We start from the raw sequence: 71433 nt of genomic DNA on the forward strand, positions 1-71433 counted from the left end.
TGAAATATCAGGGACACCAGGCCTGGTTTCCATAGCTCATTTTGAAAAGGCTTTTGATAAAGTACGACTGGAGTTAATATATAAATGCCTAGAATATTTCAATTTTGGGGATTCTCTTATAAAATGGGTTAAAGTTATGTATAGTAAACCTAGATGTAAAATAGTAAATAATGGCTACATCTCAGAAAGTTTTAAACTATCTAGAGGAGTAAAACAAGGTTGTCCACTATCGGCATATCTATTTATTATTGCCATCGAAATGTTAGCTGTTAAAATTAGATCAAACAATAATATTAAGGGATTAGAAATCCGTGGCTTAAAAACTAAAGTGTCATTGTACGCTGATGATTCATGTTTTCTTTTAAAACCACAATTAGAGTCTCTCCACGGCCTCATAGAGGATCTAGATACTTTTGCTATCCTCTCTGGATTAAAACCAAACTATATGGATCACAAAAAAATGCACATTTTACATTACCATGTAGTTTACCAATTAAATGGTCTGACAGATGTGGACATACTCGGTATACAAATCCCAAAAGAAAGAAATGATCTCACTCCAATACATTTTTATAGAAAGTTAGCAAAAATAGATAAGATCTTGCTACCATGGATAGGAAAATACCTGTCCATTTGTGGAGAGAAAAAGAAATCACCCTGATTAACTCTTTAGTCATATCACAGTTTACTTATTGTTTTGCCTACACCTAGTGACCTGCTTTTTAAATTATATGAACAAAAAAAAATCAATTTTATTTGGAATGGCAAGCCAGACAAAATTAAGAGGGCCTATTTATATAACAAATATGAATTCGAAGGGCAGAAATTATTATATATTAAAGCATTAGACCTCTCACTAAAGGCATCTGTCATACAAAAGTTATACTTAAATCCAAACTGGTTCTCTAGTAAATAGGTAGGAATGTCTCATCCTATATTCAAGAATGGCCTTTTTCCCTTTATTCAGATTACAACTGCTCACTTTCGGTTGTTTGAAAAGGAAATAATCTCCAAAATATCTTTATTTTTTAAACAAGCCTTAGAAAGTTGGTTGCAATTTCAGTTTAATCCACCTGAAAAGAGAACAAATAATACAACAAATATTGTGGTTAAACTCAAATATATTTTTTGAAAAAATCTTTAAAAAAGGTATCATTTTTGTGAATGATATCATAAATAGGACTGGTGGAGTTATGTCACAGATGCAGCTAACACAGACATATGGAAATGTCTGCTCTACCCAAAATTTCAACCAACTAATTGCAGCATTACCACAAAAATGGAAGAGGCAAGTAGAAGGGGAAAAAGTAAGGAACTTGTATGTCGACCCTGCATTAAAGACCATAAATGGTTAAAGAAAAGTGTGATAAATACATATACCAATTTCATTTAAGGACCAAAAAACTGACAGCTTTGCCATATAAATTGTAAAATAGTTGAAGAGATTTCCGATGTACCCATTCCATGGCACATGGTTTATGAATTGATATGCAAAACAACCCCGGATTCAAAACATTGAATTTTTCAATTTACGCTGCACTCTGTCACTGGGTTCAGCTATTGCCTTCTTCCCTGTCTCTTTCTTTCCTCCCTTCTTTCTGGGTCAGCATTACGTCGTTCTCTGTATTGCCACTGTCTTTCAGCTGCACTAAGAGGAGCCATTCCTTCAGAAAGACCTGATTCAATTGATATTTGTTTATTCTTAAAATACTATACATACACACTGTAGTTATGTAATATAATTTATGAACAAAAACATATTTTGCAACACATTACTGCAAGATATCCAATTGTCCACCCTGTTACGTGTACATGGATGACAGGGTGCACAATAACAGGGTGGACATTGAGCTAAAATGAACAACTATGCTCCAAGTGATCGTGATGAAGCTAGGATAATGGCTGCCACTTGAAAATGTATTTGCATTGTTTGACAAATATATTTTGAAATTATGAAATTCGATTAACGTCTTTTGTATTTTTGCTTAACAGGGTGGACACATCACCAACATATAATGATGAAAATGTAACAGTATGAAATCTAGATACCAGGTTCACCACAGTTGTTTTCCCGCCAAGGAAGTGACATAATTTCCTGTTTGTGATGTCATTGTAGAAAATGTACATTTTCTTAACGTGCCAGTGACCACAATGAAGAATCAACAGAGTGGACAATGACTTTGAGGATGTACAGAAAATAAATAGTCAATATTCTTATAAAAAGTGCAGCATTTAACATAAGACTATACATAAGATACATTTTATGAAAAAAGTTAGAAAATTGTAATGAATACTCAGGGAGAAAAAGGTGTAGATTCACACACAGAGCGCGGCAGGTGTTTATTTTGCCTTCGCAGAAGGCAGGAATCGTGGGCACAGGCAGGCAATGGTCATACACAGGCAGGCAAACAGGCAGGTGAATGAAAACTAGGACTGAAGGCTATAACTGGTTCTCACAGACGAGCTAGGAAAAGGCTTAGTAGAGTCAAAACTAACAATACCTCACAAAAGCACAAACAGAATGAACTGAACTAAATAAGGAGCTGATGAGACCAGGTGAGAAACGAACACAGGTGAAATCAATGAAAAAAAATTAAAGACAGGGCTACGTTCCAGAACACAATGAAACAGAACACAAGGTTGACTAAGAAAATAAATACATAACCTTACAAAAATGTTGAAATATTTTTTTTTATGTATAATTTTATTTTTTATTATTCTCTTTGAAGTTGATTGAGCAGCACTTGGGACATTGTAAAATGTCCTCCTTCCACTGAAATAAAATAGTCTAAAATGTATAAAATGTACTTTGAAGTCTATGTCATTGTGCTTCTATTATCATGAAGACATACACACATAAAGATCCTTTTGAAATTTGATCCAGTGTATATTTTTTATATACAATTTTGAATGATTTATCTTGAGGACAAAAAATAACACTTTTAGTGATATTGACCCAACACACTACAAGTGAATTAGTCAAAATACTTATGACAACTTCAAATGGGGACACATAAAAGTGCTTTCATTTCTAAATGGTAGAACGGATAGGCCTATGTATGAAAACACCCGAAAATAGAATGTTGCATAGTGTCACCTCAAATTAAACATTTGATCTCAAATCTAAAATGCTGGAGAATACCAAATTAAAAGTTTTAGCTTCACTGTCTAAATAAATATGTATAGGAGAGCGTATCTGAGATAGTCTACTCTATCTCTCCCTCTTGCTCTCTCTCTCGCTCGTGCACATGCCGTGACCCCATGTGCGCGCGCGAGACCATTGTGGTTTATCTCGTTATCGCAGCAGCCCCAGTTAAATGGGAGACCAGGATACTGCTCGTGTATCAGACAATCAGTTAATCATCGTTCTTCGAAAGGGACTAGAAAAGGGACTAGAAAGGCACTCGAAAGGGACTAGAAAGAAGAACTACAATTCTCAGATCCTCCACTTCCTGGTTGACTTTTTCTCAGGTTTTTGCCTGCCATATGAGTTCTGTTATACTCACAGACACCATTCAAACAGTTTTAGAAACTTCAGAGTGGTTTCTACCCAAATCTACTAATAATATGCATATTCTAGTTTCTGGGCCAGAGTAGTAACCTGTTTAAATTGGGTACGTTTTTCATCCGGCCATGAAAATACTGCCCCCTACACCGCAACAGGTTAACTAGGCAAGTCAGTTAAGAACAAATTCTTATTTACAATGACGGCCTACACTGCGCCACCCTATGGGACTCCCAATCATGTGATGTAAATGAAGCTGAAAAGTACCCAGGGCCTGGCCTTGGCTCCAAGTTAGAGCAGGTCAGCCGGAGCCATGCCCCAGTGAGACACGGGTGCCGGCCTGCTTAGATGGAAACAGAAAAGTCTGAGCCTATTTGGTGAAACACCAGGATAAATCCTCAATGGAAACTTGGCATCAGTCAGCCAGCCACTCACTCAGTCAGTCACTCTCTCAATCACTCTCTCAATCAGCCAGCCAGGCAGTCAGTCAGTGTCCCTCCTCTTCCCATTCATCTACATTAGTACACATCTGTTCCTATACAGACTGAGTGCTCAGAGAGAGAGACAACAGTGAGATGTGGTAATACACACGCCACCACCACTCTCCGTCACTGCAATTAGCAGTTCTGTTCTCTCTCTCTCTCTCTCGCTCCATCATTTTTTCTGTCGCTCTCTCTCTCTTTTACCTCCCACCCCCTCCTCTATATATTTTCTCTCTAGCTCCCTCTTGTTTTTTCTCTCCCGCTCTTTCTTTCGTTCTTTCTTTCTTTCTTTCTTTCTTTCTTTCTTTCTTTCTTTCTTTCTTTCTTTCTTTCTTTCTTTCTTTCTTTCTTTCTTTCTTTCTTTCTTTCTTTCTTTCAATCTCTCCCTCCTTTCTCCCTGAGATTGGCCATTTAATGTGGCTGGTAGAGATTAGACTACTACCTATTGTGCCAGTTGTACAGTGGACCCCCCTAAAAAAACAGATAGGCAGAAGGTGGAGGAGTGAGTGTGTGTGTGTGTGTGTGTGTGTGTGTGTGTGGTGTGTGTGTGTGTGTGTGTGTGTGTGTGTGTGTGTGTGTGTGTGTGTGTGTGTGTGTGGATGTAGGTGAAAACACGCTTTGGTGATGACATTTCACTTCCTTATGTTATAAAGTACATTTTACCAAGACAAACATGATTCTTCATGTTCTGCATCGTTCAGCGGGGTCTTTCTCTACCATACCATTAACATTATATCCTAATATTCAGATGTCGTAACCTAATACATCGCATAATAAGCATTAGGCTCTGTCGACAGAGCAGTGAAGCTTTATCGCTGAAAGTTTTGAGGATTTGACATTTTGTGGTCATTTCTTCCAAGTTGTTTCCCCGGGTTGTAAAGAGCTAGATTAGCAGGAGCTGAAATAACTGTAAAAGGCTTTGACAATAAAAAGCTTGGGGTACGCTCAGTGTTCCGTTGACATTCCACAGAGATATGCTTGTTTTTGTGAGAAATCTTCAAATTACTAAAATATGAAAGTACTAGATGTCATGTCTCAAAATCGATATCTATCTTACCTCTGTATTGTTTTATGACCTCTTGATTCAAGAAGAAAGTTGACTAGTTCAACGGTGAGCCTGTCAGTTAGCCTTAATTCTCTCACAGCATCCAGCCTAGCTGACACCACGCTATTCTCCTGATTTATGACTTTCTTTTCTCATGCCGCCATTGATTTATTCAGCCTCCTACATGGGTAAAAACACCAATAACTTTGAAACAGATTATGAAAGAGAAATTAGGTTTGCACCATTGGTCTTCTCATAGGATTATCTACACAATTAACAACAGATTAGTTTTTGATTGGACACTCTAGTTATTCCCCTTGTATCTTTCTCTGTGGAGGGTGGAGTGATGTCACTTCCTTTATCTCTAAGAGCCTCTCTCTGTGGAGGGTGGAGTGATGTCACGTCCTCTGTCTCTAAGAGCTTCTCTCTGTGGAGGGATGTCACGTCCTCTGTCTCTAAGAGCCTCTCTCTGTGGAGGGTGGAGTGATGTCACGTCCTCTGTCTCTAAGAGCCTCTCTCTGTGGAGGGTGGAGTGATGTCACGTCCTCTATCTCTAAGAGCCTCTCTCTGTGGAGGGTGGAGTGATGTCACGTCCTCTGTCTCTAAGAGCCTCTCTCTGTGGAGGGTGGAGTGATGTCACGTCCTCTATCTCTAAGAGCCTCTCTCTGTGGAGGGTGGAGTGATGTCACGTCCTCTATCTCTAAGAGCCTCTCTCTGTGGAGGGTGGAGTGATGTCACGTCCTCTATCTCTAAGAGCTTCTCTCTATGGTCTAATAGATCTGAGTTCTGTGCTGTATGAGTGGTATAGACTGTAAGGTGCAGTAGAGTGCTGTTGAGCATTAGAGTCCATTTTTCTTTCTTTCTTTCTCTCTCTAGCTCCTGTGTGGCGCAGTGGTCTAAGACACTGCATTTTAGTGCAAGAAGCATCACTGGTTCAAATCCAGGCTAAATCACATCTGCCTTGATTGCGAGTCCAATAGGGCACAATTGGCCCAGCGTTGTCTGGGGTAGGCCGCCATTGTAAATAAGAATTTGTTCTGAACTGACATGCCTAGTTAAATAAAGGAAAAAATAATGTCACCTTTTATTTAATTATTCTTATTTACAACCTCCTTTCTTTCATTCTTTCATTCTCCAGTGACCATCACCAATTACATCTTCTTTTACATCAACTGGTATACATTTTTGGACTGAAATGGAAACAACATGATTTACAATAGGTTTTTTACCCATCAGCGTGTGTTTGAATGGTTTCTGTATTGGAGCAGCATATAGGATGCGTGACGTGTCTGTTGTGTGACAGTTTATGGGACGACCTCTGGGAAAGTCTTCTTCCAGCACACCCATGTATGTTTAAGGCAAACATCTGGGAGGTCAAAACCTCAAACTGGACCAATCCACATCTGAGCTGGCCATCATGTCTCCATCTCTCATGTCATATCAACATCTCTCTCTCTCTCTCTCCATATCTCTCTCTCTCTCTCTCTCTCTCTCTCTCTCTCTCTCTCCACATCTCTCTCTCTCTCTCTCTTTTGCTCCTCTCTCTCTCTCTCTCTCTCTCTCTCCCTCCACATCTCTCTCTCTCCATATATCTCTCTCTCTCTCTTTCTCTCTCTCTCTCTCTCTCCACATCTCTCTCTCTCTCTCTCTTTTGCTCCTCTCTCTCTCTCTCTCTCGCTCTCTCCCTCCACATCTCTCTCTCTCCATATCTCTCTCTCTTTCTCTCTCTCTTTCCCTCCATATCTCCCTCCCCTCATTCTGTCACTCCTCATCTCTCTCTCCATCTCCATTTTTCATCCATCCCCCCATCCCTACCCTTCCTCACTCCCTTGTTCCCTTGTTCAGCAGTTAATCACCAACAGTGTTGTAGATGTCATGCCCTGTTCTCGACATGAGCGTCTGGGTTGCGTCCGCTAATAGAGAGCCAATTACCTACCATTACTGCAGTACGGGAGTGTGTGTGTGTGTGTGTGTGTGTGTGTGTGTGTGTGTGTGTGTGTGTGTGTGTGTGTGTGTGTGTGTGTGTGTGTGTGTGTGTGTGTGTGTGTGTGTGTGTGTGTGTGTGTGTGTGTGTGTGTGTGCGTGTCAGTGCGTGCATCCATACAGTGCCCACTTTATTACTGCAGTACGGGAGTGCGTGTGTGTACGTGCGTGTGTGCGTACAGCGTCCACTTTATTAAGGAGCGATGATGGCGACTACAAAAACAACAAGTTGTGAACAGATTAGCCCGGCGCCCACGCCTGTCCAGGTCCTGTATATGTTGTTGTTGTGTTCTGGGTCTTTCTCCATTAACCTCGGCTGATGTTGCTGCTGGGGTCTGTAGTTCATGTAGTTCACAGTTAGAATGGGTAACACTTTACTGTGGTTGTCCTATGGACTAAGCATTCATAAAGCCTTTATGAAACAACACGTTATAACATTTGTCATAAGGACACCTAAAGTAGGGCCATATAAAATCAGCAATGCTGAGAACGCAGACGGAATCACGGAATCCAGAAATTAAAACGGAATTCAACAATATAAAAAAAGATATTCAACTAAATGTACTGAACTTAGTAGGGAATCAACTAGATGTATTGAACTTAGCAGGGAATCAACTAAATGTACTGAACTTAGCAGGGAATCAATTAAATGTACTGAACTTAGTAGGGAATCAACTAAATGTACTGAACTTAGTAGGGAATCAACTAGATGTATTGAACTTAGTAGGGAATCAACTACATGTACTGAAATTAGTAGGGAATCAACTAGATGTATTGAACTTAGTAGGGAATCAACTAAATATATTGAATTTAGTAGGGAATCAACTTAATGTATTGAACATAGTAGGGAATCAACTAAATATACTGAACTTAGTAGGGAATCAACATAATGTATTGAACATAGTAGGGAATCAACTAGATGTATTGAACTTAGTAGGGAATCAACTTAACGTAAATTAACTTAGTAGGGAATCAACTAAATGTATTGAACTTAGTAGGGAATCAACTAGATGTATTGAACTTAGTAGGGAATCAACTTAATGTATTGAACTTAGTAGGGAATCAACTAGATGTATTGTACTTAGTAGGGAATCAACTAAATGTATTGAACTTAGTAGGGAATCAACTTAACGTAAATTAACTTAGTAGGGAATCAACTAAATGTATTGAACATAGTAGGGAATCAACTAAATGTATTGAACTTAGTAGGGAATCAACTAAATGTACTGAAACTGTATTAAGTGTATTATAAGCCATGAACAGAATGCATCAGTGATTCTTATTTCCTGCAACTTTCTGAAGAGGCAACAACAATGCCCTGTCTGTGTGTGTGCGGTGCGCGTCTACCGTTTTGTGTAGCCGTTAGCGATGACGCTAGTGAAAAGTCTTCTGGTAGATGGAAAGGCTTTTCCAAAAATGTTCTCAATTAAATGTTAACTACAAAGTAGCCTATGCTTAACTGGCAGAGCTTTATCAGGATTATTTGCATCAATCCAGTGGGTATTTGTTTCACATATGTGCTACAAAAACACAGCTTAATAACAGCCCCTTGCTGGTGCCCCACTGGAATTAAAGAGTAACTGCACCCCAAAAATGACAAAAATCAACAAAAATCAAGACCTCAAAAGTGGTTTCCTGATGTGGTTTAAGCATTGTTGTGGACTTTTCTATATTTAAAAACAGTGTGACTTTGAGAGGGAAAACCTGGAAAACTGGACAAAAATGGACACCTAGAAAAACTGAGAATAAAAATATTAGTTGGTTATTTTCTTTGATTGTTTCTCATGTCCTGTAGTGTCTTGGATGCTTTAACAGAATAGCATTGTTGTTTTGAGAGTGCATAAAGATATCAGTATTTATTCTCTCACACACTGACTTCTCCTGCTGTCTCCCAGACAGGTCCAGTTGCTACGCACTGAAGTCAACCTCAACCCACTCACCCATACACCACAACCAACAACATATCATCACCTCTGACCTCCATTGAGCTTGTCCAAGTGCCCATGGAAATCTACCTCCCCACAGCCGCCCCCTCAATGCCTGAGCCCAACACCTCCACCTTCCCCCTCTCCCCTCTCCTCCTCCTCACCCCCGACAAAAGTGACGACCCTTTCTTCAATGGATCCTACCACAACTGGACCAACCCTGGTGGCGGAGGCGTGGGGGGTTTCCAACTCACTATAGAAGGGGTCCTTATCCCTCTCATCTATGTAGCAGTCTGTGTGATCGGCCTGGTGGGCAACACATTGGTCATCTACATTGTTTTACACTATGTGAGGACTGAGTCGGTCACTAACATCTATATACTCAACCTGGCCATCGCTGATGAGCTATTCATGCTAGGTCAGTGTTTTTTTTTAAGTGGTTTTATTGTTTTTTTCAAAGTGTTGTTTATTCAACTCTGTTTTTAGCCTTGTTAAACCAGCCTTATTTTGCAAGCTCACATTCTGTTTCACTTGAAATTACACCAACTATGACCGCAGTGGTCAGTCTGCTTTTTGATTATTTTACTGTATTTCTTTCATTTGATTATTTTACTGTATTTCTTTCATTTGATTATGTTACAGTATTTCTTTCATTTGATAATTGTACTGTAAAGTGTGTTGCAGTTTTAAATGCACTTCAAATGCAATGTAACTGTGCGGTTTTAATCATTTTTTAATTCAAATCAAATCAAACTTTATTTACCACATGCGCTGAATACAAGTATAGACTTTACCGTGAAATGCTTACTTACAAGCCCTTAACCAACAGTGCAGTTCAAGAAGAAGAAAACGTTAACCAAGTAGACAAAAATAAAAAGTAATAATAAAAAGTAACACAATGAGAATAACAATAACGAGGCTATATACAGGAGGCACCGGTACCGAGTCAATGTGCCAGGGTACAGGCTAGTTGAGGTAATCTGTACATGTAGGTGGAGGCGAAGTGACTAATTGCACTGTCAATATAGTTAGATTTGATTTGACTTCCCCTAGGTCTCCCCTTCTTGGCGGTCCAGAACGCTCTGCTCTCTTGGCCGTTTGGTTCTCTCATGTGCCGTGTGGTCATGACTGTGGACGCCATCAACCAGTTCACCGCCATCTTCTGTCTCACGGTCATGTCCATCGACCGCTACCTCGCAGTGGTCCATCCCATACGGTCGTCGTGGTGGAGGCGACCGCACGTGGCCAAGGCGGTGAACGCGACGGTGTGGGCGGTGTCGTTTGTGGTGGTGCTGCCCGTGGTGGTGTTCGCGGACGTACTAGAGGATGATGGGAACTGTAGTATAGTGTGGCCTGAGCCACCCGAGGTCTGGAAGGCATCGTTCATCGTGTACACGTGCACGGTCGGGTTCTTCGGACCGCTACTCGTCATCTGTCTCTGCTACCTGCTCATTGTGATCAAGGTCAGAATGTAGGACTACTTCCGTACTTAAGGGAAAATATTGCTATTTTACACTGCTTGGGAGGCCTGTGTGTTATACTTAGACTGAACCAGTATGTCCTTTGGGAGGAAACATCATTGATTGGTAACATAGACCCAGGTGTTGCTACACATCCGTTGTAACATGAAATAAATGTGTTCTGATGTCTTTGTCTCATATTATCACTGATATATTTATACTTCCCTTAAATCAGACAGAAATTGTGAGGGGCATTTGTTTTGAGGGGCGGGACCGCTTTGCCCTCTTCCAGGGAGCCCTTCCTTGTGCGGTTCTCAACTCCGGCCCTGACCTGTTACATCTGACCTGTAACATCTGACCTGTAACCGCCGCATCTGACCTGCCTGCCGTACATCTGACCTGCCTGACCGTACATCTGACCTGTAACATCTGACCTGTAACATCTGACCTGTAACACTGCCTGACCTGCCGCCTGCCGTACATCTGACCTGTAACATCTGACCTGTTGCATCTGACCTATTGCATCTGACCTGTAACATCTGACCTGTAACATCTGACCTGTTACATCTGACCTGTTACATCTGACCTGTAACATCTGACCTGTTACATCTGACCTGTAACATCTGACCTGTTACATCTGACCTGTAACATCTGACCTGTAACATCTGACCTGTTACATCTGACCTGTAACATCTGACCTGTAACATCTGACCTGTTGCATCTGACCTGTAACATCTGACCTGTAACATCTGACCTGTAACATCTGACCTGTAACATCTGACTTGTAACATCTGACAACAAACAGAAATGCATCAATATCTTTAATGTTTGGGTCAGGAGCTGGAGGGGAGGAAACACTGGAAGTGGGTCTCTGTCAGTGGAGGCTACCCTACAGTAACCTACCCTACAGTAACCTACTCTACATGGTCCTACCCCACAGTAACCTACCCTACCTACAGTAACCTACCCTACATTTTTTATATTGCTGAGGGGAGTGGGTCTCTGTCAGTGTAGGCACTTAATTGGTAAGTGTGTTGAGATGTTTTAACTGCCAATAAAGTTGAATTGTTTTGTTTTGATTCGAAGGTGCGCAATGCGGGGAAACGGGCCCGGCCCACCTCCTCCCAACGCAGGAAGTCCGAACGCAAGATCACCGCATGGTGGTTGTCGTTGTAGCAGTGTTCGTGTTGTGCTGGCTCCCATTCTACGTCCTCAACATCGTTAACCTGCTAATCCTGTTACCGGGTGAATTCCGGGGGCTGTACTACTTTGTGGTGGTCCTATCGTACGCTAATAGCTGCGCTAACCCAATAATTTACGGATTCCTGTCCGATCATTTTAAGAGAGGGTTCCGGAAGGCTCTTTGTCGTTCTTTGATGAGGGTGGAGAACCACAAGAGGGAGGCAGCCACCGAGCTGCAGCGCCCTGCAGAGCTCTGGAGGGGAATTGCACCTGAGCCACGAGATGGCCTGGGGGTCATCAAGTCTCATGAAGGAGGGGAGGAAGAAGAGGAGGAGGAGGAGGAAGAGGAGGACGGGATAGAGATGGAGAGAAGAGAAGACACCACTCAGATGAGAGAGAACTGCAGGATTGCACAGAACGGGAACGGAGGACAAGTTGAGAGCTCCAGGATCTTGTTCACACTGGGGGGAAAGGTGGAGACGGTACCCCTGGGGCAGAGGGCTAAAGCTGGGGAGGTGGCTGGGAAAGGCCCAGGCTTAGAATTGGGGCCTACTGTCGCTGTCTCCACTCTTGCCAATGGATCAAAGAGTGAAAGTAACAGGTCACTTCCAGAGGAGACAGTGGAGAAGAGCACCAAGCTAGAGATCAGCTACCTGTAACTCATAAATAAGATTTTTCCCAATGTCCATACTAGTATACCACTGATACGGACAAGTCTTGCTGAGACTGAGGCTGTCCTAATATGGACACTGTACAGTGTATAGAATGAGCGTGAAGCTGCCCCTAGAGACGCTGATCTTGGGTCAGTTTTGCATTTTCCCCACTCATGGTTAAGGATTGGGGGAGGGGAAGCTGATCCTAGATCTGTACCTAGGGGAAACTTTACCCAGGAGCTAGATTGCATGTCTGGTACAGTGACTCATTCTAAGTAGTGAGCTACTGTGTCGATTGGAACAGAGACATATGGATTGTAGCGACATTAACCCAACACCTAGCAACCTTGTTAAGAGGTTTGGAGCTCTTGGGGTAACAATTAAGGTGTTGGCTTGACGGTCACTGGACCTGGGTTCAAACCCCAGTTGGGCTAACCCCCTAGTTCGCTAATGTATCATTCAAATTGACACTTTTGAGTATCAACTTACAATGATACCGACTGCCTTGCCTCAAATTCCAAGCTTTTTGCCAAAAAATGTATGATCAGTTATTTTATTGGGCTGATAATCTGCAAATCTTTACGGGACACATTTGAATATTACGCTTAGTGTGCAATGTAAATATGTACAGAAATGTTTGAGAATCATAATACAGTTTTGAATAGGCTAATCAGAGATGCACACAAGGAGAAAAACACATACTATATTGTCAGTATTTAAATGATGTATCTGTGTTACAGTTTCTTAGTGCAGTATTTTTTCAACAGTAGCCTTCAGACAAAGTATACAAGTCTCATGATACCACTAAAATCACAGGGAACGAACTGTTCCCTTTCATCCAAGAACAGCATCATTTAACAGTTATTATAAATGTCACAGAAGGCTATTTCAATAAGAGTTCATACTGCCTCTGTCTGAGGCTTTACAATACAAGTGCAAATTAGTGTCCTTGCGTTGAAAGCGAAAGCAAACAGACATCTAGTTCCATTCTATTGCTATCTCACCGCGCCCCTGGTGGAACGTTTCATTTATCAGAATGAATGGAATGGAATCATTAAAGTGAATGAATAATGTCACTAAACGTACCTGCACGATTAACACTCATACATATTCATGATGACGGGAGTCGAGTCGATTAAATTATGGCGGATGGTATATCAAAGAGCTGTGCGACCTCTGATATCGACCTTCGGTTAATTTGATTGGCGTCCAGCTGAATATCTTCTGAGCGACGTTGTGGTGGACATTGTTGTCGAATGCTATTTTGTTTGGGGGGAATGTTATTGATTTTACCTTTCAGACAGATGCTGTTTATGTGAGTGAAGCAGCTGAACCATTAGAAAGCAGTTGGCCCTTGGAACTAAATACCTAATGATAGATATTTGCAGAGCCATATTTGTAGATATTTAGATTGAGATAATATGTTTCTGGGTAGTTGCTTAGGGACACAGCTGTTTTTCTACGGAGCAGAGCTATACAGTATTTCTTTGTATGTACTGTATGTAGGCAGTACATAGTGCCATATTCAATAAGAGAATTGATCAAATGTGGCCTTTAAGTTCACTTTGTATCTGAACATAATTGTTTTGTAGCTGTAGCCTGGATGTTTTGTCATGTTGTTTTCCGAGCCTCAACAAGGTGGACTCTACAAGGTGTCAAAAAATTCCACAGGGATGTTGGCCCATGTTGATTCCAATGCTTCCCACAGTTGTGTCAAGTTGGCTGGATGTCCTTTGGGTGGTGGACCATTCTTGATACACACAGGAAACTGTTAAGCTTCAAAAACCCAGCAGTGTTGCAGTTCTTGACACACTGGAACCGGCACACCTAACACCTACTACCACACCCCGTTCAAAGGCCCTCCTGTCTTTTGTCTTGCCCATTCACCCTCTGAATGGCACACAGACACAATCCATGTCTCAATTGTCTCAAGGCTTGAAAATCCTTCTTTAACCTGTCTCCTCCCCTTCATCTACACTGACAAGTGACATCAATAAGGGATCATAGCTTTCACCCAGTGGAGGCTGCCGAGGGGAGGACGGCTCATAATAATGGCTTTAATGGAGCGAATGGAATGGTATGAAACACATGGAAACCATGTTTGATGTATTTGATACCATTCCACTCCAGCCATTAGCAGGAGTCCGTTCTCCCCAATTAAGACGCCACAAACCTCTTGTGCTTTCACCTGGATAATGGCATGGAAAGAGCAGGTGTTCCTAATTTTTTGTATACTCATTTTATGTCTACACGGCTAGAGGTTAACAAGTTAGAAGATAAGTTATTGGGAAAAGTGCTCGTCATACTTTAAATGAATGATTAAGTTTATTAGTTGACAAGTTGAATCAGGTGTGCTAGCTCTGGAATACCTCAAATACATGGAACGTTTGGGATTCCCCGAGGTTTGAGAACCACTGCATTAGGAGAGATGTATGGAGAGATGTTTGGAAAAGTCACACACCTTAAATGAATGATCAATACCTTTCTAACGAGCTTATGTCTACGCTTATGTCTCACCCACGGTGGTGCTTTGGTAGCCTGGTTACTAGTCTGATTGTGCCATCATACTACTCCTTGTCATGCCAAACATGTTGACAACCACAAGGAGTTGACTGCACTAACAGATCTGGGACCAGGCCGGTGCTTTGGTCACCCAGAGTGTGTGGATGGAACCCAGCGCCTGCTTTGGTGAAAATCTCAACTGTTTCTGATATTGTGTACATGGTAGCCTCAGTGCCAGTCTGTTTGTTCCATCATGCCAACTCCTTGTCACTCATCGTCATGCCAAACATGTTAGGGTTGACAATAACAGCAATGGAGTTGGCAAGAGCACAAACTGATCTGGGACCAGGCTATGTAAATGGTATTTCTATGTTTAGATAGTGTCTGTGTACTGTGTATGCTGATGACTACAAAGCCTCAAATTGAATGTGAAGTTTGAAGAAAAAAATAAATGTCTTATGTGATTTTTGTATTTATTCCAAGTTCTTGGTATACCATTGGTCTCAGTTGACGTCTGACACTACAGTATGGAAGAGATACGTTTATCAGAGCAATCAGATATTCTGATCGCATTGCAACAGTATTGATGAGTGTTAAGGGAACGGTTTGTCGGTGCTTTAAATTAACATAAGTATTGATTGTGGAGAAGCAATCAGATAATGTATGACGTGTCAAACTTAAGGTCCACGAGACGGATCCGGACAAATTGGGTGAAGACCGAATGCGGCCCGCAGGGGAAATGAGTTTGACACCTCTGATCTATGACCAGCCTGATGCAGTAACGTAGGGAAATGAGTTGACACCTCTGATCTATGACCAGCCTGATGCAGTAACGTAGGGAAATGAGTTGACACCCCTGATCTATGACCAGCCTGATGCAGTAACGTAGGGAAATGAGTTGACACCTCTGATCTATGACCAGCCTGAGGCAGTAACGTAGGGAAATGAGGTTGACACCCCTGATCTATGACCAGCCTGAGGCAGTAACGTAGGGAAATGAGTTGACACCTCTGATCTATGACCAGCCTGATGCAGTAACGTAGGGAAATGAGGTTGACACCCCTGATCTATGACCAGCCTGAGGCAGTAACGTAGGGAAATGAGTTGACACCCCTGATCTATGACCAGCCTGAGTCAGTAACGTAGGGAAATACAGTCAGGTCCAAAATTACTGACACCCTTGATAAAGATGAACAAAAAAGTCTGTACGAATTAAATCATTCAAATAATGAGCTGTATTATACGCTCAGTTATGTTTTATTATTATATTATTTTATACTAACACAATTCCTCAGAGAAAGAGATTTTGAGAAGTAATATTTTTGTCTCAAAAAGATGGGGGCTAAAATTATGGGCATCCCTGTTTTCAATACCTCACCTTGCAAGGATAAAGCACCAGTTCCAATCCATGTGTCAATGGCATTTACATTTGTTGGATGACATAAAAATAGAGCTCTTTGGTCACACACACCAGTGGTGGGTTTTGAGTTGAAAAAAAGACACGTAAGCAGAAAATAACCACATGGGCAGTCCATAAGAGCAGACAAATGATACCAAAGATGTTTAAAGGCTCTGTATGGAGGAAAGGTGCATGATCTCTCCAAAGTGTTCTCCAATCTCATAAAATATTTTACAAAAAGGCTCTGTGCTGTTATCCTCACAATGTGTGGTTTTGAAAAGGTATTGAGAACAATTTTGACCCATATCTTTTTTTATTAGCATAAAATATCATTTTCAAAAATTATTTATCATACAATAACACTCAGTACTAGTACTTATTTTTTTCTCTCATCTTTATAAGGGTGCCAATAATTTTGGACCTGACTGTAGATAGACCCTACAGTGGAGATTCATTGATCACCCCATCCCTCTACTGGTCAAAGCTAGGACAACACTGAAACAGTAAAAATACATTTTAGTCACATTTCTGCAGATTTTTTTATTCCAAATACATTTCTCACAGCCTCCCTCTGTCCATCCACCTATCCCTTCTTCTCTCCATCCATCCATTATTCTGGTACAGCGTCACCGAGCCACTTGAGGTAGGGTGGGTTGCCCTGCTCTATGGGTAGGCTGATGACCTCTGCTACTTCATACGGGTGGTTGGACCTGTTGGCAAGCAAACACAGCATGAGTCACACACACACACAGATAGACAAATGCATGTACACACACACACACACACACACACACACACACACACACACACACACACACACACACACACACACACACACACACACACACACACTACACCCCTGCTATGAGTCACTGATAAATGTAAATTGTAATTCTGGGAAAGGATTAAACACCCCACTGCCTGATTTGGTATGTAGACTACATATCATCCCTATAACTGAGGGAAATACTAGAACGCACGCACACATGTACACACATACACAATGCTTACCTAACATATTCTGCCAGAGATGCAACCTTAGAACTTCTGGTCTTTATCATCTAAAAGCAGGAAGAAACTAGTTAGAACTTTAGCTACACCACGCTCAGATAAACCAAGCATATATAGTCGTCATTCAATGTACAATAACAGTACTAGCTATTCCATTAGGCCTATATGTTTGGTCATGGACTTGCAGGGCAGCATATACAGACACTGTAGGTCCATGTCGAACCAGGAATAAAAAGACGTTTGAATGCTCACCAGCAAAACTTCACTATCCTCCTGGATCTTCCCCTGCCATTCATATCTGACAAGAAACAGAGACATGTTGCCAATCCCAATCAGTAACCCTTCCATTCCCTTCATCTGTGTGGTGGAGTGCCTGGATACAGCCCTTAGCCGTGGTAACGTAATTATGGTATCTGATATAACACGGCTGTCAGCCAATCAGCATTCAGGGCATGAACCACCCAGTTTCTAATCTCTGATCCGTCATGGTCCAGACTTACACAGATGTGATTTTGGGGACGATGTTGACACAAGCAGCCAGCTTCTTCTCAACGATCCCTCTGTCAGGTGGGGGGGAAGAGACAATGACAACAACCAATCAGACTGGATGGATTAACTGCATCCAGCACAATATGGTGAACAAATACATGATTCAGACTACAGGGCCGACGCAAACCACACCGGCTCTGATATTTCCTTTTGACATTGTCCTTTCCAGCACGGTTCAAGCAGCCCTGGTGGATGTGTAACCAGTTCAGCTCAACTTGGCTCAGTTTGGCCCTATAGTGTGAATCAACGTCGCATTCAGGAGAGTGCAACTTTCTGAATATTGCCGATAGAAATGTCTTATAGCATTGACATCTGACATGATTCCCAATTCTACATAGCAGAGAAGAATGTTTGTGTATGTCTGTGTCTATCCGTTACCTGGCCAGATCTTTGGCCACCTGTTCGTTGGGGCAGGTGACAAAGGCAGCGGAGTGTGTGCCCGACGTGTAGGTCTCGGACGCCATGGAGAACGCTCTCAATCCCACAGTCCTCAGCAGCGTGAGCATCAACACACTAAGCAACGCAATCTATGGGGTTGCCATGGAAACAGAGGTTAGGAGATGAACTGACAGACAACATTCTATGGTGGAAATATTTCACGAGAAATACAGTAAATCAAATCACCCACTTCACTGTTTCTGCATATTACAATGGCTAGGACTAGTCTACATTTTGCTACACTGTATGTTACATTTGGCAAGACAACAAGCATATACGAACTGGATTGCAGACGGCTAAGCAACTTCTTGAATGTGTCTCTTCTACTTGACTACAGCTTGACTACTTGTGGTTTGGGACACATACTCACCACAAAGAATGCCCTCAGAGGTCCACAAGCCTGCAATCCTTCTGTAGCAGGCAGTCCAAAGCGCATTGCCTAAGCAGCACTCTGCAGCAGGGGAAAGTGACATACATGCATTAGCAATCATACATGGCAGGCCGGGGGAGATGACGTTCAATGAGTTCATAGCATGACAAGCAACCACACAAGTTCTGCCATAGGCAAAAAAAAAAAAGAAAACGTACAATTCTGTTTATGGACTAGCAGTAGCTAAAAGCACAGCATACAGTACGAAGCTAGCTAGCGAGGCTAATTGTGTGTGACTTTACTGTGTGTTTGCTCAACTCGCTGTAACTTGACACGTGAAAATGCAGGACAGGACTTTTGCAAAATGGTTGAAACGAAAGAAACCTCCGATACGAAATGTACAATCATGCCAGCAACTCAAACTGTCCAGCTAAAATTACCTTAGACAGTAGCAGTTTCGATGCAATGTGTGCTGTTGCCACTCTCTAACGTAAACATTAAGTTCTGCCGGAAAGCAGGATCTGTTGTTTACCAATTGGTCGTAAATTCAAAAGCAGAGCTGGAAGCACGAGAATTATGTCGATATGGTAACGTTTTCAAATATTATGTGGAAAATGTATTATTAGTAGTAATGCTAGTGGTATACCGACAGTCGTAGTGGTTTTATTGACGTCGTTTCGCGTATAAATGTAAGCATATATAAATGCTAAACTGGTTTATGGCTGCAATGTCAACTCTGGCCAGTAGAAGGCGACCATAATCCATAAAATATTCACCACCACGATAAGCAAGAACAGAAATGAATTCACTGTAACGTTTGTCGGTGTTGTATTTTATTGACTTTTATTGGTTAAAAAACATCACATCAAGAAAGAAATTGTTAACACCATTTTATTTTTTGTTGCAGTTTATTGCAATACAGAGAAAGTACACACATTCCTAGCTACATCACATCCGGCCGTGATTGGGAGTCTCATAGGGCGGCGCACAATTGGCCCAGCGTCGTCCAGGTTTGGCCGCCGTCGTAAATAAGAACTTGTTCTTAAATGACCAAGTTAAATAAAGGTTAAATGAAAACAAACAAACATTTTAATTATTAAATTATTTCCATAGTTTAGTAAAGAACAAAATTGGCGTATTTTCACAGAAATTATTTTTATTCCAAAATAAAAACGAATTCTCTGGACCCTGAAAGGAAATAGGTCAAGGGAGAGATACAAATAGTTCCTCTCCTCGTATCTGAGCACAATAACACAGCATACTGACTGAGTAGGCTAAATTAGACTTTTTACAGAAAGCACATAGTAATGCCCTTAAATATAGTTATATTATTTTTGAACACCCCAATACCGGTAGATTCAACTGCAGAATTACATATGATATAGATATGGATGGGTGGGTCGGTTGATAGATAGGCTACATCAGACAGAGGCATGACATTGATGAGTGTCATTTTGCATTAGGAGATTATCTGTGGTCAAACTACAGTCAGAGATTAGTTTCAATATACTTAGAGGCATGTTTTGGCCAATGATACATGAAAAACATGAACATCTAATAAGCATTAATATGTACATTGAAACTTGGGATTTCTCATTTTATAACTATAAAAAATATATCTCTGATGAAGAGATCTGTTTTGGTAGTAGCTGTGATGAACTCTACACCACAATAGCTTTGCCTTCTCGCTACAGACTAAGAACTATGCTTTGGGCCAACTAATGAATGTAAGTCTGTTATAAGTCAGTTATATGACTGAATGCCCCCCCCCCCCCACACACACACACACACACACTTATCCTGACTCCTCCTCCAACCACTCCCCCCTCCTCCTGTCCTCCCTCCATCCCTCTGGTCCTCCCCAAACACTGGTTCCCCCCTCCACGCCTCAATCTATCACTCCTTCCCGCTCCCTACCCTTCAATCCTCCCACGCCCCACCCCCCTTTACTCCCCCATCCTCCTTTCCTCCCTCAGTACTCCTGGTACCCTCCACCCCCCTCACCATTAATCCCCTGATAGGAGGACCCCCCCACAGGGTCTCCTTGTCCCAGGTTGTTCCCCCCGGCCGTGAAGGAGGTGTAGGGGTCCCCGGCCGCCCCAGCATCCAGGCTGGGGTCTATGTAGTCCTGGGAGAATAGAGCAGAGTCTGCCCCCAGCTTGTACCTCTGATAGCCGAAGAAGGACTGGGCCGCCTTGGGGAGGGAGGGAGGAGGTGGGTGAAGAGAGTGGTGTGGGAGGGCATAGTTGGGGTTGGGGGGTGAGGTGAAGTGAAGTGGGAAGGAGGTGGGGAGGTAGAGGGGTGTAGGTTGGGGGTGAGGTGAAGGGAAATGGGAGGGAGGTAGGGTGAAGAAGGTGCAGTGGGAGGGTTGAGGAGGTTAGGGTGGGGACGGGGTAGGTGGAGAGAGAGGTAGAGGTGTGTAGATTAGGTGGTGAGGTGGAGGGAAATAGAAGGGAGGAGGGTGAAGAAGGTGGAGGAGGTTAAGGGGTAAGGTGGAGAGGAGTGGGTAGGTTGGGAAGGGAAGTTTTGAGGGGGTAGTTGAATGGTGGATGGGTATCGTAGGGGGTGGAGGTGGAAGTTTGGGGTGGATGGGGTGTGGTTAGGTAGTGGTGTAAGAGATGATAAACAAATGCAGCATTTGTGGATTAGGTTTGAAAGGGAGAAAGAAAGAAAGAAAGAAAGAAAGAAAGAAAGAAAGAAAGAAAGAAAGAAAGAAAGAAAGAAAGAAAGAAAGAAAGAAAGAAAGAAAGATGAATTGAATTAGTTGTCTGGAAAGCTAGGTTAAATCTTTATTAAATTGCTTGATTGCATCCCAAATGGCACCCCTTTCCCTTTATAGCTCTGTTCAAAAGTAGTGCACTATATAGGGAATAGGGTGCCCTTTTAGACACATGCCTTGAGTCACTCAGGGTCAGTTAGTTATCAAAGCAGTTGTTTAGCTGTTTTTTGGTTTGGTGAAAACAAATAATCATTCACACTCTTCAGATAAAAAAGACAAGAGCACAAGAAGATATGCAGTAAATGTGATAAAAATGTATTTTTACTAAATGTGCATATTTATTGAATAGCTAAAGCATTTTAAAGGCTTTTGAGTTATAAAGACAAACTAATTTGCCAGCCTTTCACAAAATGGTGGAGGTAGCCTACAGTAGGTGCCTGCCTACGCTGTGTGTGTATCTGTGTGTCTGCGTGTGTGTGTGTGTCTGTGTGCGTGATACAGATATTTCACAGTCACAGCAGCGTCTGACTAGAAGCAGTAAGAGGTTAGCTGCAGAGGGATTGGAGATAGAGGTTTCCTACTAGAACAACACCTTATATTAGTGGGATAGGGGGCTGGGGGTGAAAAGTTGTAAATGCAGACTGAAGTTTTAAAAGCAAAGGGAGCTAGAAGGTTATTAGAAGAACACAGATCATATTAGTGGGATGGGGGGCTGAGGGGTGAACAGCTTCTGGTACTCCTCTTCGAAGGACACACTCTTTAGCCTCTCCATGGAGAAGAGAGTCAGCCCACCCTAGAGGAGAGAGAGAGACCAGGTAGGACATAGGGATCAAAGGTCATGGCAGAGGTGCTGGTTGGTCCCGATGGCTCAGTGGCTTGAGCATGGTGCTGGCAACAACAGTTTTGTGGGGTCCATTCCCACATGGACCATGTACTAAAAATATGTTTCAGTGTTGACAGTTTAATAAGTTGCTCTGGATAGAAGTGCCGGCCAAATGAGGAGGGTCCTATACTTAGATGTCTAGGCCCATTGGTGGCTGTTCTTTTGAACATTTTCGCTGAAGATTCTGTCAAATGAAGATACCATAAAATGAAGATAGGGATGAAGTGGTAGTGAAAATAAAGGAGTAAAGTGTACCATACCCAGGTGAATATGGAGAAGAAGGCGAAGGTGATAGCAGCGCGAGCAGCATCCCCTCCCTCCCTCAGGGGGTTGTCCTCCTGCTTCGCCACCTGCCATTGGTTGGTCAGGAAGCAGAACCCCACGAACCACATGAAGGACCAGAACGCTACGGGGAGAATGAAAGAGAGAGAGAGAGAGAGAGAGGGGGGAAAGAGAGTGAGAGGAAAGAGGAGGGATGAAAAGGAGGAGGGAGAGAGGGAGGAAAGGGGAGGAGGATGGAAGCGAGAGAGAGAGAGAGGGAGAAGGATGAAAGGGAGAGAGAGGGAGGTAGAGGGACAGGGTGAGAGAGGAGGGAGGGATAAAAAACAATTGACAACCAGTAGTTGAAAACCACTGTAGATAGACCATTTTGGTTTCTGTTTTCTGTTGTTGTTAAGCTCCTTCTCATTAAATGAGCAGGTGGGACACAGACATTACCCACCCTCTTCCACATCCCTCTTCTCCCTCTACACACATCTATCCCCTCTCTCCCCATCTCTCTTCTCCCTCTACACACATCTTTCCACTCTCTCCGTCCATCCATCCTCTCCCTCTACACACATCTATCCCCTCTCTCCCCTCTTTCCATCCATCCTCTTGCTCATTTTCCCTTTACTCCCTCTCCATACATCTCCTCCCTTTCGCTCTCTCTTCCTTGCTCCCCCTCTCCACTCACCTGAAACCCCTACGTCTGCCAGTACAGCCTTCTTGCGGTCCTTGACGGAGCTGATCTGTGGGAAGTAGACATCCAGGGCCAGGAAGGCCAGACAGCAGAGAAAGGCCAAGGTTCCCATGAACAGTCCATAGTTACACGCATTCTGGTTCCTGTCAATCAATCAATCAATCAATCAATATCTGTATTGTCCCAATGGGGAAATTGGGACAATACAAGTAATAACAGTCATAACAGATGAGATACACATATGGAATATCAAAGAGATCAGATAGAGTCATAAAAGAGGAGCAGTAACTACTACAGGTGTGTGTGTGTGTGTGTGTGTGTGTGTGTGTGTGTGTGTGTGTGTGTGTGTGTGTGTGTGTGTGTGTGTGTGTGTGTGTGTGTGTGTGTGTGTGTGTGTCACCTGTTGAAGATACAGAACTCCTGGGCCTCGTCAGGTCGGTTCACGTAACCCTCGTTGGCTATAGAACCAAAGATCACAATGGAGAAAAACTGGAAAGAGAGAAGGATAGGAGGGAGGGAAGGTGGGAGGGAGAGTTTAGGAAAGGGGCGGAGGGGAGAGGAGGGAAGGATCAGAAAGAAGTGTGTTGAGTGTCAGCCATACACACCAAGATAATAGACTATACCTACACCTACTATACACACACACACTACTATACACACACTAGCCCTAGGACCATACCTCAGGACTACCTGGCCTGATGACTGCTTGCTGTCCCCAGTCCACCTGGCCGTGCTGCTGCTCCAGTTTCAACTGTTCTGCCTGCAGCTATGGAACCCTGACCTGTTCACCGGACATGCTACCTGTCCCAGACCTGCTGTTTTCAACTCTCTAGAGACAGCAGGAGCAGTAGAGATACTCTGAATGATCGGCTATGAAAAGCCAACTGACATTTACTCCTGAGGTGCTGACCTGTTGCACCCTCGACAACCACTGTGATTATTATTATTAGACCCTGCTGGTCATCTATGAACATTTGAACATCTTGGCCATGTTCTGTTATAATCTCCACCTGGCCCAGCCAGAAGAGGACTGACCATCCCTCATAGCCTGGTTTCTCTCTAGGTTTCTTCCTAGGTTCTGGCCTTTCTAGGGAGTTTTTCCTAGCCACCGTGCTTCTACACCTGCATTGCTTGCTGTTTGGGGTTTTAGGCTGGGTTTCTGTACAGCACTTTGTGACATCAGCTGATGTAAGAAGGGCTTTATAAATACATTTGATTAATATCTCTACTGAAACACACAGAGATAATATATCTACAGTACTACACTACAGTATAAACACTGACAGAATATACCTACAGTACTACACTACAGTATAAACACTGGCAGAATATATCTACAGTACTTCCCTACAGTATAAACACTGGCAGAATATATCTACAGTACTTCACTACAGTATAAACACTGGCAGAATATACCTACAGTACTTCACTACAGTATAAACACTGACAGAATATACCTACAGTACTTCACTAAACACAGGCAGAATATAGGGCTCAACCTATTACTACTAAGGGACAAATCCTATATTTCACTTACGTCAAATGTTCACTTAGTTGTTTATTGATGTCAATGGAATTATGAATTGCCCTAAGATAAAAGGCCCCATCTATCTAAACCACTGAGAGTAAAGGCCCCATCTATCTAAACCACTGAGAGTAAAGGCCCCATCTATCTAAACCACTGAGAGTAAAGGCCCCATCTATCTAAACCACTGAGAGTAAAGGCCCCATCTATCTAAACCACTGAGAGTAAAGGTCCCATCTATCTAAACCACTGAGAGTAAAGGTCCCATCTATCTAAACCACTGAGAGTAAAGGTCCCATCTATCTAAACCACTGAGAGAAAAGGCCCCATCTATCTAAACCACTGAGAGTAAAGGTCCCATCTATCTAAACCACTGAGAGTAAAGGTCCCATCTATCTAAACCACTGAGAGAAAAGGTCCCATCTATCTAAACCACTGAGAGTAAAGGTCCCATCTATCTAAACCACTGAGAGTAAAGGTCCCATCTATCTAAACCACTGAGAGTAAAGGTCCCATCTATCTAAACCACTGGGAGAAAAGGTCCTATCTATCCCTTTCTGTCCCTAAACACCCCCCCCCCCCCCTTTCCTGTTCTGGCTGCCTTTATTTTCTTCTATCTTGAGCACTGGTCCCTCTTTAGCACTCATCTAATTGAAGTGATCTGTGAAGAAAGAAAGAGATAGAGAGAGGGATGGATGCTACTGATCTCTCATCTCCCCTAGGTCCTCTTGAGAAAGGAAGCACACACACACACAACCTCATTCCAATGATTGTCTATCATTCTAATGTCAAAATAGGCCAAACACATACACACATGAAAGGTGTTCATGCATACTTCTTTGGTATTATTTTTGGTAGAATGGTTTCTGATGCCTTATTTGAATATTACACCTGCATTGGAGCTGAAAGGAAGCATATCGTTCCACATGAAGACTCAAATCAGAATGTGTATGTGAGTGTTTGTGTGTGTGTGTGTAGGGGATTTCCCTTCATATTAATTGGACCTTTTACTCTCTATATTAAAACCCCCTGGTGTTTCCCCCAATAAATCCCCCACAATGCTTTGGGAATCAACATCCCCCTTGGGACTTAGTGATCTACACATACACAAACACACCACTGCATTTCAGATCAACAGACAAATTAAATGGCATCCTATTCCCTATATAGTACACTACTTTTGATCATTGCCATACGCTATTTAGGGAATAGGGTGCCATTTGGGACTCACACTTAGTAGCTGATTGGGTTAGAAAAGGTATTGGGTCAGAATTATATTTGGCATCACATGGAATGTTCTCTCTCTCTTCCTCCCTTTCTCTTGCCCTCTCTCTCCATCGCTTCTCTCTCCCTCTCTTCTCTCTCCCTCTCTCGTAGGTAAATGTGTTTTCTCCAAGGCCCTGCCTGTCCTGTAGCCTTCTCATCTCAAGGCCCCAGGCCCAAATCAAAGCAGGCATTGTGCAGGCCACCACGTGGGGTCCTGATCTTGTGACAATCCGAAGGGCCATTTTGAAATTAGGCATTAGGTTTGCCAGAATAATTTATATTTGTGTGTGCATGAACCTGTGTGCGCATGTGTCTGCATTAGCATGCCTGTGTGTGTGTGTGTGTGTGTGTGTGTGTGTGTGTGTGTGTGTGTGTGTGTGTGTGTGTGTGTGTGTGTGTACAGCACTCTGACCTCTAGTCATTCAGCCTAATGTGTTTATCAGTATGGTGTCAGAATGTGGGGCACATTGGTACTGACAGGCCCCTGACCATAGATTCCTGCCCAGAGGTTCCAAGTCCCTTCTAGAGATTATATTTCTATGCTGTTGACCTCTGACACCAAATTCAACACTACTGAACATGTAAGTACTATACTGCTAATGTACATGCGTAGTCCATATAACTTTACAGAAGGAGGAGAGAGAAAGAAAACAAGAGAGAATGAGAGAGCGAGAATGAGAGAGCGAGATCTCTCTCTCTCACTCCCTCCCTCCCTCCCTCTTTCTCTCTGCTACCTATGTGTGATTCTGCAACTGTATTGCTACTTAGCCTGTATATACTGTAACTCAACACCAGCCAGAGAGATACAGAGGTAGAGACAGACAGAATAAGGAGAGAGTGCGATAGATAGAGAGAATAAGGAGGAGAAAGAGAATAAAGGAAGAGAGAGATTCCAGAGAAAGAATAAGAAAGAGGGAAAACATGAAAACAACTGACACCTTTATATGTTTCATCCTAATTGCTGCTGTTACCATAGGTACAGTAACCAAGGTGTTTCTCTGAGGTCACGCCTGGAGGCGGAGCTGCAGATGTCTACACAGGAAATTATTATCATCCATGAAGTGAAAACAAGAAGTGACACAGTCGTACTAATGGTGAATGTGACAAATGTGTGTGCGTACACGTAATCACACACACACACTTCCCTTCCCACAACATGCCATCTCTAATCAGTCTATTCATTGAGCTACGACCTCAACACTGTTATCCCATATAAATACAATCTACCCTCATTATACCATAATTGACTTGAATGGTAAGGTCCCTTCTATAGATTATATTTCTATGGTTATCCATCAGATAAACTACAGGGAGTGGATGAGTTATGTTATTTCTGTTCTGTAGCATTGGTAAGAAATAGATGAGTAGACTATATGGCAGTCTTTCTGCCCGTCTGTCTCTCTGTCTGTCCTTCTGTCTGTCGCTCTCCTCGTCTGTCTGTCTGTCTGTCTGTCTGTCTGTCTGTCTGTCTGTCTGTCTGTCTGTCTGTCTGTTTCTCTCTCCATCTGTCTGACTGTTCCTAAAGGGGTATTTCTTATCAGTGGAACAGATGGACTGAGCCTTTATCTTATTCTGTCATCGTTGTGGCCTATAGGTGACCATTCGAGGGTATGTACAACCCTCTGAAAACACACCCACACCCACCGTGAAGGCTGACCGTGAAGACTGCTACACCAGACAGTTTATTGCTTGTACTATAGGCCCACTGGATCACTATAAATAAACAATATGTAGACTATATGTGGACTAGTTGCAAGTTAATTTAGTAAGGAATAGAAAGGCATGAATCTTTATTTGTTTGTATTTGTTTTGGTACTTTTTTTACCCCAATTGGTAGTTACAGTCTTGTCCCATGGCTGCAACTCCCATATGGACTCAGGAGAGCCATGCGTCCTCCGAAACACAACCCTTCCAAGCCACATTGCTAACGTAACCCACACCAATGTGTCAGAGGAAACACCGTACAGCTGGCAATCGTAGTCAGCTTGCATGCACCTAGCCTACCACAAGGAGTCGCTAGAGCACGATGGGACAAGGAAATCCCGGCTGGCCAAACCCTCCCTAACCCAGAGAACGCTCGGCCAATTGTGCGCCGCCTCATGGGTCTCCCGGTCATGGCCGGCTGTGACAAAGCCTGGGATCGAACCCGGGGCTGTAGTGATGTCTCAAGCACTGGGATGAAGTGCCTTAGACTGCTGAGCCACTCGGGAGGCCCAGGCATGTATTCTTTATGCATAGCCAAAATAGTTCAATTTTTCTCAAATTCTTATGAATAACGAAAAACTAATTGTAGATGATTTACAGTTGTCACCCTATTTCCCAGGTCAAAAGTAGTGCACTGTATAGAGAATAGGGTGCCAATTGGGATGCAACGTCGGATTTAACAGATCTAACAGGGGTCAAAGCACACACACTACAACAAAACACGTGGGCACCGTGCATATGGCTGCATTTCTCTAGGTTTAATAGCTACAACCGCTTCAAAATCGTAGGCCACATGCGTCGTGCGCCTTGTTGCTTGCATCCCCAAAACATTGACCATGTTTCAGGTTCCAACTAGACTACAACATACTTGGACAGTGCTGCTAACACGACAGGTCTGCTATGCTTATAGTACACATGCACGCACTGGTGGGAAAGTGAGAATTGAGAAACGGAGAGGCAGCCAGCGAGAGGCGCACATTTTGAGTCAACCATACATACATAACAAACGAAAGTCGTTCGGGACCTTCGCCGTTGTTAGTCTGAAATGAGCAGCACGTCAGCTACTGTAACGGTAACGTTATAGGCGCTATAACTGTAACGGTACTCACCCAAGAGAGGATCCGGAGGATCGTGTGTGGCTGCTGGAAGAACGTTATAGGGTTGAAAGCACCTCCAGCCTTCCCAGCTCCATAAGCCATGCCCTCCATTTTCGGACTCCGGACGGTGTGTGCGTGTGTTTTCTCCCTTCCCGTCACTCAGGGAACACAGAGAGTTATTCTAACGGATTTTGACACAATATTCCTCAAATCAATATGTCTCCGTATCGCCCAGTCTATTATTGACCCTATCTCTCTCCCTTTCTCAATCGCCAACTCCCTCTTCATTCTATTTGGTCCTATCTCAATCACCGCTTCGTGTCTGTTGCTGCCTATCTGCCTGTGTTGTGATTTTCTCTCTCTCTCTCTCAATTAAAATCAAGGGCTTTATTGGAATGGGAAACATATGTTAACATTGCCAAAGCGAGTGAAGTAGATAATAAACAAAAGTGAAGTACACAATAAAAATGAACAGTAAACATTACACTCACAGAAGTTCCAAAAGAATAAAGACATTTCAAATGTCATTTTATGTATATATACAGTGTTGTAACAATGTGTTAATAGTTAAAGTACAAAAGGGGAAATAAATATGGGTTGTATTTACAATGTGTTCGTTCTTCATTGGTTGCCCTTTTCTCGTGGCAACAGGTCACAAATCTTGCTGCTCACTCACTGAAGTTCCAAAATAATAAACACATTTCAAATGTCATATTATGTGTATACAGTGCCTTGCGAAAGTATTCGGCCCCCTTGAACTTTTCGACCTTTTGCCACATTTCAGGCTTCAAACATAAAGATATAAAACTGTACTTTTTTGTGAAGAATCAACAACAAGTGGGACACAATCATGAAGTGGAACGAAATTTATTGGATATTTCAAACTTTTTTAACAAATAAAAAACTGAAAAATTGGGCGTGCAAAATTATTCAGCCCCCTTAAGTTAATACTTTGTAGCGCCACCTTTTGCTGCGATTACAGCTGTAAGTCGCTTGGGGTATGTCTCTATCAGTTTTGCACATCGAGAGACTGACATTTTTGCCCATTCCTCCTTGCAAAACAGCTCGAGCTCAGTGAGGTTGGATGGAGAGCGTTTGTGAACAGCAGTTTTCAGTTCTTTCCTCATATTCTCGATTGGATTCAGGTCTGGACTTTGACTTGGTCATTCTAACACCTGGATATGTTTATTTGTGAACCATTCCATTGTAGATTTTGCTTTATGTTTTGGATCATTGTCTTGTTGGAAGACAAATCTCCGTCCCAGTCTCAGGTCTTTTGCAGACTCCATCAGGTTTTCTTCCAGAATGGTCCTGTATTTGGCTCCATCCATATTCCCATCAATTTTAACCATCTTCCCTGCCCCTGCTGAAGAAAAGCAGGCCCAAACCATGATGCTGCCACCACCATGTTTGACAGTGGGGATGGTGTGTTCAGGGTGATGAGCTGTGTTGCTTTTACGCCAAACATAACGTTTTGCATTGTTGCCAAAAAGTTCGATTTTGGTTTCATCTGACCAGAGCACCTTCTTCCACATGTTTGGTGTGTCTCCCAGGTGGCTAGTGGCAAACTTTAAACGACACTTTTTATGGATATCTTTAAGAAATGGCTTTCTTCTTGCCACTCTTCCATAAAGGCCAGATTTGTGCAGTATACGACTGATTGTTGTCCTATGGACAGAGTCTCCCACCTCAGCTGTAGATCTCTGCAGTTCATCCAGAGTGATCATGGGCCTCTTGGCTGCATCTCTGATCAGTCTTCTCCTTGTATGAGCTGAAAGTTTAGAGGGACGGCCGGGTCTTCGTAGATTTGCAGTGGTCTGATACTCCTTCCATTTCAATATTATCGCTTGCACAGTGCTCCTTGGGATGTTTGAAGCTTGGGAAATCTTTTTGTATCCAAATCTGGCTTTAAACTTCTCCACAACAGTATCTCAGACCTGCCTGGTGTGTTCCTTGTTCTTCATGATGCTCTCTGCGCTTTAAACGGACCTCTGAGACTTTCACAGAGCAGGTGCATTTATACGGAGACTTGATTACACACAGGTGGATTCTATTTATCATCATTAGTCATTTAGGTCAACATTGGATCATTCAGAGATCCTCACTGAACTTCTGGAGAGAGTTTGCTGCACTGAAAGTAAAGGGGCTGAATAATTTTGCACGGCCAATTTTTCAGTTTTTTATTTGTTAAAAAAGTTAGAAATATCCAATAAATTTCGTTCCACTTCATAATTGTGTCCCACTTGTTGTTGATTCTTCACAAAAAGTTACAGTTTTATATCTTTATGTTTGAAGCCTGAAATGTGGCAAAAGGTCGAAAAGTTCAAGGGGGCCGAATACTTTTGCAAGGCACTGTATATACAGTGTTGCCATCTTAGCGACTTTGTCGCTATATTTAGCGAGTATTCAGACTCCTCTAGTGACACATTTTCAAAAAATCGACTAGCGACAAATATAGCGACTTTTCCTGGTGTTATTGGAGACTGTTGGAGACTGACGTGAAAGCAGGTATCGTTCTTACTCTTCTCAACGAGCAGCGGGTGCTGCCGTGGGCCCCACACCTGTCCCAAAGAACTCACAGGCGGCCCAGTCCTCGCGCAGCAGTCCCCGCGTCCAGACAGCAAATGAATCGCGCATGTGGGAAGCCGCCGCTGGCTGATCCCGCCCTAAGTAAATGTAAAATGTTCTTTGTCTAAAATAATTCACTGCACAAAAATAAATCACTGCATTTGAGTCACACAGCCTCAGTCACTTACTCACCTTGTCCACTGTGTGTGTGCCTCTCTGTGACATAAGCTAAACATCTAGCTGGCTAGCTCATCATGTCTCAGTCTAAACTGTACACTCAAAAATACAGAAATGAGTGGGAATCAAACCCTGAATTCAAAGGCTGGTTGAAGCCGTTTATTGGAGGTGATACACGGGCATACTGCCTGTATTGTAAGGCTGATTTCTACCCCAAACTTTGTGATGTAAAAAAACACATGACAACTCAAAAACACTCAAAAGCCAAAGCCTTATAACAGTTCCACCCAAAACAAGCTGCCATTTATGTTTAAAAAATGAATTACTGTGCAAAAAGGCTGAGGCCACCATGGCATTAGCTATCGCTGAACGCTGTTCCACGCTGGCATGTGATCACATTGGAGAAGCATGTAGAGCTGCTTTCTCAGACTCCACTGCTGCTACCCACTTCAAAATGCACAGGACAAAGTGCACAGAAATGATTAATGGTGTTCTAGCACCATACTTTCTGAAACAGTTGGTCGCAGATGTGGGTAACCAGCGTTTCAGCCTCCTCCTCGATGAGTCCACGGATGTAAGTGTTTCTAAGTACCTGGGGGTTGTGATAAGGTACTTTAGTGACACCAAGCAGACAATTGTATCAACATTTCTGGGGCTTGTTGAGTTGGAGGGAGGAGATGCCAAATCTATAGCCTGTGCTGTTGTGGCTTTCCTCGAGAAGTGTTGTCTTAAAAAAGAGAAACTCCTGGGGATAGGGACTGACAATGCCTCTGTTATGACGGGGATTAACAATGGGGTCCATAAAGTGCTGAAGGAGGAGTATGGCCTCAAATATCTGGTTCTTATTCACTGTGTGTGCCACTCTCTGCAGCTTGCTGTAAGTCATGCTTCCAATGACACCATCCCCCGTAGTGTGGAGTACTTGTTACGAGAGACTTATAACTGGTTTTCAGTGTCTCCAAAGCACAGGGAGTCCTACAAGGCCATATATGAGACCATCAACTGTGGGGAGAAACCTTTACAGATAACCAAGGTGTGTGCCACTCGTTGGCTCTCCATTGAACCCGCGGTTTCATGCATTTTGGACCAGTGGGAGGAGCTTAGGCTGCATTTCACAGTCACCAAGTCCAGTGAACACTGCTACATGGCTGAGGTTTTATACTCCATGTACAGTGATCCTCAAAATATATTGTATCTGACTTTTTTGAAGTCAGTGCTGGGTGAGGTACAGTTGGCCATCAAGGCTTTTGAGGGAGAGCAAGTAGGTCCTCTTAAGCTACTTGACAGCTTGGTTAGCCTGATCAAGTCTGTGAGCAGCAGGGTGCTGAATCCACTGACAAATGTTGATGTACTCAAAGGGCCAATAGATGGATACATCAGTTCCAAACCGTACCTTGGTTACCTTTTTGAGTCAAAGGCAGCTGAGCTCCACCTTGCGCCTGACGATGAAAACAATGACCGAAAGCGGTGTGTAGCCTTCACCATCTCCCTCACTAATGAGTTGAGGGTGAGACTGCTGGACAACATCGAAGCATTGCAGTACATGTCAGATTTCAATGTGGAGGAAACTCTAAAGCACAATAAGAGCCCTGGAGAAATAGAAAACATAGCCAAGCTCCTTGGCTACTCCCCTGCAGAGATAGACAAGATTGTCCAGCAATGGCGTGCCATCCAACTTAGTAAATGGAATGAGACAAAAAACACACTGGGCTTCTGGAGTGAGATTTGGAAGTTCAGGGATGCAGCTGATATCAACCCGTTTCAAGAAGTTGCCATGGCTGCTGTGTCTGTGATGTCCTTGTCACACTCGAATGCTGAAGTTGAGAGAGTATTCAGCCAGATGAGTGTGGTAAAAAGCAAACTTAGAAATGGGATGTCCTTGCAGACCCTTAACTCCATCCTGTACATTCGATATGGATGAAGCTGTCTGGTGAGGCTTGCTATGAGCACCAGCTCCCTGATAATGTTTTGCAGCTTTTTGGCACATCAGCTGCTTACTCATTTAAGTCAGCTCCCTAAGTTGCTGAACCTGCCATAGAGAGCCTTGACCAAAATGACGATGACCCACTCTTTCTGTGAGCCAGCACAGCCTGTGTGTGTGTGGAGGGGGGTCTGAAAAAAAACTATTAACCTGAATTAGGGCCAGACTAGTTACCATAATTTTCTCACATTGACAGTTTTTTCTATTGTCTCTTTTTGGTCTATTTAGATTGTTAATGTAAATTGTATACAAAAAAATGTAAAAAATGTTACGGTTAAAAATGTTAATGTTTTACTGTGACTTGTTGTAGGCTCCTAAGTGGACCATAAGGTTAAAAACCAAACCAAAAAATAAAATAATAAAAAAAAAAAAATACATAAAAATAACTCCGCCAGAGTGTCTCTTTTGGGTCACTTGCCGGTCCCAAGCCCGGATAAAGGAGGAGGGTTGGAATTGTGACATTAAAAAAAACAAGAATCGACAGACACAAGTTCATTTGTAGTTCTAAACATATTTAGGGTATTTTTTACTCACTTTTTGTCTCTCCCACAACGTTATTCCTCTCTCCTACAGCATCCATCACAATTACATGCACATGGCCAATTATGCAAATTAGGTGATGATATCATTTAGCGACTTCTAGAGACTTTTAGGACAGCCAATAGCTACTTTCCTTACTGAGGAGTTGGCAACACTGAATTTGCTACGTCCCATTGGAGAGTCATGTGCAGGTCGTTTGTCATAGCCAGGAAAGAGAGAGAAGAGGGAAAACTGAGTTAAGGGGGAAGACTTACATAGACTTTGGCAGTCTAATTTTTGCTTCTAATAATGTTAGGACACAACAGGGATGGCATTTAGGAGATATAATTTAGGGCTACCTACTATAGAAAATCATGATAGAAATGATGGCCTGTCAAGCATTGCATATTTTATAGATATGAATCTACCTGTGTGCATTCAAATTATGTAGATTAGCTATTCTAAAAGATGTGATGCATGTTCCATTGAAAATATCACTGAGGCAGTACATAAAACAATTCTTAATACCTTACTGGCTCTAACACGGGAGTAAAATTCAGTAGGCTAATTGCTAGAATAATGGTCTACAGTCAATGAACGCTTTCATCTAGCGGTAATTAAGGGAACAGTCACGTTGGGCTCAGGTTGACGTCAACGCTCTTACGTTGACACAGCTGGCCAATGACAGCGCAGATATTGAAACGTGCTTGTTGGTTGGATCAATGAGAGCGTTTCTGCTCAGGTTGCTAGGAAACGCGTCGTGTCCATGTTGCTGAGGCGGAAGGAAGATTCTGTAGCGTAAAATTAAAAACACAAAGCAGTTTTGAAGATTTTGCTAATATATTTATTTGTTTGTACGCTGCCATGGTGAAATTAAGATCAAGGTGCCTTCTTGTAGGTAAGATTTAGAAATGTATTCGTTGCTAAGAAGTTGTTTTAGGAATGACAACGTCTGTACTGTAAATAAAGTAGCTGAGACATAGGCTAGCTTGCAAAACGTTGGATAGGACAGAGCAGCAAGCTAGCTAAGTTAGAAAAGGCCCTAGATAGCTAACAGTTTTACAAGCATTTGCAAGTTACATAACTCTAGGATTACACGTTTGAGTAGGGCAAACATGGAAGAGACGTATGCATTCTATCAATTCGATTTCAATTCAAGGGGCTTTATTGTCATGGGAAACATGTTAACATTGCCAAAGCAAGTGAAATAGATAATAAACAAAAGTTAAATAAACAATAAAACATTTACAGTAAACATTACTCTTATAAAAGTTCCAAAAGAATAAAGACATTTCAAATTTCATATTATGTCTATATACAGTGTTGTAATTATGTGAAAATAGTTAAAGTACAAAAGGGAAAATAAATAAACATAAATATAGGTTGTATTTACAATGGTGTTTGTTCATCTCTCTCTCTTTCTCTCTGGCTCTCTCTTTCTCTCTGGCTCTCTCTCTCTCTCTCTGTCGCGCCACCCTTCCCCTCTTCAGGAGATGCAGCAGTGGGGAAAAGTGCTCTCTCTCAGATGTTCCGGAGTGATGGCGCACACTTCCAGAAGAACTACAGTATGGTGAGAAAATAACTGAGACACACACACACACACACACACACACACACACACACACACACACACACACACACACACACACACACACACACACACACACACACACACACTGGCCTCTCTCTAGCCTGGTCTCCCAGATCTGTTTGTTTGTGCTCTTGCCAACTCAGATTCTTCACTTAAAATGTATGCCAAACAAAAACCATTGATTTCAAAGTTTAACAAATCATACAACTCTATGCACAAGGACTACTTTTAACAATACGCACTGAACATTTTACCAAAACACATTTACATTTACATTACATTTAAGTCATTTAGCAGACGCTCTTATCCAGAGCGACTTACAAAATGGTGCATTCACCTTATGATATCCAGTGGAACAACCACTTTACAATAGTGCATCTAAATCTTTTAAGGGGGGGGGGGGTTAGAAGGATTACTTTATCCTATCCTAGGTATTCCTTAAAGAGGTGGGGTTTCAGGTGTCTCCGGAAGGTGGTGATTGACTCCGCTGTCCTGGCGTCGTGAGGGAGCTTGTTCCACCATTGGGGTGCCAGAGCAGCGAACAGTTTTGACTGGGCTGAGCGGGAACTGTTTAATGGATAATGGATTAATAAACATTTAATGGAAGAACTGTGTTGATATTCCAAAAACTGTTAAATATCTTCTCAGAATTATGATTCAATGATGTCTGCAGAAATCATGGGTTGTCAGCTATGACATGACTCATTGACCACACACACTGCATAACAACAACACACTGGTGTGAGTGTGTGTGTTGTGACACACCGGTCTAAGTGAACAGAGACAAATCAAATCACATTTTATTTGTCACATGCACCGAATACAACTGTTGTAGACTTTACTGTGAAATGCTCTTCCCAATGATGCAGAGTAAAAAAGAAAAAAAAAAGAAATACAAAATAATAGTAACACAAGGAGTAAAATCCACAAGAATGGAGCTCTATACAGGGAGTATTAGTACCAGATCAATGTGCAGAGGTACGAGGTATTTGAGGCATAATACAGTTGAAGTCGGAAGTTTACATACACCTTAGCCAAATACATTTAAACTCAGTTCTTCACATTTCCTAAAATGTAATCCTTGTAAAAATTCCCTGTCTTAGGTCAGTTAGGATAAGCACTTTATTTTAAGAATGTGAAATGTCAGAATAATAGTAGAGAGAAGGATTTATTTCAGCTTTTATTTATTTCATAACATTCCCAGTGGGTCATAAGTTTACATACACTCAATTAGTATTTGGTAGCATTGCCTTTAAATTGTTTAACTTGGGTCAAACGTTTCGGGTAGCCTTCCACAAGCTTCCCACAATAAGTTGGGTGAATTTTGGCCCATTCCTCCTGACAGAGCTGGTGTAACTGAGTCAGGTTTGTAGGCCTCTTTGCTCACACACACTTTTTCAGTTCTGCCCACAAATTTTCTATAGGATTGAGGTCAGGGCTTTATGGCCTCTCCAATACCTTGACTTTGTTGTGCGTAAAGCTATTTTGCCACAACTTTGGAAGTATGCTTGGGTTCATTGTCCATTTGGAAGACCCATTTGCGACCAAGCTTTAACTTCCTGACTGATGTCTTGAGATGTTGCTTCAATATAGCCACATAATTTTCCTACCTCATGATGCCATCTATTTTGGGAAGTGCATCAGTCCCTCCTGCAGCAAAGCACCCCCACAACATGATGCTGCCACCCCCATGCTTCACGGTTGGGATGGTGTTCTTCAGCGTGCAAGCCTCCCCCTTTTTCCTCCAAACATAACGATGGTCATTATGGCCAAACAGTTTTATTTTTGTTTCATCAGACCAGAGGACATTTCTCCAAAACGTACAATCTTTGTCCCCATGTGCAGTTGCAAACCGTAGTCTGGCTTTTTTATGGCGGTTTTGGATAAGTGGCTTCTTCCTTTCTGAGCGGCCTTTCAGGTTATGTCGATATAGGACTCGTTTTACTGTGGATATAGATACTTGCGTACCTGTTTCCTCCAGCATCTTCACAAGGTCCTTTGCTGTTGTTCTGGGATTGATTTGCACTTTTCGCACCACAGTACATTCATCTCTAGGAGACAGAATGCATCTCCTTCCTGAGCGGTATGACAGCTGCATGGTCCCATGGTGTTAATACTTGCGTACTATTGTTCGTACAGATGACCGTGGAACCTTCAGGCGTTTGGAAATTGCTCCCAAGGATTAACCAGACTTGGCTGATTTCTTTTGATTTTCCCATGATGTCAAGCAAAGAGGCACTGAGTTTGAAGGTAGGCCTTGAAATACATCCACAGGTACACCTCCAATTGATTCAAATGATGTCAATTAGCCAATCTGAAGCTTCTAAAACCATGACATCCTTTTCTGGAATTTTCCAAGCTGTTTAAAGGCTCAGACAATTTGGTGTATGTAAACGTCTGACCCACTGGAATTGTGATACATTGAATTATAAGTGAAATAATCTGTCTGTAAACAATTGTTGGAAAAATTACTTGTGTCATGCACAAAGTAGATGTCCTAACCGACTTGCCAAAACTATAGTTTGTTAACAAAGAAATTGTGGAGTGGTTGAAAAATGAGTTTTAATGACTCCAACCTAAGTGTATGTAAACTTCTGACTTCAACTGTATGTACATGGGTAAAGTGACTAGGCATCAGGATAGATAATAAAAAGAGTGAAATAAAGAACAGAGTAGCAGCAGCAAATTATGAGTGTACAACTGTGTGTGTGTCTTTGTGTGTGTGTGTGTGTGTGTGTGTGTGTGTGTGTGTGTGTGTGTGTGTGTGTGTGTGTGTGTGTGTGTGTGTGTGTGTGGACAAGTTGTTACAGCTGTTGATAAGTCATTGTAGTAATCTGACAATGTTTTTAATGTCATTACATTAAGATATAAGGTGGGTGATCATAGCTATAAAATTCACAAGTTGATTTAAAACCTATTTTTAACCCTTTCTCCTGGTTGTGGCTTGATGGATTTGTCCAAAATCGTATGACGTAAAACATTACTTTTCTGTCCTTGCATTTATGGCAGTCTAAGTTGTCGTTATATCATGTATTAACCATTAATCAGTTAAATTAGACATTGAACTTGAACCCTTTAAGAGTCCTGGATCTAGCTGTCAAACAGTTTTTTGTATAGAGATCTCAGAAATGCACTGCAACTACATAACATTGTGTGTCTCCTTAGGTTACAGGGTGAAAACAGTTTTCATGGGCTCACAAATCCCAAATAGAATGCTTCTAACTGAAAGAATAATCATACCTTGATACTTAAAACCTAAATTGATGCTGTCATTAACATGGTTCTTCAATAATTATGTAAAGTACTTGTTGGATGCGCATTTGGTGTCGAGCTGTTTAATTGATCATTTCACACATCATCATCTGATCCAGGAAGGAATGTACGGAATGACATTCAAGTAAGGAACAGCTGTTGTGATAGCGCATGCCATGCTACAACAGCCCAAGTGCTGGAAAAAAGGTGTTCCTGAGGAATGTCCAGAATGTTTTGGTGTCTCATTCCTTACTCCGGTGAAGATAGTTGTGTCTGGATTCACATTGGATTTAATATCCCTAGCGAATCGATGTTGAGAATATCAAATCAAATCAAAATGTATTTGTCACGTACACATGGTTAGCAGATGTTAATGCAAGTGTAGCGAAATGCTTGTGCTTCGAGTTCCGACCATGCAGTAATATCTAACAAGTAATCTAACAATTTCACAACAACTACCTTATACACACAAGTGTAAAGGAATGAATAAGAATATGTACATAAAAATATATGAATGAGTGATGGCCGAACGGCATAGGCAAGATGCAGTAGATGGTATAGAGTACAGTATATACATATGAGATGAGTAATGTAGGGTATGTAAACATTGTATAAAGTGGTATTGTTTAAAGTGGCTAGTGATACATTTATTACATCAATTTGTCCATTATTAAAGTGGATAGAGATGAGTCAGTATGTTGGCAGCAGCCACTCAATGTTAGTGATGGCTGTTTAACAGTCTGATGGCCTTGAGATAGAAGCTGTTTTTCAGTCTCTCGGTCCCCGCTTTGATGCACCTGTACTGACCTCGCCTTCTGGACGGTAGCGGGGTGAACAGGCAGTGGCTCGGGTGGTGGTTCTCCTTGATGATATTTTTGGCCTTCCTGTGACATCGGGTGGTGTAGGTGTCCTGGAGGGCAGGTAACTTGCCCCGGTGATGCGTTGTGCAGACCTCACTACCCTCTGGAGAGCCTTACGGTTGTGGGCGGAGCAGTTGCCGTACCAGGCGGTGATACAGCCCGACAGGATGCTCTCGATTGTGCATCTGTAAAAGTTTGTGAGTGTTTTTGGTGACAAGCCGAATTTCTTCAGCCTCTGAGGTTGAAGAGGTGCTGCTGTGGCCCATCAGGAAGTCCAGGACCCAGTTGCACAGGGCGGGGTCGAGACCCAGGGTCTCGAGCTTAATGACGAGTTTGGAGGGTACTATGGCGTTAAATGCTGAGCTGTAGTTGATGAACAGCATTTTTACATAGGTATTCCTCTTGTCCAGATGGGTTAGGGCAGTGTGCAGTGTGATTGCGATTGCGTTGTCTGTGGACCTATTGGGGCGGTAAGCAAATTGGAGTGGGTCTAGGGTGTCAGGTAGGGTGGAGGTGATATGGTCCTTGACTAGTCTCTCAAAGCACTTCATGATGACGGAAATGAGTGCTACGGGGCGATAGTCATTTAGCTCAGTTACCTTAGCTTTCTTGGGAACAGGAACAATGGTGGCCCTCTTGAAGCATGTGGGAACAGCAGACTGGGATAAGGATTGATTGAATATGTCCGTAAACACACCAGCCAGCTGGTCTGTGCATGCTCAGAGGACGTGGCTGGGGATGCCGTCTGGGCCGGCAGCCTTGCGAGGGTTAACACGTTTAAATGTTTTACTCACGTTGGCTGCAGTGAAGGATAGGCCGCAGGTTTTGGTAGCGGACCGTGTCAGTGGTACTGTATTGTCCTCAAAGCGAGCAAAGAAGTTGTTTAGTTTGTCTGGGAGCAAGACATCGTGGTCCGCGATGGGGCTGGTTTTAATAGACCCTGTGGGTATAACATCACCAATGCACTTGCTAATAAACTCGCTCAACGAATCAACGTATTCATCAATATTATTGTCCGACGCTTTGCGGAACATATCCCAGTCCACGTGATCGAAGCAATCTTGAAGCGTGGAATCCGATTGGTCGGACCAGCTTTGAACAGACCTGAGCACGGGCGCTTCCTGTTTTAGTTTCTGTCTATAGGCTGGGAGCAACAAAATGGAGTCGTGGTCAGATTTTCCGAAAGGAGGACGGGGGAGGGCTTTGTATGCGTCGCGGAAGTTAGGATAACAACGATCCAGGGTTTTGCCAGCCCGTGTCGCTCATTCGATATGCTGATAAAATTTAGGGAGCCTTGTTTTCAGATTAGCCTTGTTATAATCCCCAGCTACAATAAATGCAGCCTCAGGTATGTGGTTTCTAGTTTACATAGAGTCAAATGAAGTTATTTCAGGGCTGTCGATGTGTCTGCTTGGGGGGTATATACACGACTGTGATTATGATCGAAGAGAATTCTCTCGGTAGATAATGCGGTCTGCATTTGATTGTTAGGAAATCTCGGTCAGGTGAACGAAAGGACTTGAGTTCCTGTATGTTGTTATGATCACACCACGTCTCGTTAATCATAAGGCATACACCCCCGCCCTTCTTCTTACCAGAGAGATGTTTGTTTCTGTCGGCGCGATGTGTGAAGAAACCAGGTGGCTGTACCGACTTTGATAACGTATCCCGAGTGAGCCATGTTTCCGTGAAACAAAGAACTTTACAATCTCTGATGTCTCTCTGGAAGGCAACCCTTGCTCGGATTTCGTCTACCTTGTTGTCAAGAGACTGGACATTGGTGATTAGTATACTCGGGAGCGGTGCGCGATGTGCCCGTCTACGGAGCCTGACCAGAAGACCGCTCCGTCTGCCCCTTCTGCGGCGCCGTTGTTTTGGGTCGCCGGCTGGGATCCAATCCATTGTCCTGGGTGGTGGGCCAAACAGAGGATCCGCTTCGGGAAAGTCGTATTCCTGGTCGTAATGTTGGTGAGTTGACGTTGCTCTTATATCCAATAGTTCCTCCTGACTGTATGTAATAAAACTTAAGATTTCCTGGGGTAACAATGTAAGAAATAACACATAAAAAAACAAAATACTGCATAGTTTCCTAGGAACGCGAAGCGAGGCGGCCATCTCTGTCGGCGCCAGAAGTTCTTGTAGTCTGCTTGATTTACAGCAGGGTCTCGTGAGTTTTAACAGAGAAAGCATCAAGGTAATTAATTAATATTTTCATCCCTCGAACTTGACCCTTACTGTGCCTAATTGTGTAGGATAGACGATTGCGCAACACCCAACTATATTCCTATGAATTATTCTGGATATAATGACAACAAATGACATAGCCTAGTGGGCTCATTCACAATATGAGCTCGTAATGAAATAACATGACAAATACATTTCGGTTTCCATGTTACACCTGCAATTTTAAACAATACAAGGGGTTTGAAGTAGCCTAGTTGAACTAGGAGCTCAGAAATTAATAATATCTAATGCTGGGTTCAACTTGGCTTTCCAAACAAATCCTTCCATTACAAAAGGAACCTGGTTTTTGGTAGCATGGTCATTCTAAAAACAGATGGTGAGGTTAATGCTACCGCTATTGATGGCTTTATTATGTGTGCCTGCGTAGGCCATGTAGTCTACAGAAACATCACTGTGCATACATCCTATTTATTTAGTCAGGACACATTATAGAATATAATAATAATTACAAAATCAATGCATTGGCAAGGCCTAAAAAATGTATTATTCTTAAAGTGGTAATGGCATACTTCTTTTGACACTTTTTGCATGCGTTTTTTGGGGTGGGCTGTGTGTGTGTGTGTGTGGGGGGGGGTTCTATATTAAGCCCTATATGTACATAAATCAAAATGATTGCATTTGAGTAATTTAGCAGACACTCTTATCCAGAGTGACTTACAGGAACAATTAGGTTTAAGTGCCTTGCTCAAGGGCACATCCACAGATTTTTCATCTAGTCGGCTCAGGGATTCAAACCTGCAACCTTTCGGTTACTGGCCCAATGCTCTTATCCACTAGGCTACCTGCCGCACAATTGTATAACACTGAAGTCCTTGAAAATTACAATGAAGTGCTTGAAAAAGTCCCTAAAAGTAGTTGAATTTGACTTGCCAATGTCTGTATGAACCCTGCTTAAAGGATGAATAGTCCTAGGCCTATGTTGTTGTATAGCTGGACGTATGGGACAATTTGCATATATTCCTCTAAGTACACATGTGGAACTGCATAACAATTATTAACATTTTTGTTTCAAACCATTTTGAAATGTTGATCCCAATGTCACACATTGGCCCCGTTATTTATAGAAATACTCATATACAGTATAGTAGTGTGCATAAAGTCAGTGCAGATAGTCTGGGGAACCATTTAATGAACTATTTTGTGGTCTGATGTCTATTTAGCAGTCTTATGGCATGGGGTTAGAAGCTGTAGCCGATGCTCTGGTACCATTTGCCGGACGGTGGCAGATTGAACAGTCTATGGCATGGGTGGTTGAAGTCTGACAATTCTCCGGGCCTTTCTCTGACACTGCCTGATATAGAAGTCCTGGATGGCAGGGAGCTTGGCCCCAGTGATGTACTGGGCTGTCCGCACCACCCTCTATAGTGATATGTGTTCGAGGTTGCTGCATTTACCATAACAAGCGGTAATGCAGCCAGTCAAGATGCTCCCAATGGTGCAGCTGTATAACTTTTTGAGGATCTGAGGGCTCATGTCAAATCTTTTCTGCCTCCTGAGGGGGAAGATGCACGGTCGTGCCCTCTTCACGACTGTGTGGAACATGATAATTCATTAGTGATGTGGACGCTAAGAAACTTGAAGCTCTCGACCCGCTCTACTACAGCTCCATCAGAGTGGAGAGATCACTTTGTGGAGCATTATTATGATACAACACACACACACACACATGAGGACCTTCCACTTCTCTCCATTGTTACTGTTGGATGAGGACCTTCCACTTCTCTCCATTGTTACTGTTGGTTGAGGCCCTTCCACTTCTCTCCATTGTTACTGTTGGTTGAGGACCTTCCACCTTTCTCCATTGTTACTGTTGGTTGAGGACCTTCTACTTCTCTCCATTGTTACTGTTGGTTGAGGACCTTCCACCTTTCTCCATTGTTACTGTTGGTTGAGGACCTTCCACCTCTCTCCATTGTTACTGTTGGTTGAGGACCTTCCACCTCTCTCCATTGTTACTGTTGGTTGAGGACCTTCCACTTCTCTCCATTGTTACTGTTGGTTGAGGCCCTTCCACTTCTCTCCATTGTTACTGTTGGTGGAGGACCTTCCACTTCTCTCCACTGTTACTGTTGGTTGAGGACCTTCCACTTCTCTCCATTGTTGCTGTTGGTTGAGGCCCTTCCACTTCTCTCCATTGTTACTGTTGGTTGAGGACCTTCTACTTCTCTCCATTGTTACTGTTGGTTGAGGACCTTCTACTTCTCTCCATTGTTGCTGTTGGTTGAGGCCCTTCCACTTCTCTCCATTGTTGCTGTTGGTTGAGGACCTTCCACTTCTCTCCATTGTTACTGTTGGTTGAGGACCTTCTACTTCTCTCCATTGTTGCTGTTGGTTGAGGCCCTTCCACTTCTCTCCATTGTTACTGTTGGTGGAGGACCTTCCACTTCTCTCCATTGTTACTGTTGGTTGAGGACCTTCTACTTCTCTCCATTGTTACTGTTGGTTGAGGACCTTCCACTTCTCTCCATTGTTGCTGACAGACAGACAGACAGACAGACAGACAGACAGACAGACAGACAGACAGACAGACAGACAGACAGACAGACAGACAGACAGACAGACAGACAGACAGACAGACAGACAGACAGACAGACAGACAGACAGACAGACAGACAGACAGGAAGCAGCATCCGGTCCGCAGCCATTCCATTCTCCTCACGTTATCTTCCTCTCAAATGTCAGACGGCCTGTTAGGTTACCTACCGACCGATCTGTTCTGCTATTTATTGCGGACAGGTTCTCCCTCTTACTCACACACACACACACACACACACACACACACACACACACACACACACACACACACACACACACACACACACACACACACACACACCCAACCTTTATGTATTCTGTACAGGCTCTCATTGACATTCCACTGAGAGAGAGCCTTCCCAATTCCCATGATGCATCACATCAGCTCATTGCCCCGTCTCTGGTTGGAATATCGCGGAGGAAGAGTGTGTGGGCGTGCGTGCGCAGTTGGCTGCAGTCTTTTGTGTGTGCGTGTGGCGGTGGGCTGCAGTCTTGCATACAAATCAAATTGTATTGGTAACATACACATATGTAGTAGATGTTATTGGTAACATACACATATTTAGCAGATGTTATTGGTAACATACACATATGTAGCAGATGTTATTGGTAACATACACATATGTAGTAGATGTTATTGGTAACATACACATATGTAGCAGATGTTATTGGTAACATACACATATGTAGCAGATGTTATTGCGGGTGTAGCGAAATGCTTATGTTCCTAGCTCCAACAGTGAGGTAATATCTAACTAAATGCTTATGTTCCTAGCTCCAACAGTGAGGTAATATCTAACTAAATGCTTATGTTCCTAGCTCCAACAGTGAGGTAATATCTAACTAAATGCTTATGTTCCTAGCTCCAACAGTGAGGTAATATCTAACTAAATGCTTATGTTCCTAGCTCCAAAAGTGAAGTAATATCTGACAGTATAAAACAATACATACAAATCTAAAGTAAAATAATGTAATTAACAAATATAGAAATATTAGGATGAGCAATGCCAGAGTCCGGAATATAAATATAGATGTATATGATGGGATGTATAGACATGGACATTATCTCAATAGAATATGTTAAATATGTTGGATAGAATATGTCATATATACAGTTGAAGTTGGAAGTTTACATACATCTTAGCCAAATACATTTAAACGCAGTTTCACAATTCCTGACATTTAATCCTAGTAAAAATTCCCTGTCTTAGGTCAGTTAGGATCACCACTTTATTTTAAGAATGTGAAATGTCAGAATAATAGTTGAGAGAATGATTTATTTCAGCTTTTTTTATTATCACATTCCCAGAGGGTCAGAAGTTTACATGCACTCAATTAGTATTTGGTAGCATTGGCTTTAAATTGTTTAACTTGGGTAAAATGTTTCGGGTAGCCTTCCACAAGCTTCCCACAATAAGTTGGGTGAATTTTGGCCCATTCCTCCTGACAGAGCTGGTGTAAGTGAGTCAGTTTTGTAGGCCTCCTTGCTCGCACACGCTTTTTCAGTTCTGCCCACAAATGTTCTATAGGAATTGAGGTCAGGGCTTTGTGATGGCCACTCCAATACCTTGACTTTGTTGTCCTTAAGCCGTTTTGCCACAACTTTGGAAGTATGCTTGTCCATTTGGAAGACCCATTTGCAACTAAGCTTTAACTTCCTGACTGATGTCTTGAGATGTTGCTTCAATATATCAACATAATTTTCCTACCTCATGATGCCATCTATTTTGTGACATGCATCAGACCCTCCTGCAGCAAAGCACCCCCACAACATGATGCTGCCACCCCCATGTTTCATGGTTGGGATGGTGTTCTTCGGCTGTTTTGGAGCAGTGGCTTCTTCCTTGCTGAGCGTCCTTTCAGGTTATGTCGATATAGGACTCGTTTTACTGTAGATATAGATACTTTTGTACCTGTTTCCTCCGGCATCTTTCTGAGTTCTTGGCTGATTTCTTTTGATTTTCCCATGATGTCAAGCAAAGAGGCACTGAGTTTGAAGGTAGGCTTTGAAATACATGTTTATGTAAACTTCTGACCCACTGGTATTGTGATACAGTGAATTATCAGTGAAATAATCTGTCTGTAAACAATTGTTGGAAAAATAATTTGTGTCATGCACAAAGTACAGAGGGGGGAAAAAGTATTTGATCCCCTGCTGATTTTGTACGTTTGCCCACTGACAAAGAAAGGATCCGTCTATAATTTTAATGGTAGGTTTATTTGAACAGTGAGAGACAGAATAACAACAAAAATATCCAGAAAAACGCATGTCAACAATGTTATAAATTGATTTGCATTTTAATGAGGGAAATAAGTATTTGACCCCCTCTCAATCAGAAAGGCTTCTGGGTCCCAGGTGTCTTTTATACAGGTAACGAGCTGAGATTAGGAGCACACTCTTAAAGGGAGTGCTCCTAACCGCAGCTTGTTACCTGTAAAAGAGACACATGTCCACAGAAGCAATCAATCAATCAGATTTCAAACTCTCCACCATGGCCAAGACCAAAGAGCTCTCCAAGGATGTCAGGGACAAGATTGTAGACCTACACAAGGCTGGAATGGGCTACAAGACCATCGCCAAGCAGCTTGGTGAGAAGGTGACAACATTTGGTGCGATTATTCGCAAATGGAAGAAACACAAAAGAACTGTCAATATCCCTCGGCCTGGGGCTCCATGCAAGATCTCACATCGTGGAGTTGCAATGATCATAAGAACGGTGAGGAATCAGCCCAGAACTACACGGGAGGATCTTGTCAATGATCTCAAGGCAGCTGGGACCATAGTCACCAAGAAAACAATTGGTAACACACTACGCCGTGAAGGACTGAAATCCTGCAGCGCCCGCAAGGTCCCCCTGCTCAAGAATACATATACATGCCCGTCTGAAGTTTGCCAATGAACATCTGAATGACTCAGAGGACAACTGGTGAAAGTGTTTTGGTCAGATGAGACCAAAATGGAGCTCTTTGGCATCAACTCAACTTGCCGTGTTTGGAGGAGGAGGAATGCTGCCTATGACCCCAAGAACACCATCTACACTGTCAAACATGGAGGTGGAAACATTATGCTTTGGGGGTGTTTTTCTGCTAAGGGGACAGGACAACTTCACCGCATCAAAGGGACGATGGACGGGGCCATGTACCGTCAAATCTTGGGTGAGATTTTGTGGATGGGTATTCCAGCATGACAATGACCCAAAACACACGGCCAAGGCAACAAAGGAGTGGCTCAAGAAGAAGCACATTAAGGTCCTGGAGTGGCCTAGCCAGTCTCCAGACCTTAATCCCATAGAAAATCTGTGGAGGGAGCTGAAGGTTCGAGTTGCCAAACGTCAGCCTCGAAACCTTAATGACTTGGAGAAGATCTGCAAAGAGGAGTGGGACAAAATCCCTCCTGAAATGTGTGCAAACCTGGTGGCCAACTACAAGAAACATCTGACCTCTGTGATTGCCAACAAGGGTTTTGCCACCAAGTACTAAGTCATGTTTTGCAGAGGGGTCAAATACTTATTTCCCTCATTAAAATGCTAATCATTTTATAACATTTTTGACATGCGTTTTTCTGGATTTTTTTGTTGTTATTCTGTCTCTCACTGTTCAAATAAACCTACCATTAAAATTATAGACTGATCATTTCTTTGTAAGTGGGCAAACGTACAAAATCAGCAGGGGATCAAATACTTTTTCCCCCCACTGTAGATGTCCTAACCGACATGCCAAAACTATAGTTTGTTAACAAGAAATTTGTGGAGTGATTGAAAAACGAGTTTAAATGACTCCAATCTAACTTTATGTAAACTTCCGACTTCAACTGTATGTAGAATATGTAGGATAGAATAGTAAATGTACAGCAATAGTGGAATAGGGTGGACTTGACTAGAATACAGTATATGGATATGAAATGAGTAAAACAATATGTAAACATTATTAAAGTGACCAGTGTTCCATGACTATGTACATTGGGCAGCAGTTTCTCTGAGTACCGGGTGGTATCCGGCTAGTGACAGTGACTAAAGTTCAGGGCAGGGTACTGGGCGAAGGCTAGTGGTGACAGTTTAAAAACCCCTAAGGTCGATTTCCGCTCCCCGCAGAAATGGAATGAACATAATGGCTGTACGACTAGTCTGAAGTCTGTCCGACTTCTGTCTGTAGCGGCCCAACAGTCTGAGCTACACACTAATATGAACACGTACATGTCGGTTGTTTTGCTCTAGGATGCTCACAGGCCTCACAAGACTCATCTGAAGGTCCAGTATATACAGTTGAAGTTGGAAGTTTACATACACAAAGTTGACTGTGCCTTTCAACAGCTTGGAAAATTCCAGAAAATTACGTCATGGCTTTAGAAGCTTCTGATAGGCTAATTGTCATCATTTGAGTCAATTGGAGGTATACCTGTGGATGTATTTCAAGGCCTACCTTCAAACTCACTGCCTCTTTGCTTGACATCATGGGGAAATCAAAAGAAATAAGCCAAGGCCTCAGAAAAACAATTGTAGACCTCCACATGTCTGGTTCATCCTTGGGAGCAATTTCCAAACGCCTGAAAGTATCACGTTCATCTATACAAACAATAGTACGCAAGTATAAACACCATGGGACCATGCAGCCGTCATACCGCTCAGGAAGGAGACGCGTTCTGTCTCCTAGAGATTAACGTACTTTGGTGCGAAAAGTGCAAATCAATCCCAGAACAACAGCAAAAGGACCTTGTGAAGATGCTGGAGGAAAGGCCTCTCAGCAACGAAGAAGCCACTGCTCCAAAACCTCCATTAAAAAGCCAGACTACGGTTTGCAACTGCATATGGGGACAAAGACCGTACTTTTTGGAGAAATGTCCTCTGGTCTGATGAAACAAAAATAGAACTGTAAGGCCATATTGACCATCGTTATGTTTGGAGGAAAAAGGGGGAGGCTTGCAAGCCGAAGAACACCATCCCAACCGTGAAGCATGGGGGTGGCAGCATCATGTTGTGGGGGTGCTTTGCTGCAGGAGGGTCTGGTGCATGTCACAAAATAGATGGCATCATGAGGTAGGAAAATTATGTGGATATATTGAAGCAACATCTCTAGACATCAGTCAGGAAGTTAAAGCTTGGTCGCAAATGGGTCTTCCAAATGGACAATGACCCCAAGCATACTTCCAAAGTTGTGGCAAAATGGCTTAGGGACAACAAAGTCAAGGTATTGGAGTGGCCATCACAAAGCCCTGACCTCAATCCTATAGAAAATGTGTGGGCAGAACTGAAAAAGCGTGTGCGAGCAAGGAGGCCTACAAACCTGACTTAGTTACACCAGTTCTGTCAAAAGGAATGGGACCAAAATTCACCCAACTTATTGTGGGAAGGTTGTGGAAGGCTACCCGAAACGTTTGACCCAAGTTAAACAATTTAAAGGCAGTGCTACCAAATACTAATTGAGTGTATGTAAACTTCTGACCCACTGGGAATGTGATGAAAGAAATAAAAGCTGAAATAAATCATTCTCTCTACTATTATTCTGACATTTCACGTTCTTAAAATAAAGTGGTGATCCTAACTGACCTAAGACACGGTAGTTTTACTAGGATTAAATGTCAGGAATTGTGAAAAACTGAGTTGAAATGTATTTGGTTAAAGTGTATGTAAACTTCTGAGTTCAACTGTATAAATGCAAGTACAGTATATATGGAGACTGTTTAGTGACAAAAATAAAGGGTTAAATGCATGTATATAAAAAAAATAATAACAAATGTTTCTCACAGATATAGGATAGTCACTTCAGAACAATCTTCCTTTAGATATTTTTCTTCTGTTGTTCCATGTAGTGAATCTGTTATTCAATGTGTTTGTATGGGCTAATAATGTTTTGATATATATATTTTGATACTTCAAGGGGTCTTAAAATTCAAAATCAAATAGCAAAATGATCCTTGTTATGACCCTAAAACAATTCCATATAGCTTAGTAGTACTGTGTGATTGTAGTACTGTTTGATTGTAGTGCTGTTTTGCCTGTTTGATTGTAGTACTGTTTGATTGTAGTACTGTTTTGCCTGTTTGGTTGTAGTACTGTTTGATTGTAGTACTGTTTTGCCTGTTTGATTGTAGTACTGTTTTGCCTGTTTGATTGTAGTACTGTTTGATTGTAGTACTGTTTTGCCTGTTTGATTGTAGTACTGTTTGATTGTAGTACTGTTTGATTGTAGTACTGTTTTGCCTGTTTGATTGTAGTACTGTTTTGTCTGTTTGATTGTAGTGCTGTTTTGCCTGTTTGATTGTAGTGCTGTTTTGTCTGTTTGATTGTAGTGCTGTTTTGTCTGTTTGATTGTAGTGCTGTTTTGCCTCTTTGATTGTAGTGCTGTTTGATTGTAGTACTGTTTTGCCTGTGTGATTGCCTTACAGATGACATAACTGGACTGCTTGTACTCGTCCATGTCCCAGTCACCTTGCCATGGTTAAATGCGTTGTTTCGAGGTTTCAGTTTTGTGCGAATGCCGCCATCTATCCACGTTTTTGGTTTGGATAGGTTTTAATTGTCACAGTGGGAACCACATCTGTTATGCACTTCCTGATGAACTCAGTCACCAAGTCAGTGTATATGTCAATGTTATTCAAATCAAATTGTATTTGTCACATGCGCCGAATACAACAGGTGTAGACCTTACCGTGAAATGCTTACTTACAAGCCCTAAACCAACAATGCAGTTTTAAGAAAATAGAGTTAAGAAAATATGTACTAAATAAACTAAAGTAAAAAATGAAAAAAGTAACATAATAAAATAACAATAATGATGCTATATACAGGGGGTACCGGTACCGAGTCAATGTGTGGTAGGTACAGTGTAAAAACAAAGGTGGGGAGGTGACAATGTAAATAGTCCAGGTGGCCATTTGATTAATTGTTCAGCAATCTTATGTCTTGGGGGTAGAAGCTGTTAAGGAGCCTTTTGGACCTAGACTTGGCGCTCCGGTACCGCTTGCCATGCGGTAACAGAGAGAACAGTCTATGACTTTTGTGACTGGAGTCTTTGACACATTTTTGGGCCTTCCTCTGACACTGCTTAGTATATAGGTCCTGGATGTCAGGAAGCTTGGCCCCAGTGATGTACTGGGCTGTACGCACTACCCTCTGATGCCGAGCAGTTGCCATACCAGGCGGTGATGCAACCAGTCAGGATGCTCTCGATGGTGCAGCTGTAGAACCTTTTGAGGATCTGAGGACCCAAGCCAAATCTTTTCAGTCTCCTGAGGGGGAAAAGGTGTTGTCGTGCCCTCTTCACAACTTTCTTGGTGTGTTTGCACCATGATAGTTTATTGTTGATGTGGACACCAAGGAACTTGAAGCTCTCAACCTACTCCACTGCAGCCTCGTTGATGTGAATGGGGGCGTGTTCGGCCCTCTTTTTCCTGTAGTCCACGATCATCTCCATTGTCTTGCTCACGTTGAGGAAGAGGTTGTTGTCCTGGCACCACACTGCCAGGTCTCTGAGCTCCTCCCTATAGGCTGTCTCATCATTGTCAGTGACCAGGCCTACCACCGTTGTGTCGTCAGCAAACTTAATGATGGTGTTGGAGTCGTGCTTGGCCAACCCGGAAAATATCCCAGTCCGCGTGATAAAAACAATCGTGAAGCATAGATTCCGATTGGTCATACCAATGTTGAACAGTCCTTACCACGGGTACTTCCCGTTGATTTTCTGAAGGGAGGTGGGGGAGGGCCTTGTAGCTGTCTCGGAAGGGAGAGTAGCATTGGTCGAGAATGTTCGAGGTTGGAGTAGCGCAGGCGATGTGTTGTTAAAACTTCAGTAGCGTTTTCCTCAGATTTGGTTTATTAATGTCCCCGGCTACAATAAATGCGGCCTCAGGATATGCGGTTTCCAGTTTGCTTGAGAGCCGTCGTGGTGTCGGCTTTAGGGGAATATACACGGCTGTAATGATTATCTAAGATAATTTTCACGGGAGGTAATGCGGTCGGCATTTGATTGTGAGGTATTCCAGGTCGAGGGAACAAAAGGACTTGAGTTCCTGTATGTTACCACAATGTCACCATGAGTAGTTAATCAAGAAACATACACCTCCGCCTTTCTTTTTCCTCTGACAGTTCTTTGTTCCTGTCTGGGCTATGTACTGAGAACCCAGCTGGCTGTATGGACGGGTGCAGTATATCTGGAGAGGGCTATGATTCTGTGAAACAGACTGTGTTACAGTCCCTGATGTCTCTCTAGAAGGAGATCCTCGCCCTGAGCTCGTCTACTTTATTGTCCAGGGACTGAACATTAGCGAGTAATATACTCGCAAGGTGTGGATGATATGCACGCCTCCTGAGTGAGACCAAAATTCCACTCCGTACACCTTTTCTCCATTGGCGTTGCCTTGTAGCAGCTGCTGGGATTAGTGGATTTGCCTCGGGGGAGGTGCGAACAAAGGATCCAATTCAGAAGTTGTATTTTTGGTGGAAATGCTGGTGAGTGACCATCGATCCAATATCCAAAAGTTATTTTTGGCTGTAGATAATAATGCAAGAAACCTTCTGGGCAAATAATGCAAGAAATAACAAAAAATATATAAATACTACAAAGTTGCTTACGAGCCAGGAACAGGGCATCCATGTCTATCGGCGCCATTTTGTCCATTTGTGTGTGTGTGTGTGTGTGTGTGTGTGTGTGTGTGTGTGTGTGTGTGTGTGTGTGTGTGTGTGTGTGTGTGTGTGTGTGTGTGTGTGTGTGTGTGTGTGTGTGTGTGTGTGTGTGTGTGTGTGTGTGTGTGTGTGTGTGTGTGTGTGTGTGTGTGTGTGTGTGTGTGTGTGTGTGTTGGGCTTTTGTGTTATGTGTGTAACTTAGTTATGCTCCGTGGCTTGGGCTCAGATGAGTAGAGCAGTGAGCAGTGCAGAGTTTGGCAGTGGTGGAAAAAGTTCCAAATGGTCATACTTCTGTAAAAATATAGATACCTTAATAGAAAGTTACTCAAGTAAAAGTGAAAGTCACCCAGTAAAATACTACTTGAGTAACAGTCAAAAAAGATTTTGTTTTAAATATACTTAAGTATCAAAAGTAAATGTAATTGCTCATACTTAAGTATCAAAAGTAGAAGTAAAAGTATGAATGATTTAAAAGCAAATCAAAGCAGACGGCACCATTTTCTTGTTTTTAAAATGTACGGATAGCCAGGGGCACACTCCAACACTCAGACATTATTTACAAAAGATGCATTTGTGTTTAGTGAGTCCGCCAGACCATAAGCAGTAGGGATTACCACGTGTTCTCTTGATAAGTGTGTGAATTTCACAATTATCCGGTCCTTCTAAGCATTCAAAATGTAACAATTACTTTCGGTTGTCAGGGAAAATGTATGGAGTTAAAAGTACAATATTTTCTATAGGAATGTAGTGAAGTAAAAGTTGTCAAAAATATAAATAGTGAAGTACATTCCCCAAAAAACAACTTAACTCTTACATCTAGATGTTCCGCTAGCGGAACACCGCTCCAATATCCAATGATAGGGCGTGGCGCGAATTACAAACTCCTCAAAAATCCAAAAACTTCAATTTTTCAAACATATGACTATTTTACACCATTTTAAAGACAAGACTCTCCTTTATCTAACCACATTGTCCGATTTCAAAAAGGCTTTACAATGAAAGCAAAACATTAGATTATGTCAGGAGAGTACCCAGCCAGAAATAATCACATACCCATTTTTCAAGCTAACATATAATGTCACAAAAACCAAAACCACAGCTAAATGCAGCACTAACCTTTGATGATCTTCATCAGATGACACTCCTAGGACATTATGTTATACAATACATGCATGTTTTGTTCAATCAAGTTCATATTTATATCAAAAAAACAGCTTTTTACATTAGCAAGTGACGTTCAGAACTAGTATACCCACCGAAACTTCCGGTGAATTTACTAAATTACTCACGATAAACGTTCACAAAAAACATAACAATTATTTTAAGAATTATAGATACAGAACTCCTTTATGCAATCGCGGTGTCAGATTTTAAAATAGCTTTTCGGTGAAAGCACATTTTGCAATATTCTGAGTAGATAGCCCGGCCATCATGGCTAGCTATTTTGACACCCACCAAGTTTGGCACTCACCAAACTCAGATTTACTATAAGAAAAATTGGATTACCTTTGCTGTTCTTCGTCAGAATGCACTCCCAGGACTTCTAGTTTACACCCAATGTTGTTTTGGTTCCAAATAATCCATAGTTATATCCAAATAGCGGCGTTTTGTTCTTGCGTTCAAGACACTATCCGAAGGGTGACGTGCCGGCGCGTATCGTGACAAAAAAATTCAAAATATTCCATTACCGTACTTCGAAGCATGTCAAACGCTGTTTAAAATCAATTTTTATGCGATTTTTCTCGTAAATAGCGATAATATTCCGACCGAGAGACGTCGTTTTCGTTCAAAGACTGAAAATGTAAAATGGACTCTTCATGTGCACGCGCGCAACCGTTTCATTGTTCTCAGATCGACCACTATCCAAATGCGCTACTGTTTTTCAGCCAGGGACTGGCGCGTTCTGAGAGCCTATGGGAGCCTTAGAAAATGTCACGTTACAGCAGAGATCCTCTATTTTCCATAAAGAGGCTATAGAAGGCCAAGAAATGGTCAGAGAGGGCACTTCCTGTATGCAATCTTCTCAGGTTTTGGCCTGCCATATGAGTTCTGTTATACTCACAGACACCATTCAAACAGTTTTAGAAACTTTAGGGTGTTTTCTATCCAAATCAAACAATTATATGCATATTCTAGTTTCTGGGCAGGAGTAATAACCAGATTAAATCGGGTACGTTTTTTTATCCGGCCGTGAAAATACTGCCCCCTATGATAAACAGGTTAAGTAGTACTTTAAAGTATTTTTACTTACGTACTTTACACCACTGGGGTTGGTGTAAATGGCACCCTATTCCCTATCTACCCCATAAGGCTTTGGTCAAAAATAGTGCACTATATAGGGAATAGGGTGCCATTTGGAAAGGAACTTCAGTGATTATAATATATTTAATATAGAACAATATATGCCATTTAGTAGACACTTTTATCCAAAGCGACTTATAGTCATGCGTGCATATATTTTACGTATGAGTGGTCCCGGGAATCGAACCCACTACCCTGCTGTTGCAAGTGCCATGCTAGTACCAACTTAGCTACAAAGGACCAAATGAAAATACCACCTTCCTTTCTTCTTCAAGGTTATCACAGATATAGAACTGGATATGTGTCATGTGTCAAAGTACACACACACACCAGGGCTGCACTATATGGGGGAAAAAATAGAATTGGGATTTTTTTTACTAAGTGTTACGATTAGGATTTGACGTGCAATACAGTGCCTTGCAAAAGTATTCATCCCCCTTGGCGTTTTTCCTATTTTGTTGCATTGCAACCTGTAATTTGAATGGATTTTTATTTGGATTTCATGTAATGGACATACACAAATTGATGAAGTGAAATGAAAAAAAATACTTTTTTTTAAATAATTTTTTTTTTAAATTGGAAAAGTGGTGGATGCATATGTATACACCCCCTTTGCTATGAAGCCCCTAAATAAGATCTGGTGCAACCAATTACCTTCATAAGTCACATAATTAGTTCAATAAAGTCCCACTGTGTGCAATCTAAGTGTCACATGATCTGTCACATGATCTCAGTATATATACACCTGTTCTGAAAGGCCCCAGAGTCTGCAACACCACCAAGCAAGCGGCACCATGAAGACCAAGAAGCTCTCCAAACAGGTCAGGGACAAAGTTTTGGAGAAGTACAGATCAGGGTTGGGCTATAAAAAAATATCCGAAACTTTGAACATCCCACGGAGCACCATTAAATCCATTATTAAAGAATGGAAAGAATATGGGACCACAACAAACCTGCCAAGAGAGGGCCGCCCACCAAAACTCACAGACCAGGCAAGGAGGGCATTAATCAGAGAGGCAACAAAGAGACCAAAGATAACCCTGAAGGAGATGCAAAGCTCCACAGCGGAGATTGGACAATCTGTCTATAGGACCACTTTAAACCGTACACTGCACAGAGCTGGGCTTTACAGAAGAGTGGTCAGAAAAAAGCCATTGCTTAAAGAAAGAAATAAGCAAACACTTTTGGTGTTCACCAAAAGGCATGTGGGAGACTCCCCAAACATATGGAAGAAGGTATTCTGGTCAGATGAGACTAAAATTGAGCTTTTTGGCCATCAAGGAAAACGCTATGTCTAGCGCAAACCCAACACCTCTCATCACCCCGGGAATACCATCCCCACAGTGAAGCATGGTGGTGGCAGTATCATGCTGTGAGCATGTTTTTCATCTGCAGGGACTGGGAAACTGGTCAGAATTGAAGGAATGATGGATGGCGCTAAATACAGAGAATTTCTTGAGGGAAACCTGTTTCAGTCTTCCAGAGATTTGAGACTGGGACATAGGTTCACCTTCCAGCAGGACAATGGCCCTAAGCATACTGCTAAAGCAACACTCGAGTGGTTTAAGGGGAAACATTTAAATGTCTTGGAATGGCCTAGTCAAAGCCCAGACCTCAATCCAATTGAGAATCTGTGGTATGACTTAAAGATTGCTGTACACCAGTGGAACCCATCCAACTTGAAGGAGCTGGAGCAGTTTTGCCTTGAAGAATGGGCAAAAATCCCAGTGGCTAGATGTGCCAAGCTTATAGAGACATACCCCAAAAGACTTGCAGCTGTAATTGCTGGATGGGTGGGGGGTGAATACTTTCACAAGCCACTGTATAAATCAAATGTATAGTGAATCTAACAGCGAGGAGGAGGAGCGGTGCTGCTTGAGTGACAAGGGTGGGGCTTGTTGTGTGTAGGAAGCAAGCGGAGAAAAAAAACGCAAACTATAAAAATTGTGGCAGTGTGCAGCCTTAAATTGTGCAGCCTTAAAACACACACACCCACTCTTCCTCCTCCTGTGTCAAAGTAGGAAGAAAGCCATTCACCTATCTTATGCTGTTAGATCTATGTTCTAGATCTTTCATTGGAAACACACAAAGAGAGTTCAAAGTGTTTGAATCAAATCAACGTATTGTAGCCTCTAACCTTTTGTTATGAAAGAGACTGTTTTGTGACAGTTGGGTTTAGGTTGATGTGTGGTTGTTTTGTGACAGTTGGGTTTAGGTTGATGTGTGGTTGTTTTGTGATGATTGGGTTTACGTTGTTGTGTGGTTGTTTTGTGATGACTGGGTTTAGGTTGATGTGTGGTTGTTTTGTGATGATTGGGTTTACGTTGTTGTGTGGTTGTTTTGTGATGATTGGGTTTAGGTTGATGTGTGGTTGTTTTGTGATGATTGGGTTTACGTTGTTGTGTGGTTGTTTTGTGATGTTTACGTTGTTGTGTGGTTGTTTTGTGATGATTGGGTTTACGTTGTTGTGTGGTTGTTTTGTGATGATTGGGTTTAGGTTGATGTGTGGTTGTTTTGTGATGATTGGGTTTAGGTTGATGTGTGGTTGTTTTGTGATGATTGGGTTTAGGTTGATGTGTGGTTGTTTTGTGATGATTGGGTTTACGTTGTTGTGTGGTTATTTTACGATGGTTGCGTTGTGGTTGTGTGATGATGGCTGGTTGCAGGTTGTTGCGTGATGATGGTTGGATTTAGGTTGTGTTGTAGCTGCTGTGTGATGGTTGGGCTTAGGTTGTTGTGTGGTTGTTTTCTAGACGGCTGGAGTGGAACTGGTTGTGAAGTCAGTGAACATCCCAGAGACCAGCGACAGTGTGGTGAGTACCCACTCCCTAGACTGACTCCCACACTCCCCCTATATAGGCTAGAAGCTAGGCTGTTTACAGAAGCCATCAATCTGGAGTTCTTTCATACTGAAAATAACTTTGTGATGATTGACAGTGTTTCTCTCTCTCTTTCTCTCTCCCTCTCAGGAACTGTACATCTTTGACTCTGCCGGGAGGGAAACCTTTGTTGAAGCATGTGAGAAGTTGGTGAGGCCCACTACATATCTACTCTTCAAAGTTACAAAGGATTCACTACTTTCCCTCATCCCTCTCTCTTCCCGCTCTCATCCCTCTCTCATCCCTCTCTCTTCACATCTCTCTTCCCTCTCTCATCCCTCTCTCTTCCTCTCTCTTTTGCTGAATGTTAAATGGATGCAATATTCAATGTTTCCACCCCCCTCTTTCACCCTCCATCACCCCCTCTCGATCTCTCTCTCACTCCCCCCTCTTTCGCCCTCTCTCACCCCCCCTCTCCCCATCCCTCCCTCTATCCCTCTACAGTGGGGCCAGCCGTCTGTGTTGTGTCTGGTGTTTGACGTGAGCAGTGAGCTGTCATTCAGTAGCTGTGGCCGCTGGCTGGAGAGGGTCAGGGCCCACTGCCAGGGTCTGCACATCCCAGGTACCACACACCTCAGCTCTGACCCCCTGTATCTGGAGGTACTTGATCTTAGTGCTCTTTGTGTGTGTGTGTGTGTGTGTGTGTGTGTGTGTGTGTGTGTGTGTGTGTGTGTGTGTGTGTGTGTGTGTGTGTGTGTGTGTGTGTGTGTGTGTGTGTGTGTGTGTGTGTGTGTGTTATCAACTTTGTGTGCGTGTGTGTGTGTGTGTGTGTGTTGTGACGTTCAGGTGTGTTGGTGGGTAACAAGTCGGACCTGTCCTCGCGGAGGGAGGTGGAGACCTCGGTGGCCCAAGAGTGGGCCCAAAGCCAGGGGCTGCAGTACCACGAGACGTCCGCTGTGAGTGCACCCACACCTGGACACAACAGACAAGCTCATAGGCTTCTGGAGCCAAAGTGCCAACACCAAGTCCAAAAACAGTATACCCTCTAACAAAGCGATGATTAAAATGTTTCTCATTCTGTGTGTGTGTGTGTGTGTGTGTGTGTGTGTGTGTGTGTGTGTGTGTGTGTGTGTGTGTGTGTGTGTGTGGTGTGTGTGTGTGTGTGTGTGTGTGTGTGTGTGCATGGCATCTGTATTGCAGAAAGAGATGGAGAACTGTGAAGCTCCCTTTCTGAGTCTAGCCCAGCTGTTCCACGCTCTCTACCAAGACAGACTACAGACCATACAGAACCTGGCCTAACATTCTAGAACCAGGCCTAACATTCTAGAACCTGGCCTGACAATCTTGAACCTGAACATTCTAGAACCTGGCCTACCATTGTAGAACCTGCAGAATCTGGCCTAACATATAAATATCTATTACATTGTATATATTCTGTTTCTAAGGATATATGAATTATATTTCTATGGATTGTAGGACCTGGCCCAATGTTTTAGAACTTGGCCCAACATTCCCTAAGTGAAAAATACTGCCTCTGACAGTGAGAAATCCACCTTACATTGGGGTGGAGATTAAAATGAAACTATTATCTATTTACTACAATAATTAATGTTATGTATATTCTTCACGTTGTCTGAGTTATGCAGGAGAACATGATAACTTGTATTAAAGTTAGTGATTTCTGTACAGTATTCTGATTGCTAGAGTTTTGCATATGAGGGACCTTTCCATCCCTCTCTCCTTCCATCACCCACTCTCTCTCCCCTTTACTCTCTCCTCTCCATCCCCCCTTTCTGTCCATCAATCCCGCTCTCTCTGTCTCTCTCCACCCCCCGCCCATCCTCTCTCCATCTGTCTCTCTTTCTCCATTTGCAGCTGGAGACCTTCACATAATTTCAATCATTTCCAAACCCGTTTGTTGTTTATTCGTTAACAACCCTGTAATTACTGTTTTAATGACCCTCCTCTCATTGTAACGGGGTCAGACCCACTGCCTATTATAGCCTCTCATGTCTAACACACACACACACACACACACACACACACACACACACACACACACACTATGCTACGAGGCCTCTATTGAACTAGGCTGTCCGTCCTCCTCAAAGCCACTCGTTCATGGTGATTGAATCTCATATTATGAGATTAAAATAGACTGCTGCCTTGGAATTCTGTTCCCATAACTACTGAGAGTATAATGACATGTTGAGGATTATTAGTTATGACACTGTTATGGTAACTGTTGTTTTAATACAGTATGTGGGTTTATGGTTTAGTCTTTAATGTTAAATATGTGGTTAATCTGTAGCTAGCTATGCAATCTTAAATATAATTACATTTAATAGATGCAATCTTAAATATATTATAAATATTGATTGGTTTTCTAGTGTAAAATAGAGAGCCATGATGAGTTGGGGGGAGGATTTAAGTAGTCGGTTCCACACATTGACAGACAGTTGTTGAAATTGGGGTCAAACCAATGTCCTTGCTTTGTAAATGTGTGTGTATATGTGTGTGAGAGAGAGAGATTGGATATTGGTTCTGGCATGGCATGGGGTAGAGATTGGCTGCGTTGTGCCCAGTCTGGCTTGGTGTGTGTGTGTTGGCATGATGTGTGCGTAAACCAGGGTGCCTGACTGAGACAGACTGGCCTAGCAGGGTGGAGGGGGACCCCTCACCACAGAAGTCTGGCATGGAGAGACAGGGGGGAGCCACGAATACACATTCACACACAGGTTTAGTGGAAGGGCACCGTCTGGGACAGGGAGTTTCCTGACAGACACACACACAGTCTCCATCCATCTGTCATCAGCAGGACACAGCCAGGGAGGTGTGTGTACCACACTCACTAGGATGAAGGACACCTGTTACTGCTGTGTGAATGACTCTATAACACACAGAATAAACATCAGAATCAACATAAAAAGCACTTGACTAAAATACTGCACCAAAAGCATCATCACTTTCCCCAGCGTCCTTCCCAAGCTCTTGTGTCCGACCCTGAAGATGGAATCCGCAGTAGGGGGGAACAGCATCCCTGGCCGCCACAACACCTTGTTATGGTTTTTGTTGCAAATTGAGGTGCATCGCGCAGCATGTTACAACAAATTGCACGTGCAATTATGTCAGAGGGGATCAAACAGTTTCCATTGTCTGAAGTAACTTCTTTGTTATTGTAATACCCAAACAGACATGGCAGCTTCAACATTAAGGATACCAGGTTTAAAAGCTGCTTCAAATTAAATTTTTATGAAAGTTTGCGTGTGTATTTGTGTGTATACGCGTGTGTGTGAAGCCTATTAGACTAACACCAGTGTGCTACGCTAACCTAGCTACAACACAGACTGCTATTTATTCTGCACCTTTCCTCCTCAGCCAAAGAGTGTGTGTACGTGCGTGCGTGCCCAGCCACAAACCCACAGCACCCCTTTTGACCGGCCACAAGAGGGGGCAAGAGATAGAATACTTTCTGGGAAATGGAAGATGTATTTGTAAGGTTTCTCGGAGATGGAGTGATCAGGTTCCACCTGTTCATATAATTGTATTCATTCTGATCTAAAAAGCCAAACTGGTCCTAAATCAGCACTCCTACTCTGAGACGCTTGATAAAATACTCACATAGGAGTGCTGATTTGAGATCAGTTTCGCCTTTATATGTCAGCTCGACCGGAAATTGAAATGGCACATTGCCATGTTTAAATCCACGATCGGACTGAATCCTTGAAGCCAAGGTGATGTTGTTCTGTGGGATAAGGGAGAGACGTGGCTTGCATCCCAAATGCCACCGTATTCCCAGCACACTACATTTGACCAGAGACTTATGGGAGAATGGCCCTAAATAGGGAATAGAGTGTCATTTGGTACTGCAGAAATGATAGGATACAGCAGCTTGCTTGGTCATGATTGGACAGCAGTGGAGTGGATAGCCCTGGGCTAGATAGCATGGCACAACAGGGAACTATGTCTGCCTGCCTGTTTGTATGCATGTCTGTCTTTCTGCCTGTCTAAAGTTCCTCCTTCTCTCACCTTTCACCTTCTCTCTTTGTTTCTCATCTCTTTAACTCCTTTCCTCCGCTCTCTCCCTCCCTCTTTTCTCTTCCCCTCGCCTCAATTTCTCCCTTCCATTCATCCCTCTCTCCCTCCCCCTTACTTTCTCTCTCTCCCCATCCCTCTCTCATCCTCCTTCCCTCTCTCGCCCTCCCTCCCTCCCTTTCCCCCTCCTTCCTTCTCTCTGTAGGTGGAGGTACAGACTGTTCTATCGCCCCCAAACTCTTTGTGACCCACGAAGCTCATTAAGAGGAGCAGGTGAGAGAGCACAGAGCATCTGTTCTAACAGGCAGCACAGTATACTGGTAACACACAATCAGTCACCGCACCTCAACCCACCCAACCAGTACATTCAGCGATCACCATGTATCAAGCACACAAATCAATCACAAGACCTCCACACAGTCTACTCACCCAACCAGTACATTCAGCGATCACCATGTCTCAAGCACACAAATCAATCACAAGACCTCCACACAGTCTACTCACCCAACCATTACATTCAGCGATCACCATGTATCAAGCACACAAATCAATCACAAGACCTCCACACAGTCTACTCACCCAACCATTACAGCATTTGGTGTTGGTTTCTTGGCATATAATTCATGCTTGGAGTTATGAGTTGAGTTTTGTGTTATGAGTGACGACTCACTACCTTCATCAATGAGGTCACAGAAAAGAACAAGATGTACACGAGGACAGTGGTACAACGTGACGAAATGATTCCACCTCCGAGCCAGAGGAGGGCAGTGTGTGGCTGGCCCATTCGGACTAATATCACGGACCCTCCACTCTATCTCTCTGTCGATCTCTGTGTCCCTTCTCTCCTTCTCTGTCGATATCCCTGTCCCCTCCACCTCGCTCTCTCCCTCCCTCTCTCTTTCTCACTTTCTCTCCCCCTTCACTCTCTTGCTCTCTCTCTCCTCTTCAGTGATCACACAGCAGCACTGTAGAGAGACATGCCAGACCCTTTGATCACACCACACCAGGGGAGAGAGAGAGAGAGACAGTGGGGGGTAGAGTGTGTTACATACACAAGTGTTCCCCATTCTACTAGAACTCTGACATAATTATCACCACCGATGGAATGGCTCAGACAGGAGCAAAGGATGGGATGGATGGATGATGGATGGATGATGGATGGATGGATGGATGGATGGGATGGATGGATGATGGATGGGATGGATGATGGATGGATGGATGGATGGATGGGATGGATGGATGGATGGATGATGGATGGGATGGATGATGGATGGATGGATGGATGGATGGATGGATGGATGGGATGGATGGATGATGGATGGGATGGTTCGGATGGATGGGATGGATGATGGATGGGATGGATGGATGGATGGCTGCATAGAGGAGAAAAGGAGGACAAGAACCACTTGCAAAGAGGATCTGTTGTTAAAGATAGACAGATCATTTCAACACCCAGAACCAAATCAGCTACACACACACCAAATCAGCTACTCGGTTTCAAGCCAGTCACAGGACAAATAGAGAGGAAGAGAGGACGAGGAAGAGGAGAAGAAGAGGATGAATTGACACCATCCACAGAGAAAAAAGACGACAGTCAGGACACTATTCAGAGATCAATATGAACATAGCAGTGACCTACAAGCACACATACTGTACAGCATACATCACACCATACTTTTTATTGCATTGATGAAGTGACTGAGCTGTATATGTGTATTCATAGCCGCGGGAAGTAGTTTGGGGGTGGTTGTCTGGGGGTGCTGCGATGTAGACATTTTTTTGGGGCCCGCACTACAGACGGCTATATTGGTCCACTAACACAGGACTTGTCAAGGTCCAGTTCACTACTTTTGTGTTGAAAAAATAATTTCTGAAAAAAAATGTATTTAATTAAAAAAAAAATGTATTCTGTTTTTTCAGGGGGTGCTGCAGCACCCTCAGGACCCTTACTTCCCGTGGCTATGTGTGTGTTATAAAATGATGAAAGAAAATAAATTGATTGATCAATCAATCAATAAAGACTTTTGGTTTAGACAAGACAACAACAGAGATTCCAATTGTATCGATCAATCATTCAATCAATCAACAAGCGGTCATATAGTTCCCTAAGGGGTTCCAATTTTATTCATCATTGGGACTTGATGCATCCAAGATAAGGATCGTTTGATTCATTTTGGCACCTTGAAAAGACGTTAAGCTTTTTTATTTTCATTGAAACAACACAACGCAAAGAAAGAAAGAAACACCATAAGGCTGTGTGAGATTTCAAAATGAAGATGACATAAGTATTCGTTCCAAAGAAATCAGAGGTTTTTTTTCTTATTTAAAAAAAAAAAGGCTTTACGTTCGTCAAAGTTTGTTTCTTTGATTAGTTACGCCCCTTGAAAGCATTGTTAAATGAAGCCCCGCCCCTTCTACCTGCCTGTCGTTGAAAAAAGAGAAAAACACATTACAGTAACATTTTAACTGCCAACTTGGTTTTCACAACAACCCCCCACTGTACCGCCTGTACTGTGTCATTGTTCAACATGTAGGTTGGATGATTTGATTAGCATGCATGTAGAGTTCTTAACATTGGAGTCACTCAGTCTTAGCTTCGTCTAGCTGATCATCTCTCACGGTTTCCTCTTGTTTTTTTCTAGCAGTGTCTTTCGCAAAGTGTCCGTTTGTCTTAGAGTAAGTAGTTCACTGTCCCATTACCCAGAACTCATGTGGCTCATCATGTGACTCCCCTCTGGATTTTTTTTTGTAGCTTGTCCGTCCGAAGAGGAAGTGATGTCGACGTTTGACATTTCACCTATCACCCCCTATTGACCTTTGGCCCCAAACAAAGATGGCCTCGGTCCAGGGACCTGAGTCAGCAGAAAGGTAACAGAAGGAATCACTTAAAAACAATAGAATCTATCTATATATTATTAACTAAACTGCTTGTTGGCTAGTTGCCATGGTTCCCTGTAAGCTATGTTTACGTCACTTCCTGTTGTTGTTGTTGTTTTTCAGTCCCAACGAATCAACTCGTTCCTCCTCCTCCTCTGTAGTTTCCATGACGACTTGATTTCGTTTCACCTTGTTTGTCATTATGTCATTATTATTATTTTCACTTTTTGCGTCAGGGAAGTCTCTCCGTGATTTAGTAACATATATATTCATATATTCATATATAATTGATACATATATTAACTTAGACCATTTATTTTTTTTGCGGTCTGGATTCCCTCCCTGCGTTAAAGTCCCAACCCACAATGGTTCACAGTATTAATGTGAAAAATGTGAAAAAGAATGAAATCAAACAGAGCAGCTAAAGAGAAGAGTGTCGGGGTGTAGGGAGGAGGGGGAGAAGAGTGTAGGGGTGTAGGGAGGAGGGGGAGAAGAGTGTAGGGGTGTAGGGAAGGAGGGGGAGAAGAGTGTAGGGGTGTAGGGAAGGAGGGGGAGAAGAGTGTAGGGGTGTAGGGAAGGAGGGGGAGAAGAGTGTAGGGGTGTAGGGAAGGAGGGGGGAGAAGAGCGTAGGGGTGTAGGGAAGGAGGGGGAGAAGAGCGTAGGGGTGTAGGGAAGGAGGGGAGAAGAGCGTAGGGGTGTAGGGAAGGAGGGGTAGAAGAGCGTAGGGGTGTAGGGAAGGAGGGGGAGAAGAGCGTAGGGGTGTAGGGAAGGAGGGGGAGAAGAGCGTAGGGGTGTAGGGAAGGAGGGGGAGAAGAGCGTAGGGGTGTAGGGAAGGAGGGGGAGAAGAGCGTAGGGGTGTAGGGAAGGAGGGGGGAGAAGAGCGTAGGGGTGTAGGGAAGGAGGGGTAGAAGAGCGTAGGGGTGTAGGGAAGGAGGGGGGAGAAGAGCGTAGGGGTGTAGGGAAGGAGGGGTAGAAGAGCGTAGGGGTGTAGGGAAGGAGGGGGAGAAGAGCGTAGGGGTGTAGGGAAGGAGGGGGAGAAGAGTGTAGGGGTGTAGGGAAGGAGGGGGAGAAGAGCGTAGGGGTGTAGGGAAGGAGGGGGAGAAGAGCGTAGGGGTGTAGGGAAGGAGGGGGAGAAGAGTGTAGGGGTGTAGGGAAGGAGGGAGGAGAAGAGCGTAGGGGTGTAGGGAAGGACGGGAAGAAGGGCGTAGGGGTGTAGGGAAGGAGGGGGGAGAAGAGCGTAGGGGTGTAGGGAAGGAGGGGTGAGAAGAGCGTAGGGGTGTAGGGAAGGAGGGGGGAGAAGAGTGTAGGGGTGTAGGGGTGTAGGGAAGGAGGGGGGAGAAGAGCGTAGGGGTGTAGGGAAGGAGGGGGAGAAGGGCGTAGGGGTGTAGGGAAGGAGGGGGGAGAAGAGCGTAGGGGTGTAGGGAAGGAGGGGGAGAAGAGTGTAGGGGTGTAGGGAAGGAGGGGGAGAAGAGTGTAGGGGTGTAGGGAAGGAGGGGGAGAAGAGCGTAGGGGTGTAGGGAAGGAGGGGGAGAAGAGCGTAGGGGTGTAGGGAAGGAGGGGGAGAAGAGTGTAGGGGTGTAGGGAAGGAGGGAGGAGAAGAGCGTAGGGGTGTAGGGAAGGACGGGAAGAAGGGCGTAGGGGTGTAGGGAAGGAGGGGGGAGAAGAGCGTAGGGGTGTAGGGAAGGAGGGGTGAGAAGAGCGTAGGGGTGTAGGGAAGGAGGGGGGAGAAGAGTGTAGGGGTGTAGGGGTGTAGGGAAGGAGGGGGGAGAAGAGCGTAGGGGTGTAGGGAAGGAGGGGGAGAAGGGCGTAGGGGTGTAGGGAAGGAGGGGGGAGAAGAGCGTAGGGGTGTAGGGAAGGAGGGGGAGAAGAGTGTAGGGGTGTAGGGAAGGAGGGGGAGAAGAGTGTAGGGGTGTAGGGAAGGAGGGGGAGAAGAGTGTAGGGGTGTAGGGAAGGAGGGGGAGAAGAGTGTAGGGGTGTAGGGAAGGAGGGGGAGAAGAGTGTAGGGGTGTAGGGAAGGAGGGGGAGAAGAGTGTAGGGAAGGAGGGGGAGAAGAGCGTAGGGGTGTAGGGAAGGAGGGGGGAGAAGAGTGTAGGGGTGTAGGGAAGGAGGGGGGAGAAGAGTGTAGGGGTGTAGGGAAGGAGGGGGGAGAAGAGCGTAGGGGTGTAGGGAAGGAGGGGGGAGAAAAGCGTAGGGGTGTAGGGAAGGAGGGGGAGAAGAGCGTAGGGGTGTAGGGAAGGAGGGGGGAGAAGAGCGTAGGGGTGTAGGGAAGGAGGGGGGAGAAGAGTGTAGGGGTGTAGGGAAGGAGGGGGAGAAGAGCGTAGGGGTGTAGGGAAGTTAGGGGGAGAAGAGCGTAGGGGTGTAGGGAAGGAGGGGGAGAAGAGCGTAGGGGTGTAGGGAAGTTAGGGGGAGAAGCGCGTAGGGGTGTAGGGAAGGAGGGGGAGAAGAGTGTAGGGGTGTAGGGGTGTAGGGAAGGAGGGGGAGAAGAGCGTAGGGGTGTAGGGAAGGAGGGGGAGAAGAGTGTAGGGGTGTAGGGAAGGAGGGGTGAGAAGCGCGTAGGGGTGTAGGGAAGGAGGGGGAGAAGAGCGTAGGGGTGTAGGGAAGGAGGGGGAGAAGAGCGTAGGGGTGTAGGGAAGCAGGGGGGAGAAGAGCGTAGGGGTGTAGGGAAGGAGGGGGAGAAGAGTGTAGGGGTGTAGGGAAGGAGGGGGAGAAGAGTGTAGGGGTGTAGGGAAGGAGGGGTGAGAAGCGCGTAGGGGTGTTGGGAAGGAGGGGGAGAAGAGCGTAGGGGTGTAGGGAAGGAGGGGGGAGAAGAGCGTAGGGGTGTAGGGAAGGAGGGGTAGAAGAGTGTAGGGGTGTAGGGAAGGAGGGAGGAGAAGAGCGTAGGGGTGTAGGGAAGGAGGGGTAGAAGAGTGTAGGGGTGTAGGGAAGGAGGGAGGAGAAGAGCGTAGGGGTGTAGGGAAGGAGGGGGAGAAGAGTGTAGGGGTGTAGGGAAGGAGGGGTGAGAAGAGCGTAGGGGTGTAGGGAAGGAGGGGGAGAAGAGTGTAGGGGTGTAGGGAAGGAGGGGGAGAAGAGCGTAGGGTGTAGGGAAGGAGGGGGGAGAAGAGCGTAGGGGTGTAGGGAAGGAGGGGGAGAAGAGTGTAGGGGTGTAGGGGTGTAGGGAAGGAGGGGGAGAAGAGCGTAGGGGTGTAGGGAAGGAGGGGGAGAAGGGGTGTATGGGGTGTAGGGAACTAAGAAGAGAGTCATACAATTTTTTACTCCGTTTTAAACTCGTAGTCTGGTCCTAGTCTCCCCCACCTCTGTGGTTCCCCAACCCCACTACCTCGCCCCTTCTCTGGGTACAGAGAGAGAGTGACACCCCATCCCCTCCCTTGCCTCCTTTCTCCCCACTCCTCCGTGGTTCCCCAACCCCACTACCTCGCCCCTTCTCTGGGTACAGAGAGAGAGTGACACCCCATCCCCTCCCTTGCCTCCTTTCTCCCTACTCCTCCCGTTTCCCATCCTCCCCTGTCATAACTTTACAAACATGTTTAAAACTCCTTAAACAACGGTAGATGGGAAAAACATGCGTTTTCTTTTTCCGATTTTTTTGCGCTTTTTTTCAACATGGAAACTCATATGATGATCATCATCATCATCATCGCTGTAGTAGAAGTATCCGGAACAGAAGCAGAGCTCATCTGTTTTGTTCTGTTACGCTCTGTTCATCCCTCCTTCTTTCTCACTCTCTTCCTCCCTCACAGTCCTCTCTCTCTCCCCCTCCCTCCATTTCTCTCCACCCCTCTCTCCGCCCCCCTCTCCCTCCCTCTCTCTGTCTCTCATACAGGTGTGGTGCGGCGGTTAGCTGCGTTGCCCGTGTCCGTCAGGTCTTTCTGAATACTGTTGTGGACCTGGAGGAAGCTGTGGTCCCGTTCCAACGTGGTTGAGTTATAGGCGGCTGTCGGCGTGCCTGTCTGGTTCTTCAGCGTATCCCGTGGCAACGTGTACATGGACAGCTCCGTCGACGGCAGCGCCCCGAATGCCTTCAGCCCCACCGGGGACGTGTCCCGGGATGCATCCCCGGTGGAACGGGAGCTGGAGCGCGAGCGTCCCCGGTAACGGTAGCGGTAGGAGGGGATGCGCGTGATGGCGGCGCCCTGGAGGTAGTCGGCGGCGCTGATGGCGGCCCCCACGCGGAGCTGCCGGTGGCGGTCGATGAACATGTGCACTGCGAGCACGCCCACCATCTCGGCCATGATGAAGGAGAGGGCGCCGAAGTAGAACGACCAGCCATAAGAATAACTGTTCTTCTTAGAGTCCGACTTGGACGGGTCGCCCGCGTTGGCTGATATGTAGACGATGATGCCGATGATGTTACTCAGTCCTGGAGGAGAGGGGAAGAGGGAGATAGATGGGGAGAGGGGGTCATCATCATCATCATCATCATCATCAGCCTCATCTATCTCTGATTGTTTTCTTTGCAGAAATTTGACCATGAAGGCCTGATCTCCTCTGAACGGTTGATGTTGAGATGTGTTACTGTTACTGTTACTTGAACTCTGTGAAGCATTTATTTGGGCTGCAATTTCTGAGTCTGGTAAATCTAATGAACCTATCCTCTGCAGCAGAGGTAACTCTGCGTCTTCCTTTCATGTTGCGGTCCTCATGAGAGCCAGTTTCATCATAGCGCTTGATGGTTTTTGCGACTGCACTTGAAGAAACTTTCAAAGTTCTTGAAATTTTCCAGATTGACTGACCTTCATGTCTTAAATTAATGATGGACTGTCATTTGTCATTGTTTATTTGAGCTGTTCTTGCAAAAATATGGACTTGGTCTTTTACCAAATAGGGCTATCTTCTGTATACCACCCCTACAGTGCCTTGCAAAAGTATTCCCCCTCTAGGCGTTTTTCCTATTTTGTTGTATTACAACCTGTAATTTCAATGGGTTTTTTATTTGGTTTTCATGTAATTGACAAACAAAAAATTGTCGAAATTGGTGAAGTGAAATGAAAAAAATAACTTGTTTAAAAAAATTCAAAATGGAAAAATGGTGCATGCATATGTATACACCCCCTTTGCTATGAAGCCCCTAAATAAGATCTGGTGCAACCAATTACCTTTCAGAAGTCACATAATTCATTAAATAAAGTCCAACTGTGTGCAATCTAAGTGTCACATGATCTCAGTATATATACAACTGTTCTGAAAGGCCCCAGAGTCTGCAACACCACTAAGCAAGGGGCACCATGAAGACCAAGAAGCTCTCCAAACAGGTCAGGGACAAAGTTGTGGAGCAGTACAGATTGGGTTATAAAAAAATATCCGAAACTTTGAACATCCCACGGAGCACCATTAAATCCATTATTAAAAAATTGAAAGAATATGGCACCACAACAAACCTGCCAAGAGAGGGCCGCCCACCAAAACTCATGGCCCAGGCAAGAAGGGCATTAATCAGAGAGGCAACAAAGAGACCAAAGATGAGCTGCAAAGCTCCACAGTGGAGATTGCAGTATCTGTCTATAGGACCACTTTAAGGCGTACACTGCACAGAGCAGGGCTTTACGGAAGAGTGGCAAGAAAAAAGCCATTGCTTAAATAAAAAATAAGCAAACACGTTTGGTGTTCACCAAAAGGCATGTAGGAGACTCCCCAAAATATGGAAGAAGGTATTCTGGTCAGATGAGACTAAAATTGAGCTTTTTGGCCATCAAGGAAAACGCTATGTCTGGCACAAACCCAACACCTCTCATCACCCCGAGAACAACATCCCCACAGTGAAGCGTGGTGGCAGCATCAGGCTGTGGTGATGTTTTCATCGGCAGGGACTGGGAAACTGGTCAGAATTGAAGGAATGATGGATGGTGCTAAATACAGAGAAATTCTTGAGGGAAACCTATTTCAGTCTTCCAGAGATTTGAGACTGGGACGGAGGTTCACCTTCCAGCAGGACAATGACCCTGTCACGGTTGTTGTTGGTAGAAATGGAGGACCAAAACGCAGCAGGTACGTGAATGTTCATCTTGATTTTTAATTATCTTCAAAAATGAACATACAAAATAACAAAACCGAAAAAACGAACAACTAACAAACAGTCTGGCAAAGCAAAGCTCAACACAGAACAATCACCCACACAAACACACCCTAATATATGGGACTCTCAATCAAAGGCAGATAGACAACACCTGCCTTCAACTGAGAGTCCCAACCCCAATTAACCAAACATAGAAACACACACACTAGACTAACCATAGAATACAAACACATAGACCATCAACCAGCTCTGGTGACGACTGTTGACTGGCGGGCAGCTCTGGTGACGACTGTTGACTGGCGGGCAGCTCTTACGACGACTGTTGACTGGCGGGCAGCTCTTACGACGACTGTTGACTGGCGGGCAACTCTTACGACGACTGTTGAC

The 71433-nt window shown here is 43.6% G+C and overlaps 4 protein-coding genes and 1 pseudogene across 6 annotated transcripts in view; 2 read left to right on the plus strand and 3 right to left on the minus strand.

Annotated features, from left to right (window-relative positions):
* The first annotated feature begins 9018 nt into the window (after positions 1 to 9018).
* LOC106590846 (somatostatin receptor type 5-like) lies at positions 9019 to 12276 on the plus strand (annotated as a pseudogene).
* A 4385-nt stretch (positions 12277 to 16661) lies between these two features.
* Positions 16662 to 19175, minus strand: LOC106590866 (protein CutA homolog). The gene is made up of 7 exons (XM_014182044.3): positions 18945 to 19175; positions 18505 to 18585; positions 18075 to 18223; positions 17648 to 17707; positions 17400 to 17445; positions 17148 to 17197; positions 16662 to 16846 (listed from the first exon to the last, which is right to left on the minus strand). The coding sequence occupies exons 2-7, from the start codon at positions 18568 to 18570 to the stop codon at positions 16747 to 16749; spliced, it is 471 nt and encodes a 156-aa protein (XP_014037519.3). The 5' UTR covers positions 18571 to 18585; positions 18945 to 19175; the 3' UTR covers positions 16662 to 16746.
* A 155-nt stretch (positions 19176 to 19330) lies between these two features.
* LOC106590850 (synaptogyrin-1) lies at positions 19331 to 29013 on the minus strand. Of its 2 annotated transcripts, none has more exons than XM_014182029.3 (5): positions 28672 to 29013; positions 23468 to 23556; positions 23062 to 23210; positions 22367 to 22512; positions 19331 to 20698 (listed from the first exon to the last, which is right to left on the minus strand). In XM_014182029.3, exons 1-5 carry the CDS (start codon positions 28768 to 28770, stop codon positions 20477 to 20479), a joined length of 705 nt encoding a protein of 234 aa, XP_014037504.2. In that variant the 5' UTR covers positions 28771 to 29013; the 3' UTR covers positions 19331 to 20476. The 2 variants fall into 2 exon arrangements, with proteins under 2 accessions (XP_014037504.2, XP_014037510.2); XM_014182035.3 differs by having other exon boundaries at positions 20559 to 22016.
* A 5644-nt stretch (positions 29014 to 34657) lies between these two features.
* On the plus strand, positions 34658 to 59815 carry ift27 (intraflagellar transport 27 homolog (Chlamydomonas)). Of its 2 annotated transcripts, none has more exons than XM_045695985.1 (7): positions 34658 to 34802; positions 35395 to 35474; positions 58059 to 58118; positions 58275 to 58334; positions 58629 to 58784; positions 58971 to 59080; positions 59325 to 59815. In XM_045695985.1, the coding sequence occupies exons 1-7, from the start codon at positions 34769 to 34771 to the stop codon at positions 59356 to 59358; spliced, it is 534 nt and encodes a 177-aa protein (XP_045551941.1). In that variant the 5' UTR covers positions 34658 to 34768; the 3' UTR covers positions 59359 to 59815.
* An 8411-nt stretch (positions 59816 to 68226) lies between these two features.
* Positions 68227 to 71433, minus strand: part of LOC106594525 (voltage-dependent calcium channel gamma-2 subunit) — an 89478-nt gene continuing 86271 nt past the window's right edge. Inside the window, exon 3 of the mRNA XM_082969376.1 lies at positions 68227 to 69411. Within this exon, the coding sequence (XP_082825502.1) occupies positions 68849 to 69411 (563 nt within the window). The 3' untranslated portion in view covers positions 68227 to 68848. The remainder of the gene's footprint in view (positions 69412 to 71433) is intronic.

This window comes from Salmo salar, chromosome 02 (assembly GCF_965601325.2).
Source record: "Salmo salar chromosome 02, fSalSal1, whole genome shotgun sequence".
NCBI lineage: Eukaryota > Metazoa > Chordata > Actinopteri > Salmoniformes > Salmonidae > Salmo > Salmo salar.

Coding starts and splice junctions, on each gene's coding strand:
- LOC106590866 (XM_014182044.3), bottom strand. CDS start 18,570: ATGCGCTTTGGACTGCCTGCTACAGAAGGATTGCAGGCTTGTGGACCT. Junction 18,224..18,504: donor CTCTGAGGGCATTCTTTGTG/GTGAGTATGTGT, acceptor GCAACCCCATAG/ATTGCGTTGCTTAGTGTGTT. Junction 17,198..17,399: donor AGGATAGTGAAGTTTTGCTG/GTGAGCATTCAA, acceptor TCCTGCTTTTAG/ATGATAAAGACCAGAAGTTC.
- LOC106590850 (XM_014182029.3), bottom strand. CDS start 28,770: ATGGAGGGCATGGCTTATGGAGCTGGGAAGGCTGGAGGTGCTTTCAAC. Junction 22,513..23,061: donor GGCAGACGTAGGGGTTTCAG/GTGAGTGGAGAG, acceptor TTCTCCCCGTAG/CGTTCTGGTCCTTCATGTGG. Junction 20,699..22,366: donor TCTTCTCCATATTCACCTGG/GTATGGTACACT, acceptor TCCCTCCCCAAG/GCGGCCCAGTCCTTCTTCGG.
- ift27 (XM_045695985.1), top strand. CDS start 34,769: ATGGTGAAATTAAGATCAAGGTGCCTTCTTGTAG. Junction 34,803..35,394: donor ATCAAGGTGCCTTCTTGTAG/GTAAGATTTAGA, acceptor TCCCCTCTTCAG/GAGATGCAGCAGTGGGGAAA. Junction 59,081..59,324: donor AGTACCACGAGACGTCCGCT/GTGAGTGCACCC, acceptor TCTGTATTGCAG/AAAGAGATGGAGAACTGTGA.